Source organism: Brassica napus, chromosome C8 (genome assembly GCF_020379485.1).
Source record: "Brassica napus cultivar Da-Ae chromosome C8, Da-Ae, whole genome shotgun sequence".
Taxonomy (NCBI): domain Eukaryota; kingdom Viridiplantae; phylum Streptophyta; class Magnoliopsida; order Brassicales; family Brassicaceae; genus Brassica; species Brassica napus.
Genome location: NC_063451.1, coordinates 3,165,953 through 3,226,900, shown reverse-complemented (window position 1 = coordinate 3,226,900; position 60,948 = coordinate 3,165,953). Strand labels below are relative to the sequence as shown.

The following is a 60,948-nucleotide window of genomic DNA, read 5'->3' as shown; positions in this document are numbered from 1 at the left end:
CGTGATTGTGGCGGTGGCGAGCACTTGGCGAGCAAGGTCTGGGTAGAGCTCATGTGTTGTATAGCACAGAGGAGCTATCCCTATGGCATGTAGCGTCTCGAACACGTCCTCGTCGATCCCAAGATCAGCCAGAGTCTCCGCGTGGCAGAAACGAGTGGGTAACATGTCAACCCGGAGGAGGGCGTTGTAACGCGCTGCTGTTCCCTTATCCCATCCCTCGCAGTTGAAGTCCAAGAGCAGTGGGCTGTCGAGATCAATCGGTTCACCCTCTTGTTCACGGGGCCATGGGTAGGTCGCGGAGGTTTGATGCTGTGCTTGCGGGGGTGGCGTACTGCTCGTGCAGGTCGCTTGCGTTCTTTTGGCTGATTGCTTAGAGTGTGCCATCTGCAAAGCAAACAAAATAAAGCTTTAGTTCTGTTATGCGCACAGAAGAAATGGAATAGAACAATTTCCATCCCTCCTTATGCAAACCGTAAATTACCTTGACACGACAACCAACAAATCGAAACTAAACCCAATAACTCCATTCAACTATCCACAAACCGAATCCAAACAGTCCTATCAATTGCAAATCGAAAATGTGAAATGAATCATGAGTTCATCTTCTAAATCAACCCTAACAGCAAAAGGAAAAATCGAAATCAAGTAGTTCAAAAAGAATCGATCTGTGAAGCGGTTAGAATGATGAACTTTGCAAACCGAGTTTTGCGATTTGGATGGGGATTGTCGAGCCTCTTACCTATTGAAAATGGTGAAATGGACTGCAAAAACAGAAAGAACTCGAAATTCCAAATGAGTGAGAAGCAAAAACCACTTAAAATAGATGAAGATCAGAGCTTTGGTGGTTGCTTAAAAATCGCAAGGGTTGGGAAACAGTGTACGGCGGAGTGAAAAAGGGGAAGGTGGAAGGGTGGAGCCTTAAATAGGCAAAGCCCTAACTGCCCTTCCTTTTTTATTTTTTATTTTATCTTTTGTTCGGAACACTTACCTGGAACAGACAATGGGTTGTTCTACCAGAAGAATAGTCCTTTGGTTGTTCTGACTGAAGTGTCCGATTTTTTTTTTCTAGTTTTTGACCTACAAAATAAATCTCAAAAGAAATAAAATAGACTATAGAAAACAATGTACACACTAACCAGTGGGTTGCCTCCCACCAAGCGCTTGGTTAAAGTCATTAGCTTGACTTGGATCAGCCAATCAGGTTCTGTAGGCTCATAGGGCATCGTCCAGCTTAAGTGACCAGTCCTTTCGTGAGGTGTTGACAGTTTTCTGGAGAATGCTCTTGATCTCCCTGTTGGAAACCTCAACCTGTCCACTCGTCTGTGGATGATAAGCGGTCGCCACCTTGTGCCTTACTCCATTCTTCTTTAAGAGGCCCTGAAATGCCTTGTTGATGAAGTGTGTTCCACCATCGCTAATGACCACTCGAGGCACTCCAAATCTCGGAAAGATGATTGAGCTGAACATCTTAGTCGCCGCTTTTGCATCATTAGTGGGACTCGCCATTGCTTCTACCCACTTAGATACATAGTCAACGGCGACGAGGATGTACTCGTTCTTGAAGGATGGGGGGAATGAGCCCATGAAATCAACTCCCCAACAATCGAACACCTCAACCTTTAGAATGTAATTCCGAGGCATCTCATTCCTCTTGCTGATGTTCCCAAGTCGCTGGCATGCATCGCATCTGGCTATGTAGGCGTGAGCATCCCTGAACATAGTTGGCCACCAGAAACCCGCTTGAAGGATTTTGGAAACTGTTTTGAATGTAGCGAAGTGGCCTGCGTAAGAAGAACCATGGCAATGATGTAGGATTCTGGGATATCTGCCTCTGGAACACACCTTCTGAACAAGCCATCCTTACAATGTCTGTACAAGTACGGTTCATCCCAAACATAATGCCTTGCCTCCCTTAAAAATTTCCTCTTGTCGTTTCCAGTGAACTTAAGAGGTTGCTTTTCAGCATCAAGAAAATTCGCAATCTCAGCAAACCACGGGATGTGAGAGTACTGCTTTTGGATCGCGGCGACTGGCTGTTCCGCGATGCGAGAACAGTCGGATGTAATTCGCAGAGGTTGTTCCGCGAAATGCAGACCAATCGCGTTGACGTGTTCCACTGGGTGTTCTTCATCAAGAGCTGTGTCGTCCTCAATCTTCATTCTGGACAAATGGTCTGCAACCCCATTCTCGACCCCTCTCTTATCTTTTATCTCAAGATCGAATTCTTGGAGAAGAAGAATCCACCTCAACAACCTCGGTTTTGCATCTTTCTTTGTGAGCAGGTACTTAAGAGCAGCATGGTCGGTGTGCACAATCACCTTAGATCCCACCAGGTAGGATCTGAACTTCTCGAATGCAAAAACAATAGCCAGAAGTTTCTCCTCAGTCGTAGCGTATCTGCATTGAGCTTCATCCATGGTTTTGCTTGTGTAATAGATTACATGAAGTTTCTTATCTTTGCGCTGCCCAAGGACTGCTCAATCTGCAAAATCGCTGGCATCAGTCATGATTTCAAAAGGGAGATCCCAGTCTGGCGGTTGTACTACAGGCGCGCTGACTAGAGCTCTTTTGATGGTATGGAACGCAGCTAAGCACTCACTGTCGAAATCAAACTTGATCTCCTTGCAGAGCAATCTGGTGAGTGGTCTCGCTATCCTTGAGAAGTCCTGGATGAACCTTCTGTAAAAACCCGCGTGACCCAAGAAACTCCTGATAGCTTTCACAGTTGTTGGTGGTTGCAAGCTCATCATTACCTCGATCTTTGCCTTATCCACCTCAATGCCTTTCTCGGAGATCTTGTGCCCCAGAACAATCCAATCCCTGACCATAAAGTGGCACTTTTCCCAATTGAGCACTAGATGTTTCTCCTCACACCTTTTTAGTACCCTGCACAAGTTAGACAAACAGACACTAAAGGAGCTTCCATATACACTGAAATCGTCCATGAAAACCTCCATAATGTCTTCAATCAGGTCAGTAAAGATTGACATCATGCAGCGCTGAAATGTCGCTGGCGCATTGCACAAGCCGAATGACATTCTCCTGTAAGCGTACGTTCCATAGGGGCAGGTGAACGTCGTCTTTTCCTGATCGTCTGGATGGATAGGGATCTGAAAGAAACCTGAATAACCATCTAAAAAACAGTAATATGGGTGGTTAGCCAATTTCTCAAGCATTTGATCAATAAAAGGGAGTGAAAAGTGATCATTTCTGGTTGCTGCACTTAATTTTCTGAAATCAATGCGCATGCGATGTCTTGTCACTGTCCTAGTAGGGATCAATTCATTCTTTTCATTTGTGATAACAGTGATCCCACCTTTCTTAGGTACTACATGAACAGGGCTAACCCATTTACTATCATATATGGCATAGATCACACCCGCTTCAAGAAGTTTCATAATATCTTTCTTAACAACATCTTTTAGATTCAAGTTTAACCTCCTCTGATGTTCGACAGAAGTCATTGATTCATCTTCTAGGTGTATTCTATGCATGCATAAATCAGGTGAAATGCCAAGTATGTCAGCTAGTGAATAGCCTAATGCCTTACGATATTTCCTGGGCTCACACAAAAGCAATGCAGTTTCCACATTATTTAGTTCAGCGTTCACAATGACAGGATAGGTGGAATTCGAACCTAAGAAAGCGTACCTGAGCCCCTTGGGAAGGGGTTTTAGCTCAACCTTGGGAGCTTTAAGCTCGCTCCAGGGATCATCTGGTTGGTCCGGCGGAACAGGCAAGTTCGGTGTAGGGGTCGCTCTAGCTGGAGTGTTCTCGTCCCTGTTGCTTGCATCCTCCAGACTTAGACTCGCTACCATTCTTCCCATACTCCTTGCAGAATCAAGCATCTTGGCATACCCGTCTGCATCAATGTTTACGACACTCTGCTCGGCCTCAGCTCTTACTAGTGCAAGCTCAAGTGGGTCTTCTGTAAGAATCTCTTCGATCATTCCTTCGCGAGGTTGCAGCGGGTCAATCCCTTCATCAACCTCAAAGGTCTGCCCATCTAACGTCGGCTTTTTTACAAGTTCATCCATCTCGAATTGCATGACTATGTCCCCAAGATTCAGATCAATCTTCCCTTGTCGCACATCAATGATGGCTCCAACAGTACATAGGAATGGTCTTCCCAAGATGAGAGGATCCTTAGACTCTTCTTCTAGCTCCAGAACAACGAAGTCTGCTGGAACAGAGGTGTTTCCGACTTTTACTTGGAGATCCTCTAGTATACCAACTGGGGATTTGACTGATCTATCCGCGAACACTAAGGACATCTTAGTTGATTTGAAATGCGTGTATCCTAGACGTCGTGCTACGGAGTAAGGCATGAGGTTCACGCTGGATCCAAGATAAACCAAGGAGCATGCAAAAACTGTCTTTCCAATCTGGATAGAGAGGACGAACTTGCCGGGGTCTCCTCGCTTCTTTATCTGCCTGTTCAGAAGCACTGCGCTGCACTCCTTGGAAACTGTCATGAATTCGCTCTCCTCTGATACTTTTCCTGAGATCAATCCCTTCATAAAGCTGCGCATGGAGGGCATCATCTGGATCGCATCCATCAAGGGGAGTCGGACGGTTAGGTCCTCCAGCATCTTCATGCACTTCATCTCCTCTTTGTCCTTACGAGTGGCCTTTGCTGGAACAGGGTAAGGGACTTTAGGAATGTATTCGTGAGGAGGAACAACCTCTGTGATCGGGTGAACAGCTTCAGCTGGTTGTTCTGGCCCTGGCGAACTTGTTCCAACTTCTGGTTCCGTATTCCTCTCAACTGCCGGGGTATCGGCTGATAGTTGTTCCGACTCTTTCTGCTTCCCTTTCTCAGCCGTGGTGAACCTCCTCTTCTCCGGCTCGGAAAGTTGTTTTCCGCTCCTCAGTTGAACTGCATTGCACTCCTTAGGATTTTTGTCTGTTTTACCAGGTAGAGTACCTTGCTGCCTCTTGACGCTCTCAGCAGTCTGAGCTATCCGAATGTCCATCTGTCTCATATGGCTCGCAACATTATCGTACTTGGTGCTCAAATCTCCGAACATATGGTTCATTCTGGTATTGTTCTCCCTTGGAGCTGTTGTCCTTGGAACAGCTGCTGCAACATGACCTTTGTCTCATCTTACGGAGCAACGATAGGAGCGGAGGTAGCTGGTTGAGGATTCTGGTGTTTCTGCATCTGGGGTGTGTTGTTCTGCGGTTGGCTTAGAACATAAGCACGGGGTTGGTAGTTCTTTTGATACCCGGCATACTGACCTTGGTTACTCTGTGCAGGATCAGTTGGTTTATCTTGCTTAGGCCAGAAAGGCTGTTGGTTGTTCCGCACGTTAGGGTTTGGGTGGTAGTTATTGAGCTGCCATCCTTGCCCATTCATGTAGCTCAACTCTTGCTGATCGTCCCCAGATAATTCAGCTTCAAACGCCAGGTCACCGACACTCTTCTCAGGAGTTGCTTCTTCCATTTTGAACACTTGGCTTTGGTTTCCCTTAAGCAGTTGGTCCACCTTCGCTGCGAGATCATCTATGCTATTCACACTCTTCGAGCGGTCATGCTCCTTGTTCTTGTTCAGTGAACTTGATGCCATGTTCTCAATCAACGCAAACGCACCAGGTGTGGTTTGAGTCATGAAGTCTCCATTACTAGAAGAGTCAAGGGTGTTTCGGAACTCATAACTCACTCCATCGTAGAACACCTCCAATATATAATCATCATCAAATCCATTGTGTGGGCACTCTCTCTAGTATTCCTTATATCTTTCCCAAGCATCATGAAAAGGTTCATCAGACTTCTGCTTGAAGTTGGAGATTCTGTGCCGTAGAGCCGCGGTTTTGGACTTTGTGTAGAAGTGGCTCAGGAATGCTGATCGAACATGGTCCCATGAGGTGAGAGAACCGGTTAGGAGAGATTGCAACCAGCGAGAAGCTTTCCCATCAAGAGAGAATGGGAACAATGTGCATTTGACATAATCTGGTGGCACTCCATTAGAGCGAGAGAAATTGCAGAACCTCTCAAAGGCCACTATGTGGTCCATTGGAATGTCTGAAGTGAGGCCGCTGAACGTGCTCTTCTGTACCAGACCTATTAGTGCAGGTTTGATCTCATAATCTTGTCGAGTACAGGTGGAGGGCTGATGGGGGAGCGGTTAGTAGCGAAGTTCCGTGGAAGGTTTCGCTCCCCAATAAAAGCACCACGCTCTTCTCGCGCGGCGTTCACGGCTGCTTGTTCCTGAGCAGCTTGTTGCTGATTTTGGATGGTCTGCTGCATCTGCAACATCTGCTGTTGCTGAGTCTGCATTTGTTGTTGAATGAGTGCCAATGCAGCAGTGAGGTCATCCATATTGCCGTGATCACCCATGTTGGTGTCGGTTGTTCTTGGCTGTTGACGGTTCTGTCTTTCTAATCTTGCGAGTTCGTCGTTGGTCAGTTGATGCAGTGGTCCTTGTGCGTTGCTCCGAGTATGCCTACTGGTCATGCACTTGGATCATCGGTTCCAACAAATAAATAAGGCAAGTTAGATATTTCAGACCAAATATTAAACCGAAAAATAAAGGTAAAAGCTTAGTCCCCGTCGCAACGGCGCCAAAACTTGATTCACTAAAAATGAATCCTTACTACTGTCAAGTTAACAGTGGTAATTGTAATATTTGAGATTCAATCCAGAGGACCAGTTTACTCTTTACTCTTATGAGTTCAATAATAAGCTGAGAAAAAAGTGGAGTTTTGAGAATTAATTGTGATGCAAGTAACTAGAATACCAAGATGGTTCAAATTCGATTTAAATGAAGCCGGCTTAGGGTTATTAATCGGGTGTCAATGCAAAACTGAACAACTATTCAAGTGCAATGAGGTGCAGTCTAGAACTCAGATCACTCGGCTAGACCAATCCACTATCGTGGTCTTGCTCCCTTTGCAGATCGGTCTTGAATCCTAAGTTCTCACTTGGAATAAGACGCGATAACAAGCCTTAGAGACAAGATCTGATTAGTTCACTTAATACCCTAATATCTACTCTCGATGATTAGGGATACAAAGCTCATTCAATATATGTCAATTTATCTCCTAAGCGGTTAGCTAGGTGATTAAATCAGAAATCGAATATTAAGTGATCAATTCAATTTAAGCAGTAAGAACAATATGAATGAAGAACAGTTAAGATCACTTATTTGTGTTCAGTTCATGCGGCTAACACCCTACAACCCTAAGCAAGCTTAGCCTACTACTCAATCATAAAGCAGGATGACACAGACATGGTTTCTGAATAATACTGCATATAAAATAAAGTAGAAAGACAAGGGTTCAGGATGATCTTCTCGTGAGGATGAAGTCTTCTCCCTTACAAGATGCTTAATCCAAAGAAAATAGTTCTAGGTCTCTTGCAAAACTAGCGTAAGAAAAAGAAATGATAGCATAGACCTTTTTATATGGAGGAACTGGTGGTAAAGAGATAAGAGAGAGTGGAATCTAGGGCAAACTTTCGGAATAGGAAGTTTCCTTAATGATCGGGAACAGTCAGACGCTTGTTCTCTTCGGGAACAACCTTCGGGTTGTTCTAGATGGCTGTTCCGCATCGAATCCTTCAAAACGACATCTGACTTCCTGAATCTCTCTTATTTTCTCTTTCACCTCCTCCAAACCTGGAATGATATCAATTAAACACGAATTAGGACTGAGAATTAGCTCAAAGCACACATATAATGGTATTAAAAACACTATATATCAATGCTCGACATGCCATCTCATCCCTCCGGCAGTCTTCTCAAATTGGTACAATCTTTTCAATCTGTCTATAATTGGTAGGTACCACATCCTTTGGTACAGCACCTTATTACGTCCTTGTCCTTGCGGCTTGAATCGTGGCTTCTTGCAGAATCGACATTCTTCTAACTTCTCATCATCTCCCCAGTAGATCATGCAATTGTCGATGCAAACGTCTATCATCTCCGAAGACAACCCAAGACTATAAACCAGTTTCTGAATCTCATAATAAGAATCAGCAGACACATTGTCTTCCGGTAAATACTCTTTAAACAAGTCTACCCATTCATTCATGCAACTTTCAGGTAGATTGTGATCAGTTTTGTTATTCATCATTCTATCAGCCAACGACAATTTAGAGAGACCTTCTCTACAACCACTGTAAAGTGGCTGATTCGCAGCATCTAACATTTCATAAAAAAAATTTGCATCTATGTTAGGTTCTTCATCTTCATCATGAGCTACGAATGCATTAGCTACCATATCATGAACTCTATCATAATCTACCATCTGCTTCTCCTGATGGTAACTATGTTCATTATGCAAATGATGATCAACCGGTTCTTCCTGAAAATTGCTATTACTACTACTAGCTTCATTCTCATAATTATAACCTTCTCCATGTTGAAACCAAATATAATAATTTGGCATAAAACCTCTATTTATTAAATGCTTCCAAACATTTTCACGATTTGCCAATTTCGAATTGCTGCATTTCCGACAAGGACAGAACATCTTACCGCTTTCTTGGGCGAGCGGTGTGGAATCTGCTTGATGCATAAATGTCTCCAGCCCTTCGAGGTATTCTTTCGTCACTCTCCCGTTAGCATCTTTGTGCATATACATCCACCTCCGCAACTCGAAAATATTCTCGGAGCCCGACATTTTTTTTCTTTCACGTTTTTATTTTATTTCTTGTTAGTGTGTTTAAAATGATGTTCAAACGTCCATATTTATAGAAAATTTTCGAATATGGTAGTTGAAATTTTACTAGGAATTTACGACGAAATTTAGTTAGGTAGCCAAAACAAAAAATGTGTTACAACTACAAAGTTGGTGGACTCGAAATTTTGTCGTTAAGTAAACGTAAAATATTTCCTCGTAAAGTAGACGCTATTGTTACGTCGAGTTTACGAGGAAACCATTTTTCCTCGTAAAAACCACGTTATGTTACGTCGTTTTTACGAGGAAATCGTTTCGTCATTATTTTACGACGAACTAACGTTGATTTTAAATTTCCTCGTAAGATACTTGTAAAGTCGACATAAATTTACGAGAATTAATTTTCCTCGTTAATTTTCGTCGCTATAGTTGTGTTTTCTTAGAGTGTCTGCTCGATACTCCGCCGGGAAGTACGAAGAACTGTCCAGAAGCTAAAGAAGGTTCTGTCCGAGTCAAGATCAGTCTGTCCAGACGTGTCAGTTTCTACATGATCAAGCAGAGGTTTTGTCCAAGTTGAGATCAGTCCAGTCCAATCAAGTAGTCCATTGGGTTTTGGCCAAGTCCTTTCCGATCAACCAGCTGCTTATCGGCATAGAACACTGTGAGTTGGCTTGTTTGAATTCCACTTGGAATTTAGGCTAGTTTGTGAGTTGGCTTGTTTGAGTTCAACTTTGAACCTAGGTTAGATCAAGTCTGCATATAGAGTAGAATTCTCACATTATTGCATGATAGAGTCCTTAGGGTTATTTATTAAATCAGACTCAGCTTAGCACGGGCTAGCTAAGAATAAAGGAATTAAGACTGAGTTAATAACCTGACTAGGACTAGGATACATCATGATTTATATTCTTTTGTGTTGATATGGTTAAGTGCATGTTCCCATTATCTTTAACGATAGTTTCGTAGCAGGAGGCCGAACTATCTGGGTAACAGTTTGATTGAGTAGATTGATTGAGTAGATTTAATTAAATGCTTGCTCGTTTAATTAATCTTGTTGATTGAGGTTAGTCATCTCTTCGTAAGGGAATGACTAACTGGTTGAGCTGTTTACTGATGATATTGTTGTTAGTGTTGTAGAGTTAGAGTGTGATGCCATATAGCTTGTGTGTAACCCACCACGCTAGGCATGTTTAGGGGTTGATTAGTGTTTCCTCAACCTCGTACCCTGCGGGTTCAAGGAAACCCTTATTCGCTGGATCGAGAGCACTCAGAGAGACGTGGTCATGGCCTATGGTTGAGTGGTTACACGGACGGGGTAGTAGTGACCAGCAGTGACCCGACTGTACTGGGGTTGTCTCGCGGTGACCCGACCGTACTGTGGGCCACGATCGTCGTGTAACAACCGGCAGTGTCCCGACTATACTGGGGCTGTCCTGCGGTGACCCGACTGTGGGCCGCGTTCGGTTGAAAGTTCCTTCTCCTAGTCTTTGTCATAGGGAGAAAGAATATTGCCGAGGATGATGAGGAGGAACACCAAGTTACCATTTCCCGAGTTAGAGTATTGTGTTGTGTTAGAGTGTCGTAGAGGGTTATGGAACCCTTGAGTAAGCGTAGCACCGATATATGGTGTTATGGGTTAGATCGAGTCGTAGTTGATTAGAGTCTTGTTATTGTAATTGTGGATTGGTTGTTGACTTGTTTTAATGCAGGTTCCCGTTACTTGAAGCTAGATCATGGCAGGAGGCCAAGTCTAACTTAGTAACGGTTTGCCTAGCCTTAGCTTTTATTGCATGTTAGGGCTAGATTGATTGTTATTTTGGGTTATCCGGGTTAGAGTCTAGGTTGCAGGTAGAGGCCGCCAGCTCACTGAGTGACTTTAAGTTACTCATCCAACTCTGTTGTCCTTTTCACAGGTAGCCTTAGGTAAGGACGATCAGATAGCTTGGTGCTGGACGTTAGGACCGCCGGAGTAGATTTCATGCCTTTTGTAAATGGTATTGTGTTATGTGTTTAGTTGACTCGATTTGGCATTAGGCCGGGCCCAGTCTTGAATTATTCAATGTATAAATATTTCTTAAATCAATAGAAGTAATTGTTTTATATGCGCATCATGAATACTCTGATATTTGACTAGTTCGGTCTAACACAACGTTAGGTCGTGGTATGGGTTGAAAAGCCTTACACCTTGATCTAATGGAAAACGCTAACTCTTGGTACGGGTTGCAAAGCCTTTGGCCTTGACTTAGCGGGACGAGTTAGTGGATGAACTGGTCTAAGTCATGGAGCAAATTTTGTGATTCTGACCGGATCATTCCTATCCCGTCACGTAGCGTTTGCAGACAATGGTGTTGGGTTGGACGGTCAGTCATGTTCTTGTTTGATTGTTGGCTTGCCGGTTGGCTCATTCATCTCTAATCCTGGGTGTTGGAGGGTCGATCAGTCATGTTCTTGTTTGATTGTTGGCCGGTTGGTTGACTATATATCTAGTACAGTTTGGGGGTGTTACAGTCACACTGTTTGTGTCAACCAAAGTCTTAATTACATGTGTATTTCATGTTCGTGATGTAGGATTGATTATAACTCGACAAATAAATCGAATCCAAAAATCCGAACTGAACTTCTCCCGAAATATAAAGGTTACGTCACGGTTATCCAAATGGTGGAACTTACTCAGCTTTTCCAATGTTATCAAATTTAAACTTACTTTGAAAGTGATGTCAAAATGACAAAAGGCCATGTTTTATTCTTACATTTTCGTTTTGATAGCATGTTGCAACGGTTGAGTACGAAAAGTACATTATTACATAAAATACATATTGTATTCATCCAAATTAGGTCAATTTGTTACTCAGTGAATTATAAGTTTTTTTGTCATATGAATATTCAAGTTATTTACATAAAAAAAAACTAAAAACCTAATAATAAAAAATGTCGGGAACGTGAATGTCTAAGCTTTTTATATTTTAGGAAATATGTAAAAACTATTCATGATCTTTTCGGTTGACAAAAAAATAATTCATGATCATTTCGTTCTTGATATTCCATACGAATCCCTTTTGTCCGAAGCACCACGTGACAAATAAAGGCAAGACAGTAATGACAGAACAAGAGGAACAAGAAAAATAATGTGAACCATAAAAGACGAATACATTAATTACAGAAATCCCACTAGAGGAACGGGGATGGCGGAGTGATTACTCCGACGGCCGTTCCCCACCGCTAAATGTTGAATAGGCGGCGGAGGACGGTTACGGAAAGCTACTTCGATTGATTCTGCCACGGCAGCGACGAAATCTACTGTTAGTTTCACCAACTCTATGCAAATCTCAAGTTTCATAGTCACCATTTTGGACAAAGAACAACAATTTTTTCTTTTTAATATTCTTTTTGGTTTCTGCTTCTCTCTATTTTCCACGTCTTCTAGATATAGTGCTCGTCTTTGCCAAGTCTTGCATGAAAAACCAAAGGTATATATACCAGTACTGATATATACAAATATCCAAATTATTATTTTATTTTAATGGTTTATGATAATTGGTCGACGAAAATATAACGTGGCATTTACTTGCAAGCAATTATTAGCAAGTTTTTGTTTTCTGTTCTTTGGAAGATGCTTTGTTGGCCTTTGGTTTATACGAAGAGCCAATAATTCCAAGGGAACGTTTCTTTGCATGCAAGATTGCAAATATATGTATATATCCTTACAGAATACGCACATGGGTAGTATAATAACGTATCGGCCTAACTAATTTAAATATACTAGTACTCCCTCTATTCCTGAAAGTAAGATTTTCTAGAGTATCCACGCTTATTAAGAATTTAATAAATATTTATAATTTAAATTACTTTTTACTTTATTATACACTTTCCAATAAATTTCCACCAATGAAATTTAATCAATTCAAATATTCTCAATTAATGTTCCTCAAAAGTATAAAAAAGTACCTTAACAATATAGAAAATCTATCTTTGTAGAACAAGAAAAAAATCTAAAACATCTTACTTTCGGGAACGGAGGTAGTATATGGTATTATGGTGTATTAGTGTACAGAGAAGCAAAGATTCTTAAACATTAAATAAATCCACCTAACGGACATTTAAATCACGTTGATTCTGAACTTGAATCTATATATAGTAATGCTGTTCGGGATCTGAATTTATAATCAATTAAATTCATTTTTTTCTTCTAAATCAGCGTGTTATTAATAGCTTCATTAATTAACTAGGACACAAATGTTGTTTATACAGATTTTTTTCATGCATAGCTCCCGCGAATATTGATGTTATTTACTGATCATATTATGCAAACGAAAAAGATCGGATAAGCATTATCGCGATTCAACCAAGTTGCTTTGGTCTAGTGGTATAAGAGCTCCAGCTGGAGTGCCCGCCCCTGGGTTCGAGCTTTGGCCACTACGGAATTTACATGTGGGCTGCAGCACCCGAGACCGAAGACCGTTACACGGTGAGCCACATGGTGACGCCCTGGCAGCGTCCATGCTCACTTCGGTCTCTAGTCTGAACCACTTCGGTGAAGCCAGGATACTCGGTTAGCAAAAAAAAAGCATTATCGTGATTCTACGGCTTTAGTTAGATGGATCAGAACGAAAAATTACGCTGGTGGGTGGGTCAGGAGGACAGTGGGACAACGATTTGTTCTTTGTTTTATTTCTATTTAAAAATAATAATATTTTGGTTTTCTCAAATATGTGCAATGTGTGACATTAGTTATCAAATACTCTAGGGAAAATTACCAAATATGACTCACAACTTGATTTCAAACACAAAGGTAAACCAAAAACTTGAATCAAATGCAAAATTAACCTAAAAGGCTATTGAAATTACAACCAGCCTCTTGTGAACAAACAAAAAAACCGAATTTTTACGTTTCTAACCCCCGTAAGTCGTCTGGTCTAGTTCTACTTAGAAATAATTTAAATTTTTTGTAAAAAATATTTTGATAACTGAAAAATTGAAATCATGTAATTAACATATGATTTAAGAGATATAAATTAAGATATAACAAAATTTAATTGTTTTCAACATAGATGAGTGAAAGTAGTGAGTCATGATATTCTTTGGTTTAGGTTTTGTCAACATATGTTGTAGTATTGTATGTGTTCTTAGGGTTAGATTTTTGAATGCATAAATATTTTTTTGAAAACTTTAAAAATTACCTAAGTGTGTTTATTTCTGTGTATAGTAAAGACTATTTAAGTATAACTACGGCTTTATAACGTGGTTAGTTAGTTAATTTAGTCAATTTAGTTTATAACAGCTTTATAACAGTATTCAACAGAAGACTTACTAGTAAGTCGTCCAAACCGGACCGAACCTTTAATTTTACAATGTACTTTTAAACCTAACCGGATTATTTACCGGCCATATATAAGGTGTTTTTTTATTCACTGTTTCGCGAAAATCAGAAAACCCTAACGAGGTTTCTCTCAAAGGCGATTTCGAAGGCGATTTCCGCCGATTCTCTCTAATCCATCGTTCTCACCGCCGGTTATCTCTCCGCCGTTATCACCGTCGTTCTCACCACCGTTCTCACAACCGCTTCCTCTATTTAAGATCCGAGAGGAAACCCTAGCGCGCGTTCTCTCAGAGGCGTCTCGTTGAACTCCGCCGCCGGTAAGTTTTATCTCTTACTGTCGAGTGATTGATTGAGGAAAAGATGAACATAAAACTGGAAGTCTTGGAAGACTTATAATTAAGTCGTCTGGAAAGTCTTACTTTCCAGACGACTTAATTATAAGTCTTTCAGCTGGAAAACTTGCCAGACGACTTAATTATAAGTCTTTGATTGTTTGAGATGATTGTCTTTGATTGTTTTGCAGGCAAAAAAAAATGGAGATGCCAGAACTCCCCCGTAGGATATATACATTAGGGGAAGAGCCCCCCACAGTGCATAGCATTTCGTATCATACTTGTTGGACGTTGCATGCTGCTTTAAAGAAAGCTCTTCATGATGACGAATATGAAGAGCTGAAGGAGTCGAAGTTGGGAGTTTTCATCAAGTTCCAAGAGCTGGGATTTGATTGGGTTTCAAGGCTGGTTCACTACATGCTCGGTTTCCAGCTGGACATAAAGAAGAAGTATGAGCTGTGGAGTCTCGTTGTTCCACAACCTGTGAGGTTTTCACTGTTAGATTTTAAAAACCTTACTGGTCTAAGCTGCGAGTACATCGAGGACCTTGAGAGACCTCACTGTGTTGTTACAAAGGAGTTGACTTCTTTTTGGGAGATGTTGGGAGTTCATGTCGAAGCTGAGCCATCTACTCAGGAGATAATAGCAGCATTTGAGAGATGCGAAGTGTGGTCTCGGGATGATCGCAAGCGGCTCGCGTACCTTGCCATCTTCACTGGATACATTGAAGGGAGAAAGTATTCAACCCCTACACGGGTTAGTCTGGCAAGGCTAGTGATGGAGCTAGAACAGTTTTAGAATTATCCATGGGGGAGAGTTGCGTTTAACGTGCTGATGGACTCTGTGAAGGGCAGAGATATTTCGGGTTGTTACACTATTAATGGGTTTGCGCAAGCTCTCCAGGTCTGGGTGTACACAGCTCTTCTGGAATTTGGTGTTACTTATGGTAATCCTCTCCCAAACAATCTGTCTCCACCGATACTGGCTTACAAGGGTCGCAAAGGACGCAAACAGTTTAAAGAGGCTATCCTCAGTCAGGTATTTACTTCAATATGGACGACTTCGCAGAAAACTTATAATTAAGTTGTCTGATAAGTCTTCCAACTAGACGACTTAGTAGAAGACTTATAATTAAGTCGTCTGGAAACTCTTCCTGCAGGATGACTTAGTAGAAGACTTATAATTAAGTCGTCTGGGAAGACTATCCAGACTACTTAATTATAAGTCTTCTACTAAGTCTTCCAGCTGGAAGACTTTCTAGACGACTTAATTATAAGTCGTCTGCGAAGTCTTTTCTTTCCATCTTTCTTAATCCGTCAAATATTTAAGTTCATATCTTCTAATTACTGTAGACTAAGGTGATCAACTTTGTTCAGAAGGACATTGGTCAAATGTTTCCAAAATGGGAGTTTGATGTTGAGGATAAGCCCGCGGAGAACATAATTGAACTCATGTTTGGGAAGAAACCGTGAAGTAGACCATGGATTGCTGGGAATTCACCGGTACTTGGGTCAATACAAAGCCGACAGTTGTGAGTCCAGCGAAGAAAAAGGTAGTGAAGGAAGACAGTCCAAGACCTTGGTACAAAGCTCATAAAGAGGCACCTGCAGAAGCTAGTGAAGAGGCAGCTGCAGAGGCTAGTGAAGAGGTGACTACGACTGTTGGTGGGTTGACCAAAGAGGATATTAAAACCATGTTCAAGGACATAGCTGATGCCATGAGGGAAGGGTTTGGGACGTGCCTTAAGGATATCAAGTATCTGTCGGAAAGGGTGGAAGCTGTGGAGAAGAAGGTTTGTATCACCACAAAACGGAAAGGGACATCATCTCAAAACATTACCTCTCCACCTAAACCGACGCTCGAATCCTGGGTTAGTAACGAATCCTCTCCCAACAAGAGATTGACTAGACAAAGTCTTAAGAATAAGAACTGAAAAGTTGCATTTGCTTTGTATCTGTCAGAACATGTGTGCTTTGTTTATAGTGTATGGATTTTATATATGTATTTTGTTTCATGTTTGAAGACACTCATTGGTTATTATTGTTTGAAATGGATCTTTGGTTATTATTGTATAAACCCATCTTGTATATTGCAGAGTGAAAGTGTTAATGAGACGAACGCGGGAAGGAAGAGCTTGGAGGAGGATAAAGGTCCAGATGTGCCCACAGCTGTGCCTGCAGATGCTACTTCCTCGAAAGATAAACTCCAGAACCGAGCCTTGTTCTATTGGACAAAAGTCAACCCACTGTTTCGGATTTACAGAAGGAGGATGCTAGATATCAGGAAAAGAGGGATGCTGCTTTTGCACTTTGCCGTGCAAAGAGTGATCAAACAAGGAAACTTGATGTCTCACAACAATCTCCTTATACGACAAATAGCACGGCCAGAGTGATCATTCCAAACAAAAAGCTTTATCCAGGCTATAATCCTTTTGCACCAATTGACAAGAAGAAGTTTAAGGAGCTCGCTGATTGGTTGAAAACTTGTCCATAATAGCTTGCTTTTCCCATAATAGCTTGCTTTTCCCATAATAGCTTGCTTTAGTCTACAAAAACTGATTGCTTTTCAACATTTTGTGTTTGCAGTCATTATAGAACACCTCTCGATAAAAAACCACGTAAAAGTAGAACTTGGTGGTATCAAATCCTCCGAACCTCCTTAGAGTGGCTGGAGGACTGTGTAAGTCTTCTGCTATGACTTAGATGACTTACTGATAAGTCTTCTTTGTAGACGACTTACCAATAAGTCGTCTACGAATTACTTGTAAGTCGTCTAGTAAGTCGTCTGATATCTTATGACTTGTACCCTATTTTATATGCAGCATATTGATGCTTGGATTAATGTGCTGAGGAAGAGGTACGACGCTAACCCACAACATTTCAGGAGCGAGAGAATGTGCTTCCTTGATCATCTCTTTGCTCAGCAATGGAGATTCAACTTCAAGGATTTTAAGGACTCGGAGCTCGATCAAAACGGTTTAGGAAGAAGACTCCCTGGTGGGGCGTGGAATTATTATGCAGGCACTATACCATCATTTTGCCAATCAAACAAGGTTTGGGGGACGAATATTGATGATATCTATGCGTCAGTGAACTACGACACTCATTGGATTGCTATGTGGATATCGATCCCTAAGAGGCACATAGTCGTCTTTGACAGCATTTGTTCCAGTATCTCCCCAGAAAAACTCGATGTGGTAATGGAGCCTTTTCTCTACATAGTCCCTTATCTGCTTGTTGAGTGCACTTCCTCAGATGAACAACGTGCCCAATACAGCCTGAAGCCATTCACATATGAGAGACCGACCAATATACCTCTGGCCCGACCTGGTGATTGTGGCGTGTACACTCTAAAGTACATTGAATGTCATGCTCTTGGGATAGAGTTTAGTAAACAAGACTTTGCTAAGGCCAACGGGAAGACTATGAGGGATAAGATGGCGGTGGATATATTTCAAGAGCTTCCTGACGCGCATGAGTTCGAAAACAAGGACAATGATGCCAACCTGGGTGCGTATGAGGGGTGATAAATAGGCTACGTTAGATTATTTTGTATGATAGATTAGGCTGATGTGTGTATTTGAACGTCATCCCTATTTTGTATTTGAACTTGATCCCTATTTTGTAACTATCTTCTGCGCAGAAGACTTACAGTTAAGTCGTCTGGAATGTTGGAAGACTTAACTATAAGTAGTCTGGAAAGTCTTCTGAGCAGTGACTTTTTGTAACTATATTTCAGATAATATAAAGGGCAAGACCATCTCAAATTTTTTTGGTAGTGCAATTTGACAAAGAAGTTGACACATATAAGTTCATAATACAAATTTTTAATACATAGACTAAACACTGGATGACTAACTAGACGACCTTCTGGATGACTTAATTGAAGGTCTTCTGGAAGACTAAACACTGGACGACTAACTTGAAAGTTTTCTGGAAGAAAAAAAAACTGGACGACTAACTGGACGACCTTCTGGACGACTTAATTGAAGGTTTTCTGGAAGACTAAACACTGGACGACTAACTTGAAGGTCTTCTGGAAGAAAAAACCCTGGACGACTAACTGGAAGATTTAATTGAAGGTCTTCTGAAAGACTAAACACTGGACGACTAACTTGAAGGTCTTCTGGAAGAAAAAACCATGGACCATCTCAAATTTGTTAGGTAGTGCAATTTGACAAAGAAGTTGACACAGATAAGTTCATAATACAAATTTTTAATACATAGACTAAACATTGGACGACTAACTAGACGACCTTCTGGATGACTTAATTGAAGGTCTTCTGGAAGACTAAACACTGGACGACTAACTTGAAAGTTTTCTGGAAGAAAAAAACCTGGATGACTAACTGGACGACCTTCTGGACGACTTAATTGAAGGTTTTCTGGAAGACTAAACACTGGACGACTAACTTGAAGGTCTTCTGGAAGAAAAAACCCTGGACGACTAACTAGACGACTTAATTGAAAGTCGTCTGGAAGACTAAACACTGGACGACTAACTTGAAGGTCTTCTGAAAGAAAAAACCATGGACGACTAACTGGACGACCTTCTGGACGACATAATTGAAGGTCTTCTGGAAGACTAAACACTGGACGACTTACATTGTGGTTTCGTATGGCCAGTTTCCTTGCATTTTGAGCATCTATAAACCCTGTGTTGCTTCCGGGGTTTGCGTCGTCTCATCCTGGATAGCTCCAACCAAGATTGCCATCTTAATTTTTTCTGTCTTCCCGGACCACGCTTTACATCCGGAGGAAAGCATGTGCGTTCCTGAACTTGTTCTCCATCGCAGTAGAAGGCTCACACATGCATATCTATTTTAGTGAATAATTAATTGGTTCTAGTTTCTCAACATGAAAGATGAAAGTGTTTGTAATAAAGGGCTGCCATAAAGTATTAGAGTAAATGTTTAGAGCAAAATCTTTAAAGTAAAATTTTTTTCTCTAATAACCTAATCTCTCTTATTAAAAAAGAATCTTTCCCATGGACCCAACATTTTTTTAGAAGTTCTCAAAAATTAAATACACCATTTCTACTATATAGTTAAACTCACTCAAATTAATTAATACCCCATCCCTTATACTACTACTTATTAAATATGTTTCAAAACAACTAATAAATGTGTTTCCAAACAACATAACAATTAATCTTGTATCCAAAAATATAAAACATTAGGTCCTATATTTTTAATATATTTTTTATTTCTCTCAATTTCAATTATTTGCCTAAAACACTCGATTAATTTATGAATCAAATTAAAAAATTAAGTAGAACTACTTTTTGCGGGTTTGATACTTCAAAATAATTCTATTTATTATAAAATTAATAAATTAATGGATTATTTTATACATATTTCATAAATAAAAAAACTCATTCATTTAAACTTAAAAAACTTTCTTATTAAATTCTTTTTCTTAGATTCTTTTTATTCTGTAGAGCATATACTTGTTAATGCGAGATTATGTTTGGTTTAAGTTGACATCGAATAAGTTTTATAAAAATAAAATGTTAGAGTCAATAAATTGACATAATACAAGTTTTATTATTTAAAATTTACAACAAACAGGTTAAAATCTCTCTTATTAAAAAAGAATCCTTCCCATGGACCCAATATTTTTTTAGAAGTTCACAAAATTAAATACACCATTTCTACTATATAGTTAAACTCACTCAAATTAATTAATACTCCATCCCTTATACTACTACTTATTAAATATGTTTCAAAACAACTAATAAATGTGTTTCCAAAATACATAACAATTAATCTTGTTCCCAAAAAATATAAAACATTAGGTCCTATATTTTTAATATATTTTTTATTTCTCTCATTTTCAATTATTTGCCTAAAACACTCGATTAATTTATGAATCAAATTAAAAAATTAAGTAGAACTACTTTTTGCGGGTTTAAATACTTCAAAATAATTTTATTTATTATAAAATTAATAAATTAATGGATTATTTTATACATATTTCATAAATAAAAAAACTCATTCATTTAAACTTAATAAACTTTCTTATTAAATTCTTGTTCTTAGATTCTTTTTATTCTGTAGAGCATATACTTGTTAATGTGAGATTATGTTTGGTTTAAGTTGACATCGAATAAGTTTTATAAAAATAAAATGTTAGAGTCAATAAATTGACATAATACAAGTTTTATTATTTAAAATTTACAACAAACAGGTCAAAATAATTTTAAAACATAATTAACTAATATATAATTTTCATATTTAATATAAATAAAAATAATACAATTATATAGTTTTCAAATACACTAAAATTAAAATGTTTGAACATTACTTATCAAAAATGTTAAAAATACATTAATTTTTGTAAATCAGATTTTGTAAAAAGTGCTTTTAAGCGCGAATGAGAATCGTAGTATATTATTTAAAAGAGAGAATTAAGAACCCAACAGTAATGCCCAAGTCCACACTTTTAATGAGAAGAAACTATTCATTTCCCAAATCCAACCTTGTAGATAACGAGAGAAATGATGGCCGCGAGTCGGTGGTGATCATCAGAATCCATGGAAAGCTTGTCACAGATAGAAGGAGCATTCTATCAGAAGCAGTGGGTCGGTGCTGTTACTAGGAGAGAGATAGCCAAATGATCATTATATCAGAATCTTAAGCTTGATTCTGCTGTCGAGAGGCAGATATGCGATTCTTGACGATCAGTTCGATCGTGTCAGAGAGAGATATATATTGCGGTGTGTAGACGGTTGTTCCTTTCACGCCAGACCTTGTAAATAGTGACTTGCCAAGCCAACAGAGTCAGGTACTTCAAGTTATTGTTCCTTGAGAAATTTATACACTACAAGAAAACAGTCAAATAGCCATGGATTTTTTCATTGCTAGAGAGGATAATCTGTTGCTAAAATGCAGCAGGCGACAGACGGCTACGGATAGAAGCCGTGGCGTCAGCACCGACGCTATCTCTGATCCGTTGCTATTCCGTAGCTCGTTCGCAACAGATTTGCGAGAGAGTTAACCATAGCTATTAGCAACAACGTAGCTACTGAGTTTTTTGTTGCGGATTGGCAACACTTTTAGCGAAAGATTTAGCGTAGCTAAATAGCCACAGAAATTAACTACAATTTTTTCTTAGCCAAGTTGTAGCAAAAGTAGCCACAGATTTAGTTACAGATGTTTTGTACCTAAAATATTGGATTCGGATTAGGAACGAAATTTTAGCAACAGAAAATTAATTTTCGTTTTGTATTATCCAAATTGATTTTAAAACATTATATAGCATAAAAAGAAATCTGAAATTCCCAAAACATAATAGAAACAGTGCATTCGTTACTAGTAGAAAACAAAATATTAAACCCAATAGGTGGAAACCAATGACATAATAAAAATTCAAACTAAACACAAAAGATTATAATTGTTATGTCTTCATTTGATTGTAGAAAGTCATCAACATCATCTAGATTCTCTGCTCATTGGTGCTAGGAGGTGAGGATGGAGAAGGGTTGTAGTTGCATCAGTGCTTGCCACCCCTCTAGCTTCACACAAGGCAGTGAGCTGCTAGCTCATCAAGTAGACAGTTTCAGTCAAACTAATCAACTCCTTCTCTAAACGAGATTGACGAGTAAGAACGACGCCCTGGTGGATCAATGTGATAATTGTTCTCCATTTGTGTTGTTCCAAGTCCAAACAAACATCTTTTGTGTGGCTTGACTACCTAAGAAACCAGAAAACAAGAAACAAAATTACTAAAGTTACAATAAAGCATAACACTGCCACATAGCCATAACAAAAGAAAGAAGTAATCAAACATTTACCAATAATCGATAACACAAAAAGTGTCACAAGGGAAATACAGAATCTTAACAATAACAATAGACTCAACTTTATTCTCATCACCATCAGTGTTGGAGAAGTGTTGTAAAACAACAATAGACTCAACTTCTTCAACAGTATTCATGTGGATCTGCCCCTTTAAGTCAGTATAGCTGGCTCCTCGCGCATCTACATGATCTAAAAACACAAGGCAAATGGTATAAAAGAGTCGCAAGGAAATACAGAATCTTAAAAATACACAATAAGACAAAAAGGACAAGATTCTTGTACGATATCTTATTTGACCTTGGAATAAGATTTGGAAACAGAAATGTCTTGATGTATACCTGCCTGAGGTGTCTTCTTCACGAAATTTGTTGCGCCTTGTCCAATAGTAGCTCTTGTAGGGAAACTGCCTCTTCTTGGTGGAGATATGAAAACACAGAGACTTAAATTTTGATAGAAGAAATGAACCCAGATTGACTTGAGAATATGAACCCTAATTTGATTGAAAACGCAGAGATTGATATAAGAAATAAACCCCAAATCGATTTGAAAACATAAACCCGAACCTACACCCGTAAACCAACCAAAATCGCACTAGTGCAGAACAATATATTGCAACAGTGTTTTGGAAAAGAGAAGTACCATTGAGAGAAGCTGTGGTAATTTGTCGTGAATGAGAAGTGATATTGGGTTGGTTTTTGTCGGCAATGAGAGTGTTTCCACGGAGAATAAGAGTTAAAAGGAAAGTATAGAAATATTTTGGCGCAGAGATTTGGGAGATTATTATTATTATTTTTTTTTTTGGCTCAACATCTACTTTCATTATCCAACATTGTTAGGACCTACATCATAGTTTGATCCTAGAGAAGGCATATCAGCCTCTATGACATGGATTAACCAACTTGGCATAACAGAATACAACTTAGGAACATGATTCATAAAAGAAAAAGCTTCCTTCGCTATCCTATCTGCCGTTTTATTACCATCACGAGAAAAGTACTCGACCCTGTAGCTCCGGTTTGTTGAGAGGGAGTGGGTGATCTCCTGTATGATTGGCTTCAGTTTTGGCCATGTCTCCTCCTTACCATTAATCATCTTGGCCAGCACCAGAGAATCTGTTTCGAACTGGACATGCTTGTAACCGAAGCGAATCATCGACTGGATTGCCCATTGTAGCGCTATTGCCTCAGTTTCTATTGGTGAGCCCACTCCCTGAAACCTTCGAGCTCCTGCCCACAGCATCCGACCTGTGTAGTCTCTACTCACCCACCCAACTCCCTGATTTTGCCGGTTCTTGTGCCAACTCCCATCAGCATTGCATTTGATCCAACCTTATGGTGGGGGTTTCCATTTGACTCGCGGTCTGTCTACTGTGAGCTTTTTCACCTCCTTTTTTTCTTCCTCTGATCTCTCCAACCATTCTTTCATGTCCTCGAGAGCTTTGTTGACTGCGTCTTGAGCTGCATAGTCTTTGCCCTGGAAAAGGAAATCGTTTCTGTTTTTCCAGATGCGCCATAACAGCCACGGTACGAGATCAGCGTGTGCTTCTTCCTTGGGATATCTATCTTGGAGGCTCATCACACGCCATAAATTAGAGTATAGGGAGTCAGACATAATACCATCGACAGGTGCATGAACTGGAGATAGTGCCCAGACAAGGCGAGCGTAGGGACATTCAAACAAGATGTGATTTATTGTTTCATTTTCCATTGAGCAGCGCATACAACGCCCATCCTTTGTGATGTGTATGTGCTTCATGTTTGCTGCTGCGGGGAGGGCATTGTTAACACATTTCCAAAGAAAATGGTGGATCTTGGAGCCTGTGTTTAGTTTCCAGATTCTCTGGCTTAAAGCGTCGAGGCTCGGTTGATCCATCTTTTGTTCTTGCTCGTTTGTCTCAATGATGTTTAGCTGCACCCAATAGCCTGACTTGACTGTGTAGTGACCGGCATTGTGAATTCCCAACTGTAAGCATCTGCAGCTGTTGCTCCATGTGGATTTGTTGAAATGATCTTTGTTGCGTTATCTTGTGGAAATAGCCTCAAGATCATCTCCTCGTTCCACTCCGTTCCAGGATTTGTCATCAGGTCACTGACTCGCATGTCTAGGCTGAGTGAGTGCTGGAGAGAAGCAGTTAGCCAGTTTGTAGTTGTGATGGGTAACGCAGGTTTGCTTCCCAGCCATCGCTCATCCCATATATTGGTGTTTCTCCCGTTTCCAATGATCACTTTTGCTCCTTGTTTGATCAGATTCTGAGCAGCATGAATACTTCTCCAAGCGAAGGAGGGTCTGGATCCCAAAGTGGCATTGAGGGGGTCTGTGGCTCTGAAGTAATGGCTCTTGAATACTCTGGCTAGCAAGGATGTAGGGTGGGTGATCATACGCCAGAGTTGCTTCCCTAGAAGCGCAATGTTAAAAGCTTCTAGGTCCTTGAAACCGATTCCTCCTTTGTCCTTGGGTCTACATAGATAATCCCAACTGCGCCAGTGCATCCCTTTGGATTCCTTGTTGTTCTTCCACCAGAAGTCTTACATTAAGGATGCTATCTTATTGCATATAGTCTTTGGGATGAGGAAACATGACATAGTATATGTCGGGAGAGCTAAAGCAACCACCTTGAGGAGGACTTCTTTACCGCCTGGGGATAAGAACTTGTTTTGCCATCCTCCAATCCTTTGTTCCATTCTTTCTTTGAGATAGCTGAGTATTGAAACCTTGGAACCTCCACAGAATTCAGGTAGTCCTAGGTAAATGCCGTCTCCACCCTCTTGCGCCATTCCTAGCTTCAGTTTTATCTCTTCTCTTCTATCACTCGGAATGTTTTTTCCAAAGTACAAGCTTGATTTCTGGTAGTTTATGCGTTCACCTGAGGCCATACTGTACTCTTGAAGGATCGCAGAGAGGCGAGTGATCTCTTCATCCGACTGCTTGCAGTAGAACATGTTGTCGTCTGCGTAGAGAAGGTGAGATATTGCCGGTGCGCTTCTTGCGACTTTTAGTCCAGTGATTTCTCCTCTGCTTTCTGCACTTTGCAATTTTTGGACCAACATCTCAGTGCATATCACAAATAGGTAAGGGGACAGCGGGTCTCCTTGCCTTATTCCTCTAGTTGGTCTGATGTCACCGTAGGGAGCTCCATTGATGAGTACCTGGTATTGGACAGAGGTTACACATTCCATGATCATCGCACACCAAGCATCTGAGAAACCGAGTGTCTTCATCGCCTTGTTGCGGAAAGTCCATTCGACCCGGTCGAAGGCTTTAGAAAGGTCTGTTTTGATGGCTATGAAGTCTCTAGAGCAGCTGTTGTTTGAGTTGAGGGCGTGCAATAGCTCGTGGGCTATCAGTATATTGTCTGAAATAAGCCTGTCTTCAACAAAAGCTGCTTGTGAATCAGTTATTATCCATGGCAATACATTTTTCAACCGTTTGCTTAACAACTTAGAGACAATTTTGTAAGCAACGTTACACAGACTAATGGGTCGAAACTCCCCCAGCTTCTTCGCGTCGAGCTTCTTGGGAATGAGGCAGATGTTTGTTTTGTTGACGCCATCTTCTAACTTCCCCGAGTTGAAGAAGTTTGCGACCATGGCAGTAATGTCTTCACTCATGGAGTCCCAGAATTGCTGGAAGAAGAATGCATTCATACCATCCGGACCGGGGCACTTGTGAGGGTCTATGTCGAAGACTGCAGCTTTTACTTCTTCAGTAGTGATGGGCGCTATCAGTTGCAAGTTCTGCTCCTCGTTGATGACCGCAGGTATGTCCTCCCAGTTCTGCATGTCGAGCCCAACATTTTCTGAAGCGTATAGAAGGTTGAAGTGTTTGTCTGCAAGGCTTCCCAGATCCTTCTCCGCAAACCATTCTTTATCATCATCATCATGCGGTTCGGTGCTCTGCGATTCTTTGTGACGGCGTGAAAAACCTTGATGTTTCGGTCCCCCGATCGTAGCCAAGTGAGACGACTTTTTATTCGCCAGAAAACTTCCTCGTTGTGATATTCTTCATTGAGGGAGTCTCGTAAGTTGTTGAGCTCCTCTCTATTAATGAAACTGCATCTCATTGCTGCATCTATCTTGGAATGGAGTTCTTGGATTCTAAGGGCGGAGTTCGGCTTTGCTAGTCTCTTCCAAGTTGAGATGTCTTTTCTGCAGTTAGCAATTTTGCCAACTAATCCAAGCTGACCGGGTCCTTGTCTTTTCCACGACTGTACGACTGTGCTGGAGAAGCCTTCACGACGTATCCAGCGTTGATCATACTTGAAGCAAGCGCGTCTGTAACGGATCTGGTCGACTAGGGTTGTGAGAATCAGGCTATGATCAGAGCAGACTTTTTGCAGATAGGTTGCTGATGCTTGAGGGAACATGTCAAGCCATTATTGATTGGCTACTGTTCTGTCGAGTCTACACTGCACGTTTTCGTTATTTCTGGTACCTGCCCATGAGAACTGATACCCGAAATGTTTAATGTTCCAGAGCCCGTTTGCGTGCAGCATCTGTCTAAACTCTTTCCCTTCATCAATGTCTCTTGCAGCACCTCCTAACTTCTCGGAGGGATCAATCATTTCATTAAAGTCGCCAGTCATTATCCAAGGCCCTTTCCTATTGGTACCTATGCGGGTGAGCCTTTCCCATACATCGTTTCTCTTCCCTTTTACTGGCTCACCATAGATACAAGAGAGGAAGAAAATCTTGTCTTGCCAGTGTATCTTCATGTCGATGACTCTTCTGTGTGCTTGCAGTACTTCCACACGGCAAGCCTCCTTCCAGAACACTGCCAGTCCTCCTCCTATTCCAATTGGCTCCACCGTTTTCAGATTGCTGAAGCCCAAACTTTCCGCTAAACTTTCTAAATACCTCCTTTTATTTTTGGTCTCACTGAGGAATAGAATCTCAGGAGAGTGCTGACCAAGCATCTCCTTTAGATGTCGAACTGTAGGGGTATTCCCCAACCCCTGACAGTTCCAGCTGAGAATTCTCATAATGACTTTGAAGGGTTGGAATTATCCATCAACCCTTCTTCCAAGATTTTACCACTCCCCAATACTATCCTACGGACAGAATGGCGAGGGTGTGAAGCTGCTACTTGAGCAGAATGAAAATGGGATTCTGAGTTCTTTTCTCCTGAATCACCATTTTTGTGTCCAAGTCGCTTGAACACTGATGTTTCTTGTTCTTCGATTTGGGAGATTATTTTATGGCAGTAATTGAATATTTTGGTGAAAATTTTAGGCGCCATTACGAAAATTTGGCGTGAATTTTTTTTTCTGTCCACCGCGAAGCACTCGTGATTTAGGAAAATTGACAGATTTTTATTAATTTCAGTTTTTTCTAGACTTATCTATATATTGTTAGGAAAATTCAATATGCATGTGTTATAACAATTTCAAATTCAAACTTTATAATAAAATTGATTAAACTCCAATATGTCAATATATATAAATAAGTCTGTGTACATGTGGTCATATAATTATTCAAAGAAAATAAAAATATAACAACATAATAAATTGATAAAAGGATAAAAGTGTATAAGGCATGAATTGTTTTTTTTTAATTTTAAGTAAAACTTCTTTTTTCTTTTTAATAAAAATTAGTTTGTTTTAACTCTTTTAACATATGAGAGTATATTATAGGGTTTAGGGTATAAGGTTTAGGGTTTGAGGTTTAGGGTTAAAGTTAAATTGGAGTAGAAAAATCAGAGAAGAAATTGGACATATATATGTATCATCAAATAATAAAACTTCTATAAAGAACTTCCATAACATTTTTAAAACTTACCTTAAAAAAAAAAAAAAAATAAACACTGACCTTATTATACAAACCGATGAATGTCACAATTAACATACACTATAGAAGTATATGCGTCTTACGTGCAGAGAGCTATACTGTTCAATGTAAACCTAACAAAAGATGCTTGCCAATTACTATAAGTGACTAAACTTAAACTAACATATGTGGCTATTAAAAAAAAAAAACATGTGTGTCTAGCCATTAAGTTTACTGAACTACTGCTGTTAATATATATGCATCAAAAGTTTATCTTAAAACATAAAATTCAATTTGCATTGTAAAATTAATCGATAATCACCTTATTAATACAAACATTATATATAGATATGAAATATTATAATTTAAATTAATTTGATTATTTTTACTATATGTAGTATGGTTATCAAGGCTAAAAAATTGTGAGGATAGACCACCATAGCTATTTAGCAATAGAAATATATGTAGCTAATCGTTGCTAAATAGAATAATTATAGCAATAACTAATCTCTAACCAAGACGTAGCTATTTAGCTACAGACTACCAACAGAATATATCTCTAGCTATATAGCTACGGATTGCTACAGCTAGCAACAAATTTAGCTACAAAAGTAAATTTATGTATTCCGTCGCTATATTTGTAGCTAATAAATTTGACTACAGAAACTCTTTCGCCAGTCCGTGACTAATTTACAGAATTCTTGTAGTGCATAAGGCCGAGAGGTATCTCATTCCAAGAATGATCTCTTGTGGTGAAAGACAGTTTTTGTTAAACCGAGGACCAAGCGGAGTTAGAGTAAGAGCATTCAAAGAACAAGATATCTCCTGTTTCCTGGAGAGATTAGAAGAAGAGACACGCATAATCACTCCCTAGACCCAAGAAAGTAACATGTCCCTTGTGGGACATATGTTCAATAAGAAAACTTAAGTAAGAGATTTGTGTGTTTGGGATATTTTTCTTGAACCGAATCACTTTTGCCCATTCGACTAGAGGTTTGTTAACTGGCAGTTGATCAAATATCACACTTTGATTTAAAGGATGGGATAGTGACCCTTAACCAGTGTTCAAAAACGCCCTAGCAGTTTATTACCCGTTAGATTGACTGTATAGCGCTTAGCCGTATAGGCGGACGCCTAATACTTTTACACTAAATATAAGTATAAGATTAATATATATATACATTATTTTTGGAAAAAACTGAACATAAATAAATTTTAAATCCACTTTTATGTATAAGTATATAGTTTAACATATATAAATAGTTTTAAATTATAAAAATTAAAGCCATTTTAAATATATAAAGATGATAAATTTATGGAAATGAAGGAACAATAAGGTATTTAGCAATTTAGATATTGGTCCCTGAGATACCCTCAAGTTGGCAGAAACAGAGTCGGTGCTCTGTGCCGAGGCGCAAATTGCTCATACACAGAGAACTGACCAGGCACGATTGGTAGTGAATGCGACAGTACCAACTATTCCTGATAGATGGTGTTATACGGATGAATCATGGAAAGAAAATGATAGATACTCGGGACAAAGGTTGACATTACTTTTGAAGGTTTTGATGGTTTAATGGGAGCGAGGAATACTAGAGTGAGTCAATCACTCTTTCATTCGGAGATAGAGGCGTTCATTTGGGGAATGAAATGCATGAAGAATCTAAGACAGTTTACTATTACTTTTGCGACGGATTCTTGTGAGTTGGTAAAGATGGTTTATGAACCTGGAGAATGGTCCGCATTTGCAAGTTACCTGGAAGATATCAAGGTCCTAAAAAACAGTTTTCACAGCTCAGAGCTTCTCCATATACCAAGGACGCATAATCCAAGGGTGGATAGACTCACGCAGTGCAAGAAAGCAACCCTCTTTTGTTGTCCATATGGATGCGGAACTAACAATTTGGTTTACAGAGTCTATATGATTATGTTTGTTGCTGACAAAAAAAAAAAAAAAAAAGTGATTCACAAATTAATTATTCTTTTCAGTCAATGAAAGGAGAATCTTAAAGATTCCTCAGTTAAATCCTTAAACAAAGCACCGAAATGGTCCACTATAATATATTAATTGAAGCCTTAAGCAAAGCACCAAAATTAACGTGCCATAGATCGACTTTGAGGGAAGAGGTGCCTTTTGTCGGAACCTTTGCTTGGTTGTCATTTGTATATATTAATTGATTTGGTAACACGACTAAATTGTGGCACCAAAACTATCTATCGTCCCATCCCATACTAACCACTGTGTTTTAGATAGAATCACACCGAAGATTCCAGAATTAATTTGATTCGACACTGAATGGGTGGCGGAATCATTTTAGTATACTAAACATCCATTTTAGTGGGGTTTTAATCATGTGGCCAAATCCCTGTTCGGGAACGCGCTAGACGCTAGTCGGGCGGTCGGGTTGGGCCTAGCGCCGAAAGAGAAAATCGGGGATTAATCGAAAATTATAAAACATGTTAATCTTTAATTGTGTATAACATTAATACATTTTTCATGTTTAAGATTATATAAAACACACAAATAGAATATATAAAATTAATATAGTGTAATTTTCATCAAAATTATGAATATAAATGATATTTATAAAAATTTAGATCAAATAAACAAATAAAAATATTATAAAAATAAAATAAAAATAAAATAAAAATAAAAAATAAAAATAAAATAAAATAATAGATTAGGCGGCCGCCTAGGCGGCTAGCGGTCATTTAGGCGGTCTGGGCGGAAAAAATCGGATATCCGATTTTTTAAACCGATTTGGCATAAATCGGGACGGAAGAGTGACACGTAGCGCCTAGGCGGCTAAGCGGCCGATTTTTAGAATATGGGGCCAAATCAATCAATAAAAGAGTCTATCGACTAAAAATTTCTCAGGGGATGTTGTTCAATATTTTTTTTAATAAAAATTAAATTGAAGCGTAGTTTCTTGTCATTTAAATAAATTGAAATTTATTTTATTAAAATATTTTTTTCACCAAATATTATAATAAAACTAGAAAAACTTCAGGTTCAGGGTTAGTCCAAATATGGGTCCAATTCAAAAATAGATCTAAGAGAGAGAGCTTTGCCAATACATCAGCTTCTCTGTTTTGTTCGAGTGAAACATGAGAAAAAGAGATAGAGACGAAAGCATAGGAGATTTGATGGATGTCCGCTATGATTCCATGAATTTCCTTAACCTGAAAGTATTTGGAGATTACTCTCATGACGTTTGATTGGCGGAAAACACCTTGAGTGTAGAAATCCCAAGAATCGCTCCCTTGATGAGGGCTAGACGCATCGCAAGAGCTTCTGCCATAAAAGGTGAGCTGACGAACGATTGAGTGTTCGATTTGGTGATTGTAGGGATTGAATTCGGGTTTGAGAAAGTCCATGCAAGCCCTGCTTGCTTCGACTGCTTTCTCCAAACCGCATCGGTCTTGCATACAGTTACTGCCGATGGGTACGCTGATTGGTTCATACCCCTCAAGGGAGCTGGTAAGCTTCGGCCTTTTTGGGCTTCTGGTATTTGTGCTGCATTTCACTCTGTAGCTAATCTGAGGCTTCGTGATGCAATTTCTTCAGGTGTGTAAATGTGATTTTCAAAGATTTACGAGTTCTATGCTAGCCAGATAGTCCAGCACACCCAGGGGAGTACATTGTGAAACACTCATGTTAGTGGCAGACAGTTAACTCCACGAAACTTGCACATTGCCTTTTTGAAATCCTCTATAGCTATGTGAACTAATTTATGGAGAGGGAACAAATTCCAGACCTTTATCGTCGTAGGACACTCGAAGAAGGTATACATCTTGGTTACAGGTTCTTGACAAAAAAGGCAGGAAATACCTAACCGGAGTCCTCTTTTTTGTAGTTTTTTACTAGTGGTATAGCTCCTTGGATGTTTGACCAGAGGAACACTCCCATTTTTGGACAGAATTTCCCAGACCATACATCCTCTAACCAGTTGAATTCAGATGTAGCTGGAATAGGTAAGGCTTATTTGTTCCTAACAAATGAGTTGTAACCTGATCTCGTGGTATAGATCCCTGACTTGGCTGGTTGCCAAATGTAGATGTCCCCCGCACCTAGCACACTTGGTCAGACGTTTCTTTTAAGTAGACGTCTTGGTAAGTCTACCGGAAGTTTTGTTTTTGTTGTCAAAGGTAAAGACGAAGACTACTGGGGAAGTCTGCGTTAGAAAAAAAATTGTTTGGTCAATTGCAAAACTGACCCATGCGTTGACAAGTAGAATTCATCGTACGTCTACACGTAGGCATAGACATACAAGACAGGCTACTGTCGCGACATAGGTCTGAAAATGACGAAAACCATGTAAATAGTTACCTTTTTCTGGTGTAAAGCTCGTTTCCAACCTTTTCAACCGTCCGAACTCCAAATATGAGCAAAAAGAAGCATCTTTGACGATTCACTAATGAAGAAACTCGAAAATATGAAGTTTGTGATTATGAAAATGAAAGTTATGAGAGTTTTTTAGATGGAAATGTAGAGGAGATGAGAGGAAATGAAGTTTTTTGGTTTATAATGAGAAAAAAGTGGTTAAAAATTGAATTCTAGAGCTTCAAGAGCTAAAAAATGGTGGTTCATGGTGGTTCGAAAAATTGATGATGATCGTATTTTTGTAAATAGGAAGAAATGGTTAGGGTGTATTTGGTTTTTTTTATTAATTTCGAAATTAATAAAAAAATAAATAAAAATGGCAATTTTGTAAATAATTCAAAAACATAGGGATAGTATGGAAAGTTCATTGATGAATAATAATGACAAAAAAAAGGTTGGTTTTAGGTTTGACTTGAAAAAAATGGTTGGTTTTGAAAAGCTCTCCAACATCAATTACATTTATGGCACATCATTTTAATATTCAATTTTTATAATTTATATAAATGAATATAAAATATCATATACAATTTTAGTTATTAGATCTATTCTATATTAAAAATATGAGACCATTTATCATTTATATTATAAACTGAATTTGTATATCATGGTTTACTAAAACTATAATAGACGTATATAAGTTTGATTATATTAGTATCATTTTTTCAAGAGACATTTAGCTAGATATACAAAAACCTGACCAATATTAAAAAATTATACATGACATGACATTAAGGTAGTTTACTGTAGTTTTTTGGCCATATCTTTCCCAAATTATCCCTACTACTGTCTCTCACTCTTTTTTATTTTTTTCTTTATCCTATCTTTATCTATTTCTGTTAATCTTCTTTTCTTCTCACTTCATATCTCCACGAAACATTTCATACAATTTTCTTCTCAGATTAAATCAAATTGATGGTAAATAGGATCCTCACAACATTTCCCAGGCGACCACTGTCTTTATACTCTGATGATCTTCACTAGTTTGTTTCCACACCAATATTCTACCGACCTCTTCCTTATCAACTCGTCTTTGTCACTGTAGTTACTGTTCCGTCGACATCAAATGTGCGAATTATAGCTGTGAAATCATGGTCTCCAATAAAGCCATGCCTTCTAAAATGGTTTCCAATCTCTGTACATTGGATCTTCCTCTTAATCTCGTTTTGCCAGTCATAACAAAAGACAATGATTTATTAATATACTTAGATGATAACACAAATGTTATCAGTTAATATTTATGCTATATGAGTAAATAATCAATATCGATTCTCTAAGAAATATGATAACTTAAGTGTTGTAGGTTAATAAGCATGTTATACTAAGAATATAATTTAAGCATTACGTTGAGAAACCATGTATCGACTAAGTAATAATGTATCGACTAACAAATCATGTAACATCAAGTTACATATATTTTATAACATCTATATAACCATTTATCAATTCGCCATAGATGTTTGTAATAGGCTAAATTATATGTAGAATGTTGATAAAACCATTAATATATACAACTATAAAATACTTTTCTTTAGTATTAAATCATGTGTAAGCTAATAAGTCATGTATCATATAAAAAATAACATATCAGCTAGAGAAACAATGTACCAAACAATAACTCAGTTAACAAACCATGTATCAGCTAACAAACAATGTATCAGATAATGACAACTATTTATGGGGTGATCCACATCTTCATCTCATGTTTTTCGTCATATTAATGATACAGGGTGAATCCTTTAGCGACCATTATTTTGTAACCAAGTTTGTAGCAGTTAACAAACATTGTATCAGCTAATAACAATCATTTGTCACATAAGTATAGTAGCTAACAAAACTTGTATCATCAAACGACAATTATATCATCACATCTTACCAACTATAATTTGTGGCAACCTATTTTGTAATACCTAACCAAATATATATCCCAAGCGGTGATTCTTGCATAAACGCCAAAATGAAAGATCTGAAATTCTATAGTCATGATTCACTAATTCGTCTGAGACGGTGAATTACTCTATCATGTCAGATTTCAACGTGGAATTGTTAGTGACAGTGGTAAGATGAGTGATTATATCTGGAACTGTCGCCTCTCCCACTGGTATTGTCGCATTCGATGGATTCTATTTGGAACATTGCATTGGCGTTGAAATTGTAGAATCTATACAATAATTTTTAGAGATCAATGGGGGGGAGATGGTGGGAACTCACTATGATTTGGAAGGATTATCAAAACTTAAAATTAATGATTTTGTGGTATTTAAAAATGAAGGAAAAGAGGAATCACATCAAAATTGGTAGGGAATAGAGCTTTGAACAAAAAAAATAGATCTGAAAAAAATGCATTTACATAGAGAAAACAGGAAAGAGGTTTGGAGAAGAAAGAGATTTACGGGAAGAAAGGAAAATAGGAAGTAGGAGTCTTTATGGAATTTTTTAAAAGAGAATAGTGCTCGGGTAGAAGCATAATTATGGTTGAATCCGTGTATAGAACTCCTAATTTCTCTTTTTTTCAATGCCAAGATTACATGTTTACAATAGATATAATCATTTAGTTTATAGTTACATCCACACTTATAGTAAGTAATATATTTATAACACTAGGGTTAGCCCGGCTACGTCCAGGATTTAAATTTAATTGTAATTTAGATTTAAATAGATACATGGTATGGTATGCTGGAAAAAAACAAAATTATATATATATTAGAACTGAAAATTAATATATACCTAATATGCTAATTCAAATTATCTTTTTATTTATCCATTCTGTTGTCCAACAAATTTGAAGTGATTAAAACTCTCTATTTGTTATATTTCACCTTTTGGAAATTAACGAAGGGTAAGCAATGTGAAATCTAATTTAATTAAACTTTGTTTATGTTTTAAGTACTTTATGATTTCAAATTAACAATTGTTAAAATTTACAATGATCTTTACAGTAGACAAATGATTTAGTTAAATCTTTCTGACATTGGATGTCACCGGATAGCTTTGGTATTTAAATTACTTGTGGTTTGGGTATAATTGTCGTTTAATTTGACTAATTTACATCTACCAATTGCTTATAATGTTTGGATATTCTTATGATGTCTTTTTGTATCTACTTTATTAATTTTTCATACTTGTTTGATTGTTTAGATCATTTTATGTCATCATATCTTCATTGAATTTTTGGTTATTGTGAGAAATGGCACTTTTAAGTATGTGAATTTTGAATTGAAACTCCAGTGCGAGACATAAATTATCGAACATAATTAATTATGCGTAATGGAATTTTTTTTTATCAAAAAATATCAATTTATTTCTGACTGTTTTAAAAAAGAGTTTTCTAAGCTTCTTGAATCTTTGTTCACCATTTTTATATATTATTATTAGGCTCTTAATCATTAGTAACATCGTGATGTCGTGTAAGACAGAAATCAGAGAAGAACAAAAATATTGGCCGATTTGATGCCAAGCTCATTTATATTTCAAATTAATTCATTGAGCCTTTTTATATTTCACAAATATTATTATTTTTATTTATTTATTTTTGTCCTTGTAATTTTATATCTCACAAATATTTCACATGTAAAAAATCTTAAATTCAATCAGTTTTAGTTCATAACTAAAAATGGGACACGAAACTCTATCTTGATTTGGTTTCCATTCTATATTTGTCATTTTACATCAAAGAAAAAAGGAGTGAAAACAAAATCCAAACTGGAGACTAAACAAAAAAAAAACGAAATCCAAACTGAAGCTCAAATGTTACAAGATTAGAACCACAAGATTAGAACCACAAGATTCAGAGTTAGTTGTACTGTGTAACATTTGTCTGCTATATTAGTACTGATAGATGAAGCGACAAAGAAACTGCTGCAAGAGCCAACAGAGATAAAGCACTATAGAAGACTCTAAAGAAAGTTGCTTTAAGCAACCAACTTTGAGCAACACGTGTTGATTTATTATTCAAACAGAAATTCTCTTTCTCTTCACTGAAACAAAAAAGAGCTCATTTTTAAAGTAATAATCATGGAATCGTTCGGAGATTGTCAAACTTACATTCAAATCGGAAAAAAAAATTTGGAGCCATTTCTTAGAAAATAAGTTTATTTTGTTGTTCGAACAAATTGATAAGATGATTCGGAGATGAGGAGTGCTGACCTTGTTATACCCGCAGATACACCGCCTCACACGAAGAATCTGGAAGCGTTTTGGTGATGAAGACGAAGATCAGACGTCGCGATTGAAAAACCAGCGGCGATGAACCCTAAATTCTATTCTTCGCGTAAAGGATAATTATGGTTCACTCTATTGGACTGGCCGGCTGGTATATCCATCAAAACATAAGCCTTTTTTTTTTTTTTTGGAACACCATCAAAACATAAGCCTCGATTCTATATTTTATCATTTAAAACAAACTGAATCAAGGAATAATTACCTATTTAAACAAAACATTTTTGGTGTTTAAGTGGATTCCGGACATCCCTATCCAAATTATTCAACATCTAAAATAATCGATCCAAACTAAATAAAATATTTGAGTGTTGATGATAAACAGAGTAAAATTGTAGTGAGTTGACATTATACTTCCTCTATTTCGTAAATATAATCATTTATTTATTTTCAAAACAAAAAATTATTTTACATTTTTAATGTAACTTTAAATACTAAATTTATCTTTTACTCTTTCGGTTTCAAAAGGGTGTTATTTTATCATTGTTTCTTGTTACACAAATAGTGTCATTTAATAATTTCAATGAAATTTATACTTATTTTAAGATTAATAATTAGAAAATATATTGATTTTATATATAATTTATTTATCTCAGATAGTACTGGTTAAATATGTGTAAATAAGAATACATAAATGTATTTCAGTAATTTAAAAAAAAAAAATCCATAGGATAGCTTGTTTTATTATTTTCACCAAAACAAAAAACAAAAAAATGACTAAAAGAAGTTCCAATAAAGAGTAAATATACATTTATACTAATAATTAAATTAATGTAAGCTTAGGGTTTAGAGTTAACAGATGATTTTAGAGGTGAGTTTAAAATTCTAAATAATAAATAAATATTAAAAATTGAAAATTTAAAAATAGTTTCAAAAATCATTTTCAAATTCAACAAAAGACATTTTTAAAATTTTGAAAATTAGAGTTTTGAAAAAAAAAAATATAAAAAATTTTGAATTAAAAACATATAATTCGAAACTGTAAAAATATTATTTTTTATTATTAATTTATTTATATTTATATATATCTATAAAGCAGAGAGTAGAATTTTTTTTTTATGTTTTTTTGATAAAATATCTTTCGGTCATTATCTCCTTGGAATTCTTTTGGTGATAAAAATTTTAAAAACAAGCGAAGAAATACATTTTGAATAATCAAAAGATTTTATTATTTAATTTTTTAGCCATATTATTTAAAAAAATTATTAGCTAATCGTGTATTTAAACAAAGAAATATTAGTATATTATGTCAAAATGGAATTCTATACATGATGAGTAATATTTTAATTATTACATTTGAGCTTTGAAAGACTTGATCTTAGGCTTAACAAAATTTTCACTGGGATTTTATGTGAGTTGTTAGATCCGAGTTTGGAGGATTGATCCTTCTCACAATCGGAAGTCCCTCACAATCTCTCGCTGGATTACAACGTGAAGTGCATCTACTTACTAAAACAGTTTCTTAACGTTGTTCTCAAACCTTTTTGACGTCAGGAAGCAAACCTTCGGCTTCGGAGAGACCTTTCAAGAAGATTTAACAAGGGAGGAAGATCAACTCTAGTGGTGAGGATTCTCGGGAAATTGGTACTTTCGTAATTTTCATTTGGTGCCTGAGTTTATCAAGGCCATACAAGGATTGTAGTGTTTCCCAAAAACGTTTGCAGATTCGAGCTGGTGCTTGGATGAATTGGTGGAGATCATGAGGTGGAGAGTGGAACGAGGGCTAGTCGTGATATCTATTTTGTTTTTGAATTTGGAGTCAGAGGAAGTGATCATGGTAGGGGCTGGGGTCCATCTGGAGTTGGTAAGACTACCATCGGACAAGCTCTGTTTAGTCATCTCTACTGGCAGTTCCAAGGCAGCATTTTCATTGATAAGACTTGGGAGAATTTAATTTACAAGGGCCAAGTCGGACGACTATAACACGCATTTGTGCTTGCAAACACAGTTTCTGGCTGAGGTTTTGGACCAGATCGGACATAAAGTTACATTGTATTGGTGCGGTCGAAGAAAGGTTAGGGCATAAGAGAGTTCTTGTCGTTTTTGATGATGTGGATGATCAAGTCCTCTTAAATGGATTGATGGGGAAAACTACATGGTATGGTACTTGTTTGATTCAAAAATGGTGTTTATGCTGGTGATGTTTGTTGAATCAATACAATAAAAAAATCTAAGAATAAGAATTAGATTCTTGAGGCTTATGATAAATCTTTATATGAAATCAAATGGAAAATAATATAAAAGAGATTTCATTGATTGAAGGTTCATCACCAAGATGATTACAAAGGTAAAGTGAACCTTAGAATACAAAATCTCTATGAAAATATGTTCTTAAATTCTAAGAAGAGGAGAAGATCCTTTCTCATAAGGAGGTAGCTCCTTAGTTATAGAAAGATGAAGCCTAGGGCTTCCTAGCAATATGGGACTAGTTCAATGTCTAATGGGCCTTGAGGAGGATGTAAATCCATCCCCAACAGTAAGTCCCCCCAAGTTCGTAGAGAGAGATAAAGTCGATCTCTGTGAATTTTACGAATAGGGTTTATTAGATAATGAACTAGACACATTCATGCATGTGATGGTTTAGGCGAGTTTACTTCGAACTTGTGCCTAGTAAAAGGCGAGTTTGCTTTAAACTCGTGCTTAGTGAAAGACGAGTTTACTTAACTCATGCTGAGACAGAGGCGAATTTACTGAGAACTCGTGCCTATTAGAAGGAGAGTTTCTGTAAACTCATTTCTAGTCAAAGACGAGTTTTTGTAAACTCGTGTCTAACAATAAGCGAGTCGACCGCAAACTCGTGCCTAATAAAAAGCAAGTTCAATTTAAACTTATGCCTAAAGTATACGTTTACCAAACTATTGCCGACCCGAAGTCTCGCGTTGAGATCGTGTGTGCCGAACAGGTTGTTGGAAGCAACAAGTCATGGCTTCTGGGAGAGATGATCTGAAGATAAGCCACGTCTCGTGTGCTGTTTCTTCTTGTTGTTTGTAGCGGGAGATGAGCTTATTCTTGTCGAACTCCTCTTCTCTCGAGTTCATGCCGGTTGCGGTAAGCTCATTGTGAGAATCTGAGCCTGTCGTTCTTGACGTGATGACCAGAGATTGATCCGAGCAGGTCACATGTCTGCCAATCGCAATTGAATCTGGCTCACAACAAACATGATGATGATCAGATCAAGAGATTAACCAAAAAGAAATAGCCAAGTTTGCATAATTAATTAAGCAAGCCACATAAGCTTGTTTTACTCAAAGCTTCACAAGTTGCGTATAGTATTAATTTATTTGCAACTAAACAGTATGCACAGGTTGCAAACAATGAAGCGATCAAGGTTATAGAACACTTATCTTTGATGACGAGTGGTCAGTGGTCACGGGTTGAGAAGCTTGTGCCACTTACGGCCAATTTGTCTCGAGAGTTTGAATGAAGAAACCAAGCCTTGCCATCACTGAGTTCGCCTTGAACTCGTTTATAACTAGCAGCCGTTGAAGAGATTTGATCTACACGAAAGGTCGAGACCAGAAGCTCGTGCCGAGATGGCCAGATTGTGACGAATAGCCTTGGTTGACGAGCGTTGTTCTCATCTCGGAGCTAGCGGAAGAGCCGTGGAGAGGAAAGCTGATTAACTTCAGAGCTTTAGCTTTTTCTTATCGAACTCTTCTTATCTCGCCGACGATCATCTCGAACAGGCTTTACTAGATCAGTCTCGATGATCTTATCCAACGTTCTCGGGATGTCACAACAGCAGAGTAAACTTCCGTCAAAACGTCTCAGCGTCTCGTGATCAAGAATAAGAAGGATCTTCTTCTCTAGCGACAACTCCCGAGATAGGCCAGAGCTTGATGACGTCTTGAAGGTTATCGTGTGGAGAATCTCGTCTGCGTAATCAAGAACAAGAAGGAGCTGATCGTTGTTGTGATCACAATGTGAGAACTCGTCTAGTAGTGACGTTTGTTCGTGGCATCTCTCCATGAGATTAGTCCACTTCAGTTCTCGTCACAGGTGATGTCGAGATGCATTCATACCACAAATTTGGTCTCCGGTTGACGTGGTTGCGGCGATAGGCCCTGATCTGATTTCTCCCGAGGCATTGCTGCTGTAAGGTCTAGCATGAGCTGACTCTTCTGAGTTCCCGTTCCCCTCTGCTCTTGGAGGAAGACTTGGAGGATGGAGTAGAAGTAATGTCATTCAAAGCTCTCTGAATCAATCCGTCGAACAAGACGTGTGCAGATCCGACTCGACAACTTTTGCTGCGTCTCTCTTATGCTCTGTTCTGGAAAAAAACGACGCATCTCCTCATCTCATTCAACAGTCTGTCAATGGCGTCGTCCGAGCGGTTTTGATCCTATTTCTCAATGCTTCGTACCAGAAAGTAGCGGCTCCGACGTCGTTGATCTCTGTCATCGTCTTTCTCATGTGGCCACGAGATCCCGATGACCTTCCAAGGCTCTCTCTCCTCGTCTTCTTCGCGACTTTCGCTTGACCTTGATCAGTCCGAAAAGAGCAATTCCAGAAGCTTCACCGCGGAACGAGACTCAATCATCGAGATCGCCATCGCCGCTCGAGCCATCTCCGTGAGCCGAAGGACCAGACGGCGAGCTGAGAGTCTTGGGCTCGTTGGTGGGTACATCGAAAGCAAAACTTTCATCTTGGTTGAAGAAAGCTTCAAGCTTTGACATGTTATCGTCAATCTCTCTTGCTCAAAGCCGTCTCCCTTCGTGAAGAAACAAACGACATTGATACTTCATTTATTTATTTTTTTTTTTTATTTTTTGTTCCATGCTTCGAAGATTGTTTTCCTTGGCCCCCTCCTTCTAGCGCCAACTGTTTGATCCAAAAATGGTGTTTATGCTGGTGATGCTTGTTGAATCAATGCAATAAAAGAATCTAAGAATAAGAATTAGATTCTTGAGGCTTAGGATAAATCTTTAGATGAAATCAAATGGAAAATAACATTAAAGAGATTTCATTGATTGAAGGTTCATCATCAAGATGATTACAAAGGTAAAGTGAACCTTGGAATACAAAATCTCTATGAAAATATGTTCTTAAAGTCTAAGAAGAGGAGAAGATCCTTTCTCATAAGGAGGTAGCTCCTCATTTAAAGAAAGATGAAGCCTAGGGCTTCCTAACAATATGGGTCTAATTCAATGTCTAATGAGCTTTGAAGAGGATGTAAATCCATCCCCTACAATCCTAAAGTAGAATTGTTGTGATTTCAAAAGATAGGGAGCTTATAAGGACCCGCCGAATTAATGTTGATCGCATTTATGAGGTGGGTTCCCCGTCTGAAGAGCTAACTTTCCAGATGTTCTGTCGTCATACTTCTTGATGTGAACAGTGAGTTTCTACTTATTCATCATTTAATTGAGCATGTCCATCTTTGGTGTTTGTTAAAACTTATGATTTTCCCCTCCTAATATTTTTCAGGGTACTAAAAGTGTTTTGGGCATATTTTCGAACTTGTCTTAAATCAAGGATATGTTTTCTATTAGTAAAAAAAACATTCGAGGATATGACAAACCCTTTGGTTTCTAACGGGGTCTTACGGGAGGATCTAGAAGTTATACTACCTTTACAGGGTGGTGAAGACCATATGTGACACTAATTTAGTTTAGGAGAAATTACACGTTTACCATTTTCGTGTTACCATTTTTCATTTTTACCACCACTAAAAGGATATTTTCAAAAATACATTTTTTATTAAGTGGCAAAAAATTCATATGCCCATGTTCTTTATATATATAATAAATAAATATTTAAATAAATAAAAATCTAAAAAATAAAAAATAATTTTTTAATTTTTTACTATTTCGAAATTCAAACCCTAAACCCTAAAACTCAACTCCAAATCCTAAACCATCAATACTAAACCCTTTTTTTTTAAATACGAACCCTGAACCCTAAACCATCAATCGTAAACCTTATTTTTTTTTGAAATAAACTCTAAACCCTGAAACATCAACTCTAAACCCTAAACCCTAAAAAATTAACCCTAAACCTTAAAACATCAACTCTAAACACTAAACCCTAAACCTTCAACTCTAAGCCCTAAACACTAAAACCCTAGAGTTGATGTTTTAGGGTTTAGATTTGAAGATTTAAGGTTTAGGGTTTACGTTTAGGGTTTAGAGTTGATGTTTTAGGGTTTAGATTTGAAGGTTTAGGGTTTTAGGGTTTAGGGTTCGAATTTCAGAAAAATATAAGGTTTAGGGTTTAGGGTTTACGTTTAGGGTTTACGTTTAGGGTTTAGAGTTGATGTTTTAGGGTTTTGATTTGAAGGTTTAGGGTTTAGGGTTTAGAGTTTAGCGTTTAGAGTTGATGTTTCGGAGTTTAGGGTTTAGAGTTGATGTTTCATGGTTTAGGGTTTAGAGTTGATGATTTAAGGTTTAAAGTTGATGTTTTAAGTTTAGATTTAGGATTTAGTGTTTACGTTTTGGGTTTCGAGTTGATGTTTTAGGGTTTAGATTTTAAGTTTTAGGGTTTAGTGTTGATGTTTCGGGGTTTATGGTTTAGAGTTGATGTTTCGGGGTTTAAAGTTTAGAGTTGATGATTTAGGGTTTAGAGTTGATGTTTTACGTTTAAATTAATTAACCATATGTTTTTTTTTGTCAAAGGTAATCAAAAAGTTATAAATGTCTTTTACCTTTCATTAAAAATGAGGATAAAAATGGTTAGTGTAAACATAAAAAGTAGTATTTTGAAAATGATATTTTTGGCAATTTCTCTTTAGTTTACTAGAATGGTGGCGTTACTCAATGAGATGCATGCCTTCCAACTTCCGTCCCGAAAATCTTGTTCAACTTAAGTCAATAAATCATGTAATGTCGAAGACAATCAAACATATAAAAAACCACTTGAGATTTTTGATTACGGTTTCTTTAAAGTTTCTAAAGCAAATAAAATTTTAAATTATCTAAATTTTATTTTATTTTCTTACTAGTATTAGACAATACACGTAACATTGTGAATAAGCTGAATATATAGTGATGTTAAGACTTTTTAAGGCTCCTAAGACAAATGTTGTAGTATAAATGATTGTCGAACCAATTCTAAGGGATTTCAAGCACTGAGAATGCAAATACTTACTTAATCTAAATGCAACCGATGATTTTAAGGGTTTTCTAATCTAATGATTAATACTAATGCAGTTTCAGAATAATAAAAAAACGGTAAATGAGTTGACTTTCTTAACTAAGGAAAATAAGAACTCATAGGCATAGGAATTAGACCTTGGGTGATCAAGTTTCGAACTAAGGATGGCAGACGAACAATCAAACTAACAAACTTAAGCTTAGACACGATCCTAAACAAACTTTATGTCTAGATGAATGTTCATTTACAAACATATTTCAAACAACAAATGTCTTTGGTTGAATAATATGGAAGCAATCATTACTAACAGGTCTAAGGCTATCTTAGCACTTCTAACAACAAATGTCTTTGGCAAAATATGCTAAAAGCTTAGAAGGGTTGTTTCAGGCATTTCATCGAACACATTTTGGGTGGGAAATGCCTAAAGATCAACTTTTGAGAAGCTAACTCAGAAGATGCATTATGATTACTCTACTAGCAAGGTTTTGGAATGATCTACTCTAAAACATCCTAGCTCTAACCTAATCACACTTAATCTTCCTAACCCATGAATTTAAACGGTGATTACTCACTACTCTTCATGATTCTTCTTAAACCCATTTTGGATTTCAGATTAATCATACAGAGGGGTACAACAACGAATTGAAAACACAGAATTGCAATAACTAGATGAACAAAGATGATTCAAGAGATGAACTTTCCAAAAGTTTTTCTTAGAACAAAAGATAATCTGTCTGGTGGCTGCAAAAGGTACTTAAGACATAGGTTTTCAGAAGTAAAAACGTGCATAATGAAATGACCAAAAGGCCCTTTAGTAGAAATGAATTCGAGCAAACAGAAAGCGCACAGCGACCTCCAGTAGTCGCTTTGAGAGGTCGCTCCAGGCTTCGGGAGCGACCTGGAGGGGTCGCTGCGAGACGTCGCTCCGGGTCGCTCTTCGCGAGCGACCTTGCTGTGTCGCTCCGGTCATGTCGCTCCCAGCTGGAGCGACCTTATGGTGTCGCTCTGGCCAAGTCGCTCTCGTGCCTCCGAGCGATGGAGACGCGAGCGACATCGGGGTGTCGCTCTGGCCAAGTCGCTCTGGCCAAGTCGCTTTGAAAGGTGTCACAGCGACTTCACGGTGTCGCTCCGGTGAGGTCGCTCCCATGCACTGCTCGTCCAATGATCATTTTTATCACATCTTTTGAGCTCCAAATGCACCCAAATGTCTCCAAGAACTCCATGTGGTACTCCAATACCTGATAAGGACTCATGTATGCAAAATGCAACCTAAACATGGCTAAATCCTATTCTATATGATCAAAATGCACATGGGTGAATGGATAAGACAATGGAAATTTGCAAGATATCAACTACCCCAAACTTGTTCTTTTACTTGTACACAAGTGAACTTTCTAGAACTCATAGGGAGAGAAGTTTGAAGGTGGGAGCTCATAGCCAAAAGAAACACAACCAGCACTCGCTTCAACATCTAATCCAACATGAGCACACTCTCTTATTACACTCTAGCTTCTCTAGGCCTATCTCAACTCCTTTTGCCCTTATACTCATCATCAAGCATCCACACATTCAAATCAACCAACTCTCACATTCATTAAGCATAAAACATCAAGTGAATTCTTGCAAATGGTCTTTACTCAAGTGGGTCAAGAGGTTCAAAATCCATGATCTTTTAAAGTGGTTTACTCTCGAAACGAGTAGCTTTGACATTGCACATAATATATCTAAGAAAAGGATCAACTCATGCATACAATGCTCAATCTCCATTGTTCTACCCTTTTCCCAAACATACAAGTTACACAATCACTTCATAATGTCAAACCCAACTCCCATCTCTCACCAAAATATCCCAAGAACACTTTGCACATAAAACTCTTTTTTTTTTAAATCTTTAAAGGATTTTCTCAACTTCTAAACAAATCTTAGCTCTAAACAACTTTGCTAGCCCCCTTTTCTTTTTTTTTTAATTTTTTTTTATATATATTTTTTTTCTTTTATATTGGGGGCCAAGACTTTTCACAGATTGAGCTAGAAGTTTCTCTACTTATCCCATAAAGACTAGTCAATTAAACACAAGAGTTCACTCTTTTCCTTCGACTTTCTCATACTCCCAAATCAAACTTTACAACACTCACCCCCATCCTATGGCTAGACAATAATGTGCCTAATCTAGCAAGAATGAAGATCAAGCATTGTCGTTCCCGATACTCTCAACATTATGTGCATGTAAGACTTTCCGAAAAAAGCCTCACTCATCAATCAATGAAGGCTTAAACGGAGGAAGGGATTTTGGCATATCACTAGAGGTTGTCAAAAAGATTGGCATAAAGGATGTGACAACTCAAGTGTGTATATCCATGATTCAGTACACAAGGGACCATGAGCAAGATATATTAAGTTTGTTCAGTTCAAATAAGGTTGTAGTTGGCTTCAAAGACTGAGTTTCAGCAATCAACAAATTTCAGGAAGAGTTTTCAAGGCTCGAAGCATACAAGTCTTTTTGAGAGGTGCATAAACTACTTAGGTGCAAAGTAGTGTTCTTTACAAGGCATTTAAAATCATTGCTCCCAATGCAAGTGAATGCAACCTATATGCTCTAGACTCTCCTAGAAATGCAAATGATGCAAACTAAATGATTTTTTTTATATGCAAATAGGTATGCAATGCATGACTCAATGAAACAACATCAAAGCAAACATGATCAAATACTTGGTACCTCCCCCAAACTTAAATGACACAGGCTCTGTGTTGTCAAGGAGAGAGAGATACCCAAAAAGAGAAAACTAATATGCAAAAACAAAATGGTATATACAAGGGAAAGTAGAGAAGTACCTTCAAGGATAGTAAGTGGGGGCAGATGCCCCAGCATCATAGTCGTCCGGTGGGAACGTGGTGTAGTAACCTCCATGTCCTGAGCTGTATTCTCCATACCATTGTTGGCTCTGAACTTCTTCAATCTCAGCTTCACTTTCTGAAGAGGCTAGGGATGGAGACTTGTTTCCAGAGGCGGAAGGCTGAGTGGGTGGGTTCCTCCATTGTCGCTGGAGCTGTCTATCAGTGAGTGGGAAACCAAGATCAGTGGGCTGAGGTGGGGGCTGGGGGACTGATGTGTTCGCGAAGGCGAAGTCCGCTGAGCTACATCCAGCTATTCCTCCTCTGGTCAAGACATCGGCCACCTTCTTCATGAACTTGGCTGAAGTCTTTGCTTGCTTCTTCACCGTCTTGCTCAGCGCCTTGCACTTGTCCTTCAGCTTTTCGATTGTTCTGTCTTGTGCCTTGTTCCATCGCTAAAGTCGGCCAATGTGGTCATGAGCATCACGAAGCGCACCAGGGGGAAGGACTCCATCATGTGGCTTGAAGTAGTAGCGTGGAGGTCCATAGATGGGTACAGATTCTTCCCTAGGAGGTTCCGTGAAGTCGTGTCTCGTCGGAACACTCCTTTTCCTTGGTGCAGCAATGGGACCGAGAGACCCGTGTTCTCCAAGAAAGTCTTCTTGGGATAAGTTGAAGCTGATAGCTCTAGGTCTCTCTAAGCTCGTCAGTCTCTGGTTTGGAAGAACCACTTCGACCGGCTTGCCCTGCAAGTAGTAGTGGTAGACGTAGTCCTTCCCACACATCCCACTAAAATAGGTTGCAATCCTCAAGTAAGTGCCATCGATGAACTTAGGCCCTGCTGCGTCCTTTCCCAAAGGAACATTCAGAAATTGGAGCAGTGGTGTGATCATCCCGCCTATCCCAATCTTTGGTTTCGAATCAGTTGTGTACCATGCCCAGTCTCTGCAGTGCTCGAGACGATTCACGAAGAAGCTGACCATCCCGAAGGAAGCATAGATGTCGTTGCTTGGAAGGGGCAACGTTCCAGGTGGGGCGTAGGGGCGAATAGTCGGGCAGAGCAGTCGCATGCCTTCCTCGGTGACATTACCAGCTTGCTTCCGTGGGTAGAATGCATGGACGAGCATCCTATGGAGGTAGCGTACAGACGGGTGCCGGATATGTGAGTTCTTGTCAGCCCCGGTAGAGTGCTTGTTTCCAGTGATTAACTTCCAAAGCTGAGCGGGGAGGTTTTCACACTTGGGAAGGGAGTAGTCTGCCAAGTCTTGGAAACCCATGGCTCTCCCAATGTCTTTGAAGTTCATGTTGTACTCTCTCCCATTGACCTTGAACTTTATTTTGCCCCATCCTTGCCTCACGTGCGGAGCGTCATGGTAAGTGACCTCAAGGGAAGACAAGAACATCCCGATAGGCAGGGTAGGCCATGGTGAGGAGTTTGGGCATCTTCAGGTGCCCCAGCATTGCCTCAATATCAGAATCGAGACCCACCTCCTTCAGCAAATCAAGGTCAGTGAATCTGGTTGGAGTCCAAGTTACCCCATTCAGCAAATGATGATACAGCTCTTCCTCAGATGGAGTTTTCGCCCTGTCTCTATCTTCAGCAACCTCTTTCCCCTTGGACGTCTTGGCCCTCTTTGTAGGAGCCTGCTCATCTGCACTTTCATCGCCACTCTCCTCATCTGTGGCAATTGCTATACTCTTTCATGCCCTCTTCTCTTGCTCCTTTTCCTTCTTTGCAGCCACAGTTTGCTGTCGAGAAGTCTTTTGTGTCCCAGAACCAGCTAGTTCCGAGGCTAAAGCCTTTCCTCTCAACAAAGACTCTTGACTTTCAGGTTCTTGCCTCTCAGCATCCGACTTTCCCTTAGTTTTCCTAACCATTGTACCTGAGAAATACAAAACTTGGAAAGGGATAAGTCGATTGACTTTGCAAATGTAAATTTCAAGAGTCAAAGTAATTCTAGAATGAGAGGGTTCTCTAATCAAACCTTTCAACACCTTAACATACTAACTCACCCACTAACACACTCAATTAGGATCAATTTCGAAAAGCCCCAAATCCATGAACCCTAATTTTGCCAAAGTTCAAATTAAGCTCAATTCCACCATCAATTCAACAACCCAACTTGATATATAAGCTTTTCCTAGTCTATTTTACCACAATCAAGCAAGAAAATGACCAAATTTCGATTTTCAAATTCTAGGGTTCATGGACCTACGAATTTGAATTTAAAAACACAATACCTTGCTTTGGATGAAAGGAAATGGGGAATGGGTGGTGAGGAATAGACTGTTGGGGCGAAAACTTGGATTTAGAAACAAGAACTAGGAGACTTGGGTGAGAATTGATAAAGTTTGGAGATTTTTGGTGTGGGTTTGTTTGAGAGAGTATGAGTGTTTCTGAGAGGAAGGGAGAATGAAAAAGATGAAGGTCGTGGGTATGGGTAGGTCTAGGGTCGTCTGGTTAGGTTTAGGGCTGGTTAACTCGAATTAAACCGGACAAAATCGAAGAGGTACTTACCTGGACCGGCTCAGAAGCGACCTCACGTGGTCGCTGCGAGACGTCGCTCCAGTCACAGAAAACACGAGCGACCTCACGTGGTCGCTCTGATCACGTCGCTCCCGAGACCGAAAACGCGAGCGACCTCACGTGGTCGCTCTGATCACGTCGCTCCCCAGTCACAGAAAACGCGAACGACCTCATGTGGTCGCTGCGAGACGTCGCTCCGAGAGCGATTCTCGAGCCCCGGAGACCGAAAACGCGAGCGACCTCACGTGGTCGCTGTGATCACATCGCTCCCCAGTCACAAAAAATGCGAGCGACCTCATGTGGTCGCTGCGAGACGTCGCTCCGGACACCGAAAATGCGAGTGACTTGGACCAGTCGTTCTGATCACGTCGCTCCAGCTGGAGTGACCTTGTGGCGTCACTGCGAAACCTCGCTCCCCGCTCGATTCTTTGCATTGACCGGATCGATGAACCACCTGAACACTACCTCAACACTTTTCCCCTTTTTTTTATGAAATATGATGAAAATGAAAATACCAATGCATTATGTACAAGGATACGCATGGGACTTCCTCCCAAGTGAGCTTGTTTTAAGTCTCTAGCTTGACTTTGCCTCCTTTTGGATTAGGCTGGGGTAGGATCAGACAGTGGAGTTGAAACTCCATCTTCCTCAGGTGCATCTACCATGTAGAGCTTAACCCTTTGCCCATTGACTGTGAAGTCTCTTCCATCAGTACTCTACAAAACTATTGCTCCATATGGCTTAACCTCTTTGACCTTGAAAGGGCCCGACCACCTTGACTTAAGCTTTCCTGTAAACAACTTCAGTCTTGAGTTGTAGAGAAGAACTTGATCTCCTTCTTTAAACTCTCTCTTTAGGATATTCTTGTCATGGAAAGATTTAGTCTTCTCCTTGTAGATCCTTGAGTTTTCGAAGGCATCCATTCTTATCTCATCAAGCTCATGTAGCTGAAAAAGCCTTTTCTCCTTGGCACTCTTGATGTCAAAGTTCAGCAACTTTACTGCCCAAAGTGCCTTGTACTCAAGCTCCACTGGTAGATGGCAAGCTTTCCCGTACAATAGGTTGAAAGGTGTGGTCCCCAGAGGTGTCTTGTAAGCTGTCCTATAAGCCCAAAGCGCATCATCAAGCTTAACTGACCAATCCTTCCTTGTAATCCCCACAATCTTCTCCAGAATGGACTTGATCTCTCTGTTAGAAATCTCAACTTGACCACTTGTTTGAGGATGGTAAGGAGTTGCAACCTTGTGCTTAACACCGTTCTTCCTGAGAAGTCCCTCAAGCAGTTTGTTGATGAAATGAGACCCTCCATCACTGATTACAACTCTTGGAACTCCGAACCTTGGAAAGATGGTGCTCTTGAACATCTTGATTACCACTCTTGCATCATTGGTGGGACTTGCAATAGCTTCCACCCATTTTGAGACATAATCAACAGCTACCAGGATGTACTTGTTGCCATGTGATGATGGAAATGGCCCCATGAAGTCAATACCCCACACATCAAACACTTCAACTTCAAGGATTGGATTCTGAGGCATCTCATTCCTCTTGGTGATGTTTCCCCTCCTTTGGCATGAATCACACCTTGAAACAAAGTCTTGTGTGTCCTTGAACATGTGTGGCCACCAGAATCCAGCTTGTAACACCTTAGCAACAGTCTTGAAGGTAGCAAAGTGGCCTCCATAAGATGATCCATGACACTGTGTAAGGATCCCATCAATCTCCTCATTAGCAACCACTCTCCTATAAAGTTGATCTTTGCAGAGAATGTAGAGGTAGGGCTCATCCCAGTAGTATCTCTTCACATCCTTGTAGAACTTCTTCTTGGCATAACCCACAAGATTCAAAGGCTCTTTTCCTGTGGCTAGGTAATTCACCAAATCAGCATACCAAGGTTCTTTCTCTTCTGTTGCCTTGACTTCTTCAAGCTTCCTTCCAGTCTCACAAACTGCTATCACTGCTCCAATAGCCATGATCTGTTCCTCAGGGAGTCCTTCATCAATTGGAATGCCACACTCCACTCTCAGCCTGGACAAGTGATCAGCTACACCATTCTCAACTCCTGGCTTGTCCTTGATCTCTAAATCAAACTCTTGCAGCAAAAGAATCCATCTCAAGAGCCTGGGCTTTGCATCCTTCTTCGCCAAAAGGTGTCTCAACGCAGCATGATCTGTGTAGACAATGACTTTAGATCCCACCAAGTAGCTTCTGAACTTCTCAAAGGCAAAGACAATGGCTAGCATCTCCTTCTCTGTTGTGGCATATCTCATCTGAGCATCATTCAGGGTTTGGCTCGCGTAGTAGATCACATGGGTCTTGCCATCTTTCTTCTGCCCCAAAACAGCTCCCACAGCATAATCACTAGCATCACACATGATCTCAAAGGGGAGATCCCAATTAGGTGGCTGGACAATTGGAGCACTGATGAGTTCACCTTTCAGCTTCTTGAAGGCTTCTAGACACTCCACATCAAAGCTGAAGGTGGCTTCTTTGCACAGCAGCCTGGTCAATGGTCTAGTGATCATGGAGAAGTCCTTTATGAATCTCCTGTAAAACCCAGCATGACCAAGAAAACTTCGGATGTCTTTCACTGTCTTTGGTGGGGGCAAACCAACCATAACATCGATTTTGGCCTTATCCACCTCAATCCCCTTCTCTGAAATCTTGTGCCCCAGCACAATCCCTTCTTTGACCATGAAGTGACACTTCTCCCAGTTCAGCACAAGGTTGGTGTCTTCACATCTCTGTAGGACCCTGCACAAATTTGACAAACAAGCAGAAAACGAAGATCCATAGACAGAGAAATCATCCATGAACACCTCCACAACATCCTCAATCAGATCAGAAAAGATCGACATCATGCACCTTTGAAAGGTGGCTGGAGCATTACATAGACCAAATGGCATTCTTCGATATGCGAAGGTACCATAAGGACATGTGAATGTTGTTTTCTCCTGATCATTGGGATGTATGGGGATCTGGAAGAATCCTGAATATCCATCAAGAAAACAATAGAATGGATGATTTGCAAGTCTCTCAAGCATCTGATCAATAAATGGAAGTGGAAAATGATCCTTTCTAGATGCAGAGTTCAGTTTGCGGTAATCAATACACATCCTATGCCCAGTGACTGTTCTTGTTGGTATCAATTCATCCTTGTCATTTTTAATCACAGTTATACCACCCTTTTTTGGCACAACATGCACAGGAGATACCCATTTAGAATCTGAGATAGGGTAGATAACACCAGCATCTAAGAGTTTAAGAATCTCTTTCTTTACAACATCCTTCAGGTTAGGATTTAACCTTCTTTGATGCTCGATAGAAGTCATTGATTCATCCTCAAGATGTATCCTATGCATACACAAAGAGGGTGATATTCCCTTGATGTCATCAAGTGAGTAACCTATTGCTTTTCTAAATCTTTTAAGTGTTTTCAAAAGTTCAGATAGCTCAGTTTCAGTAAGTTCACTACTCACAATGACTGGATAAGTTCCATTAGGACCAAGAAATGCATACCTTACACCATTGGGGAGAGGTTTAAGCTCCACTTTAGGCGCCTTAAGCTCGCTCCAGTCGTCTTGCTGGGTGTCCCTTGTTGAATGACCGAGGCTTCCTGATGGACAATTTGAGGCAGCTCCTCATACTGATCCTTACTACCAAATCCTCTGTGTGAATCCAACATCATCCCATAGGCAGCACTCTCCAGGTTCTGAATCACTTCAGCTGGCCTCTCTATCGTCAAAGCATGCTGTAGAGGGTCTTCTAGTGACAATTCTTCAAGGAGCTCATCAGCAAGGGCATCCATCTCTTCAATGTAGAAAACTTGCCCTTGAACTGTTGGTTTCTTCATTACCTCCTTGATGTCAAAGTGAAGAACATGCCCTTTACCCAAGTGGAGATCAATCTTGCCCTCTTTCACATTAACAATTGCTCCTGCTGTAGCTAAGAAAGGCCTTCCAAGGATTAAAGGATCTGCAGCTTCCTCACCCATCTCAAGCACCACAAAGTCTGTAGGGATCTCATATTTTCCAACCATAACGGGGAGGTCCTCCAAGATACCCACAGGGTACTTCACTGAACGATCAGCCAATACCAGAGACAGTCTACACTTCTTGTACTGAGTGAAACCAAGCTTCTTAGCAACAGATAAAGGCATCAAGCTGACACTAGCTCCCAAATCGCAGAGACATCTATCAAATACCATAGGTCCAAGAGCACAAGGTAATGTGAAGCATCCTGGATCTTCTAGCTTCTTTGGAACAACAAGCCTCTGGATGATGGCACTGCACTCATGAGTGAGAATCATCATGCCCTCCATCTCCTTCTTCTTTGCAGCTACAACATCTTTCAGGAACTTGCTATATTGAGGAATTAGCATGAAAGCATCAATGATGGGCATTGTGACTTGAACTTCACTCATTTGCTTCTCAAATAGAGCTTTGTACTTCTCTAGCAGCTGCCTCTTGAATCTACCAGGGAATGGTAGTTTGGGTTCATAGGGAGGAGGAACAAAAGAATTCTCACTTGCTGGAGCAACAACTTCACCATCTTTCACTGTTTTCTTCTCTTCCCCAACCTTTCCTTTACCTTTTGCTTCCACAATCTTCTCCAAGATTTCATCATTGATTTTCTCATCAACAATCACCACTTCATCATCTATGTTGATGGCAACCCCCTCACCTTGTTTCTCAGCATCCTTGGTGAGAGCTTTCTGAGGTAACTCCTTACCACTCCTGAGGGTGATAGCTTTCATGGTCTCCTTGGGGTTTTGCTCAGATTTTCCAGGTAAAGAACCTTGTTGGCGATTTTGTTGAGTGTTCATGGCAGCAAACTGGTTCTCCAAGGTTCTGAACTTGTTGTTGAGCTCATTGTAGCTTCCATCAATCTTTGCGTGAAGGTTTTTCAACTCATAGCCAACATGCTTCTCACTTCTTGTCTGAGACTCCAAGATTTGTTTTAGTAGGGCATCAGTGCTGCTGACTGGAGGAGTAGAGGTAGAAGTAGTAGGTTGTTGTTGGGCAGGTTGTTGTCCTTTGTTGTTGAAACCGGGAGGAGGGTTTTGTTGAGGCTGATAGCTGCCTTGCTGGTTGTTCCGAGGCTGATAACCACTCTGTTGGTTGTTGGGGTAAGATCTCTGTTGGTAGTTGTTGTACTGAAAGTTTGGCTCTTTCTTGTACCAGCTACCATTGTTGTTGATGAAGCACAGCTCTTCTTGCCCTTCCAAACCATCAACTTCCTGGACAACAGGTGTGGCTTCTTTGTTTGGGTTACCAACAAAGTGCAGCTGCTCCTGGGTGGCCTTATCAGCAATGAGAATATCAATCTTATCCTGGAGAGCCTTTAACTCCCTCCTCGTCTGCTTGTCATCTGTTCGACTGCCTCTGTCGTGGTCTCCACTGTAGACTGCATCACTCTTTACCATGTTGTCAACCAGCTCTTCTGCATCTTCCTCAGTTCTCCCCAAGAAGAACCCATTGCTAGCTGTATCCAGTCTGGCCCTGTACTTAGGAAGAGCACCACGGTAGAATGTGCTCAGCAAGCTCTCCTTAGAGAAACCATGGTGTGGGCATTGAGCTTGGTAGCCCTTGAATCTCTCCCAGGCTTCACTGAAGCCTTCCAAGCCTTTCTGTTGAAAGCTGGAGATCTCATTTCTCAGCTTAGCAGTTCTTGAAGTAGAGAAGAACTTCTCCAAGAAAGCTTTCTTGCAGTCATCCCAAGTGGTGATTGAGTCACTTGGTAGAGACTTCTCCCACTGTCGTGCCTTATCCCCCAGAGAGAAAGGGAATAACTTCAGCTTTAAGGCATCCTCAGACACACCATTGGTTTTTGACAACCCACAGTAGCTGTCGAACCTGTCCAAGTGATCAAATGGGTCCTCTAGAGCCAAGCCATGATACTTGTTGTTCTCGATCACGTTGAGGAGTCCTGATTTGATCTCAAAGTTGTTGGCTGCTACAGCTGGTGCTCGGATTCCCAATCTATGACCATGAATGTTGGGGCGGTCATAAGTGCCAATGGGTCGAGCTGCTCGCTGTTGGTTTTGTGGAACGTTGTTGGCATCATTTTGAGGTATGTCTCCCATATCAGTATCCAATCTCTGCAAGTGAGACTGTTGCTCTTCTTCTCTTCTCTTTCTAGCACACTCTCTCTCTAAAGCTCTGATGTCTGCGGCTCTTGGAACTAGGTTTGATGGACCCCTGCTCCTCAAGTTCATACACCTGTAAATTAAAGGGAGGTGAAGAAGGAAAATGAGTAACTAAAGAAAATAAAAATGACTTAATCTCAAGCAAATGACTAAATCTCAATGTTCAAATCTACTCAGAATTTGGCAACGGCGCCAATTTGATGTTAAGAGTTTTCAAGGCTCCAAAGACAAATGTTGTAGTATAAATGATTGTCGAACCAATTCTAAGGGATTTCAAGCACTGAGAATGCAAGTACTTACTTAATCTAAGTGCAACCGATGATTTTAAGGGTTTTCTAAACTAATGATTAATACTAATGCAGTTTCAGAATAGTAAAAAAATGGTAAATGAGTTGACTTTCTTAACTAAGGAAAATGAGAACTCATGGGCATAGGAATTAGACCTTGGGTGATCAAGTTTCGAACTAAGGATGGCAGACGAACAATCAAACTAACAACCTTAAGCTTAGACACGATCCTAAACAAACTCTATGTCTAGATGAATGTTCATTTACTAACACATTTCAAAAAACAAATGTCTTTGGTTGAATAATATGGAAGAAATCATTACTAACAGGTCTAAGGCTATCTTACCACTTCTAACAACAAATGTCTTTGGCAAAATATGCTAAAAGCTTAGAAGAGTTGTTTCAGGCATTTCATCGAACACCTTTTGGGTGGAAAATGCCTAAAGATCAACTTTTGAGAAGCTAACTCAAAAGATGCATTATGATTACTCTACTAGCAAGGTTTTGGAATGATCTACTCTAAAACATCCTAGCTCTAACCTAATCACCCTTAATCTTCCTAACCCATGAATTCAAATGGTGATTACTCACTACTCTTCATGATTCTTCTTAAACCCATTTTGGATTTCAGATTAATCATACAAAGGGGTACAACAACGAATTGAAAACACAGGATTGCAATAACTAGATGAACAAAGATGATTCAAGAGATGAACTTTCCAAAGGTTTTTCTTAGAACAAAAGATAATCTGTCTGGTGGCTGCAAAAGGTACTTAAAACATAGGTTTTCAGAAGTAAAAACGTGCATAATGAAATGACCAAAAGGCCCTTTAGTAGAAATGAATTCGAGCAAACAGAAAGCGCGCAGCGACCTCCAGTAGTCGCTCTGAGAGGTCGCTCCAGGCTTCGGGAGCGACCTGGAGGGGTCGCTGCGAGACGTCGCTCCGGGTCGCTCTTCGCGAGCGACCTCGCTGTGTCGCTCTGGTCACGTCGCTCCCAGCTGGAGCGACCTTATGGTGTCGCTCTGGCCAAGTCGCTCTCGTGCCTCCGAGCGATAGAGACGCGAGCGACATCGGGGTGTCGCTCTGGCCAAGTCACTCTGAAAAGGTGTCACAGCGACTTCACGGTGCCGCTCCGGTGAGGTCGCTCCCATGCACTGCTCGTCTAATGATCACTTTTATCACCTCTTTTGAGCTCCAAATGCACACAAATGTCTCCAAGAACTCCATGTGGTACTCCAATACCTGATAAGGACTCATGTATGCAAAATGCAACCTAAACATGGCTAAATCCTAGTCTATATGATCAAAATGCACATGGGTGAATGGATAAGACAATGGAAATATGCGAGATATCATATAGTTAACTGAAGTTTAGTTATGATCCAATTATTATATTAACTTGTTTATTTTTTTTTTCATGAGAAGAAAATTTAAACCTATAAATATATAATTAAAGTTTGAGGTGATAAAATAATAATAATTAAAATATTTATTTTAAAATCAGATGTTTTTTCAGTTCTGAAATTTTTGAAAATAGTCAAGACGCTCGAATTATTTACAAGAGAACTATGTTGTAAAGAAAACAAGCTCTTGAAAAATTGGGACTATTTTGGAAAGATCGATGTGTAAAAGTATCTGATGATTTTTTTTCTTGAGATGCATATCTTTTTATGTTTTAAGTGGACATCTTTTTAAATAATCTAGACATTTTTTCTGTTTTAGACTTGTTCATTTTTTTTTCTAATTTATATATTTTTGCTTACTTTGTATTCTTATTAGATTTTCTTACTTAATGTATTGGCCATATATTAATGTTATGTTATATTTCGTAATGTATAAAGGAAATATGCATCTTAAGTTATGATGAGGATATTCGTATCTTAGGTTTAACCGACCAAGAGGTTTTGTATATATACGTTTGTACGGCAAAGGTTAATGGACAAGTGATTGAATATCAAATCTACATGGTATCAGAGCAATAAACATAAAGTTTATTGTCTCTAGTTCTTGGAAAATCGTATTCCTTTAGTAATGGTGGAAACTGGTGCAAGAGCTGATGAAACTCCATCAATTTTGCCATACTCGTTGTCCGCTTCAGACAATCCTGGAGCCGTCATAACATATGTTCAGTTGAACGGAGAGAACTACAACGAATGGTCGTCGGAGATGCTTAACGCCGTGCAAGCCAAGCGTAAGATAGGGTTCCTCAATGGGACATTGAAGAAACCAGTCGAAGGGAGCCCAGACCTAGACAACTGGCTTGCAGTGAACTCTATGTTGGTAGGTTGGATTCGTACGTCTATTCAACCAAAGGTGCACTCAACGGTGACGTATATCACAAACGCTTGTCAACTCTGGTCTAACCTCAAGGAGCGTTTCTCGGTGGGAAACACTGTGAGAATTCATCAGATTAAGGCTCAGTTAGCCTCGTGTAGACAAGAAGGACAATCTGTCCTGGATTACTTTGGCAAGCTCTCAACCCTGTGGGAAGAGCTGCAGATGTATCAACCCATTCACGTGTGCTCCTGTGGAGCGGCAACAGCGATCGCAAAAGAAAAGGAGGCAGAGAAGATTCATCAGTTTGTGATGGGCTTGGATGATGCAAGATTTGGAAGCATCTGTACAACTATCATCGGTACGGATCCACTTCCATCGTTAGGAGAAATCTATAACAAAATTGTCCGAGAAGAACAGAGGCTAGTTTCAGCTCGTGGCCAAGAGCAACAGCATGAAGCAGTTGGGTTTTTTACTCGTCATGATCCCTCGCAGACGAACAAGTCGGAAGCGAGAGAAGAAAATTCGCTTTTGAAGCCACGAAACATGCTCTGTTCTCACTGCAGGAGATCTGGACATGAAAAACGTGATTGTTGGCAGATTATTGGGTTTCCGGAATAGTGGCCTGATCGTAACAATAATGGAGGTCGTGGTCGCGGAAGGGGTGGTCGCAACTCTGGCTCAGGAGGTTCAGGTCGTGGTCGTGCCCAGGCCACTGCTGCATATGCTACGTCTGCACATGCTACGAGTTCTAACCCGCCATCAATTCAAGGGTTAACGTCGGACCAGTGAAAAGTTCTCACACAAATGATTCAAGAAAAGTTGAGTAGCAACAATTCAGACAAGTTGTCTGGTAAGAAAGAACTTGGTGATGTTATTCTTGATACAGGTGCTTCACACCATATGACAGGGAATTTGTCTCTGCTAACAAACGTCAAAGACGTTGCTCCCTGTTCTGTTGGGTTCGCAGATGGTAGCAACACCTTTGCTATGAGTGTTGGAATTTTTTCACTATCTGAAACAGTTCTGTTAGATAATGTGTTATATGTTCCTGCATTAAACTGCACGTTGATATCAGTGTCTAAGTTACTAAAACAAACAAATTGTTTTGCAACATTCACAGATACGATTTGTGTTTTACAGGACCGTTTTTCGAAGACTTTGATTGGAGCCGGTGAAGAGCGTGATGGGGTCTACTATTTTACGGATGTCGCCTCAGCGAAGAGTCATAAGGCAGTTGGAGGATCAGGCCAAGTTTTGTGGCATCAACGCTTAGGACACCCGTCGTTTTCAGTACTTTCGGATTTGTGTTTTTCTTCTTCTAAAGTAGCTGGTTCTCGTCCTTGTGACGTTTGTTATAGAGCCAAGCAAACACGTGAAGTGTTCTATGATAGTATGAATAAAACAAAGGATTGTTTTTCTCTTATTCATGTTGATGTTTGGGGTCCCTACCGGGTTCCATCTTCTTGTGGCGCAGTCTATTTTTTGACAATTGTAGACGACTTCTCTAGGGCTGTCTGGACCTATCTCTTACTTGAGAAGTCTGAGGTGAAACAAGTATTGTTACAGTTCTTTGCATATACAGAAAAACAGTTCAACAAGCCAGTTAAGATGGTGCGTAGTGATAACGGTACGGAGTTCATGGTTTTGTCCTCCTACTTCCGTGAACATGGAATAGTACATCGGACAAGTTGTGTAGCTACACCTCAACAAAATGGAAGAGTTGAAAGAAAGCATCGGCATATTCTTAATATTGCACGAGCTATCATGTTTCAGGCAAGCATGCCTATCAAGTTCTGGGGTGAAGCGGTGTTGACTGCTGCTTATTTAATAAACCGAACTCCATCTTCCATCCACAAGGGTCGGTCACCGTATGAGATCCTCCATGGCGTGAAACTAGACTACAAGCAACTTCGAGTCTTTGGCTCGGAGTGTCATTTCCATAAAGCATCGCGTGATAAGGACAAGTTTGGCGCGCGTAGTCGCGTTTGCGTGTTTGTTGGCTACCCGTTTAGGAAGAAAGGTTGGAAGGTATATGATACCGACAGGAAAGAGCTTTTGGTCTCTCGTGATGTTGTCTTCCGAGAAGATATATTTCCCTTTGCGAACAAGAAAACCGTGTCTGCAGACCTAGTTTCGTCTATAGAAGAGTATGATGAAGATTGGCTGATACCGCCAGTCGACAGGGGGAGTAATCTGGTTACCGAGGATAATGGTGAACTTGCTCCTCCTGTTGTAGTAGAAGGTTCCGCTGCTGAAGTCTTGCCATCTCAAGAATCAGGTGATACATCTGAGCAGTTGCCTCAAGAGAATCTCGGCAGAGGTTGTCGAGAAAAGAAACAGTCAGTTCGTCTGAAAGATTTTATCGCATACAATGCTACTCAAGTAGACCCCGACACCCATCACACGCTCTCTCCGTGCACACATCAATCCTCGATACCAGCTCCTCCAGGTACATCACTCTATCCGCTCAATGACTTTGTGTCTGATGATCAGTTTTCTCCAGGACATAAAGCGTTTTTGACTGCAATAACCACTGCTTCTGAACCCAAAAACTTTAAAGAAGCAGTCACACAAAAAGTGTTTCGGGATTCAATGGTTGTTGAAGTAGAAGCACTTGAAGATCAGCACACATGGGATATCACTGATCTTCCTCCTGGAAAAGTGGCGCTTGGCAGTCAATGGGTCTATAAAATAAAATATAATGCGGATGGCACTATCTTGCGATACAAGTCTCGTGTGGTCGTGCAAGATTACTCGGAGACGTTTGCTCCAGTGGTTAAAATGAACACTGTTCGTACTCTGCTCTGTCTTGTGGCTGCAAAACAGTGGGAAGTCTATCAAATGGACGTCAACAACGCATTTTTACATGGAGATCTCGAAGAAGAAGTGTACATGAGGCTTCCACCTGGGTTTCGTCATAAGTTCCCAGGAAAAGTGTGTCGTTTGCGCAAGTCGTTATATGGACTCAAACAAGCTCCTCGGTGCTGGTTTAAGAAATTGTCTGATGCTCTTCAACGATTTGGGTTTGTTCAATCATATGAAGACTATTCTTTGTTCTCATACACTCGCGGAAACATGGAGCTACGTGTGCTTATTTACATAGATGATCTTTTCATTTGTGGGAATGATGCGTACATGCTACAGAAGTTTAAAGATTACTTAAGTAGATATTTTTCCATGAAAGATCTCGGCAAGCTGAAATACTTTCTTGGTATTGAAGTTTGTAGAGGATCAGCAGGTATTTTTTTATCACAAAGAAAATACACATTGGATATCCTAGCTGATACAGGAAATCTCGGATGTCGACCTGCTGCAACACCTAATGAGCAGAATCATGGACTCTCCACCGTT

General features: G+C 39.5%; 4 protein-coding genes and 2 non-coding genes across 6 annotated transcripts; 2 read left to right on the top strand and 4 right to left on the bottom strand.

Moving 5' to 3' along the window:
* Positions 1-2,477: 2,477 nt before the first annotated feature.
* Positions 2,478-5,039, bottom strand: LOC106355846. The gene is made up of 2 exons (XM_048766634.1): positions 3,569-5,039; positions 2,478-3,121 (listed from the first exon to the last, which is right to left on the bottom strand). The coding sequence occupies exons 1-2, from the start codon at positions 5,037-5,039 to the stop codon at positions 2,478-2,480; spliced, it is 2,115 nt and encodes a 704-aa protein (XP_048622591.1).
* A 660-nt stretch (positions 5,040-5,699) lies between these two features.
* Positions 5,700-5,806, top strand: LOC125592166. The gene has a single exon (XR_007328013.1). It is a non-coding gene; the product is annotated as a small nucleolar RNA R71 (small nucleolar RNA).
* A 5,815-nt stretch (positions 5,807-11,621) lies between these two features.
* LOC106443912 lies at positions 11,622-12,093 on the bottom strand. Its single transcript, XM_013885458.3, has one exon. It carries the CDS (start codon positions 11,965-11,967, stop codon positions 11,776-11,778), a length of 192 nt encoding a protein of 63 aa, XP_013740912.2. The 5' UTR covers positions 11,968-12,093; the 3' UTR covers positions 11,622-11,775.
* Positions 12,094-22,890: 10,797 nt separating this feature from the next.
* LOC106423811 lies at positions 22,891-23,943 on the bottom strand. The gene is made up of 2 exons (XM_013864570.1): positions 23,455-23,943; positions 22,891-23,346 (listed from the first exon to the last, which is right to left on the bottom strand). The coding sequence occupies exons 1-2, from the start codon at positions 23,941-23,943 to the stop codon at positions 22,891-22,893; spliced, it is 945 nt and encodes a 314-aa protein (XP_013720024.1).
* Positions 23,944-23,975: 32 nt separating this feature from the next.
* Positions 23,976-27,049, bottom strand: LOC106423810. Its single transcript, XM_013864569.2, has 4 exons — positions 26,503-27,049; positions 26,054-26,361; positions 24,684-25,964; positions 23,976-24,581 (listed from the first exon to the last, which is right to left on the bottom strand). Exons 1-4 carry the CDS (start codon positions 27,047-27,049, stop codon positions 23,976-23,978), a joined length of 2,742 nt encoding a protein of 913 aa, XP_013720023.2.
* A 27,389-nt stretch (positions 27,050-54,438) lies between these two features.
* LOC125592060 lies at positions 54,439-54,545 on the top strand. The gene has a single exon (XR_007327910.1). It is a non-coding gene; the product is annotated as a small nucleolar RNA R71 (small nucleolar RNA).
* The last annotated feature ends 6,403 nt before the right edge of the window (positions 54,546-60,948 follow it).

Coding starts and splice junctions, on each gene's coding strand:
- LOC106443912 (XM_013885458.3), bottom strand. CDS start 11,967: ATGGTGACTATGAAACTTGAGATTTGCATAGAGTTGGTGAAACTAACA.
- LOC106355846 (XM_048766634.1), bottom strand. CDS start 5,039: ATGAACCATATGTTCGGAGATTTGAGCACCAAGTACGATAATGTTGCG. Junction 3,122..3,568: donor GGAAACTGCATTGCTTTTGT/GTGAGCCCAGGA, acceptor ATGGTTATTCAG/GTTTCTTTCAGATCCCTATC.
- LOC106423810 (XM_013864569.2), bottom strand. CDS start 27,049: ATGAGAATTCTCAGCTGGAACTGTCAGGGGTTGGGGAATACCCCTACA. Junction 25,965..26,053: donor AAGAATATCACAACGAGGAA/GTTTTCTGGCGA, acceptor AAAGAATCGCAG/AGCACCGAACCGCATGATGA. Junction 24,582..24,683: donor GTAAAGAAGTCCTCCTCAAG/GTGGTTGCTTTA, acceptor TTCTGGTGGAAG/AACAACAAGGAATCCAAAGG.
- LOC106423811 (XM_013864570.1), bottom strand. CDS start 23,943: ATGGATCAACCGAGCCTCGACGCTTTAAGCCAGAGAATCTGGAAACTA. Junction 23,347..23,454: donor CAGAGGAAGAAAAAAAGGAG/GTGAAAAAGCTC, acceptor CGGCAAAATCAG/GGAGTTGGGTGGGTGAGTAG.